At 37.4% G+C, this 72,089-nt stretch overlaps 2 protein-coding genes across 2 annotated transcripts; one reads left to right on the top strand and one right to left on the bottom strand.

The window, feature by feature from the left end:
* Positions 1–708: 708 nt before the first annotated feature.
* On the top strand, positions 709–1,656 carry LOC122797879 (trace amine-associated receptor 3-like). Its single transcript, XM_044066433.1, has one exon. The coding sequence runs from the start codon at positions 724–726 to the stop codon at positions 1,654–1,656; it is 933 nt and encodes a 310-aa protein (XP_043922368.1). The 5' UTR covers positions 709–723.
* Positions 1,657–20,542: 18,886 nt separating this feature from the next.
* LOC122797776 (trace amine-associated receptor 4-like) lies at positions 20,543–58,931 on the bottom strand. The gene is made up of 4 exons (XM_044066334.1): positions 58,098–58,931; positions 35,383–35,498; positions 35,061–35,274; positions 20,543–20,758 (listed from the first exon to the last, which is right to left on the bottom strand). The coding sequence occupies exons 1-4, from the start codon at positions 58,929–58,931 to the stop codon at positions 20,543–20,545; spliced, it is 1,380 nt and encodes a 459-aa protein (XP_043922269.1).
* Positions 58,932–72,089: the final 13,158 nt, after the last annotated feature.

Below are 72,089 nucleotides of genomic sequence, written 5' to 3'. Positions count from 1 at the left end.
AGGGTGTGCAGTATTTCTCTGTGTTAGGTTTTCTAGGCACGGTTCAACTTGACTCACATCTAACAGCAGATGTCCTTTGGAAGGAGATGCCTCCATCCTTTACATATCTGTAAACGTACTATAGTATATTGGCAGTGGAGGATGTCTCTAGATCACGATTCTCCATGACAGGGATAAAGAGCTTGTATATAACATAAAAGGACACAAGAATCCTGCCTTGTTTTACTTCTATTAAAGTTTTTGCAAAATATGAGTCATATATATCAAGAATGGCAACATCATTTTAAACACAGCTGTCTGAGTCTGTCTTTCCTGATTACAAGCTTTCAGACTAAGCATTCTCTGGAAAATGTATACTGCATTTCAAATATTTAAATTTTAAAGTTGTAAGGATTATTTAGCAGATTCAAAAGAACACATTAAATTAAAAATATGATGAGTTTACAGAACATGGATCCCAGGATTCCTGAATGTAGAAATTAATATTCCATTAACATAACTACATATGGTCTGTTTAAAATGATTATTGCACACTCACTAACATGTTATTTTACTGTTTCTAGGTATTGCAAACAATAAATTGCAGTAAGGAAACAATCAAACATGCATCAAATCCAAATAAATGAATCAGCTTCTGAGAGTCTGAATGAAGTACAGTACTGCTTTCCATCTATAGAAGGCTCATGTATAAAAAATAACCTTCTGCCATCAGTTTCTGTTTTCATGTACACATTGCTGGTTGGAATTATAATAACGACTATATTTGGAAATCTTGTAGTAATTATCTCTGTCTCCCACTTCAGACAGCTTCACTCTCCAACCAACTTTTTGACACTTTCTCTGGCTCTTACTGATTTTTTTGTAGGCTTTCTTATACTACCTTTTAGCATGATACGGACCATTGAAAAATGTTGGTATTTTGGCAGTATGTTTTGCAAAATCCACTCAGTATTAGATTCATCTTTTACAGCAGTTTCTGTTTTTCATCTTTGCTTTATTGCTGTTGATCGTTATTATGCCATAAATGACCCTCTACATTACTCATCAACAATCACTTATCGATTAACAACAGTGTTTTTGTCTGTGTGCTGGGCAGTACCTACGTGCTTAAGTTTTGGTTTGGTGTTCTCAGGCAGAAATGCAGAAGAGTCTACATCAGCTTCTTTTTTCTGTGAAGGTCTTTGTGTTGTAATATTTGATAATATGTGGTCTCTAATTACTCCACTGGCAATCTTTTTTATACCATGTCTAATAATGACTGGTATTTACAGTAAGATTTTTGTAATAGCTAGAAATCATTCTACAACCATTAACAGCACAGCAAACAATATCACATCTACAAGAGAGAAGCACAGAAGTCGGTCCCAAAATATGGAAACTAAAGCAGCAAAAACTCTAGGATTAATAACAGGTGTATTTTTATTTTGCTGGCTACCTGCTTCAATTGTATTAGTAGTTGATTCTTTTGCTAATGCTTCAGTATCCTCATTTATTTATGAAATCCTTTGTTGGCTAGCATATTTTAATTCTGCATGTAATCCAATAATATATGGCTTTTTTTATCCTTGGTTTCGGACAGCATTTAAAACAATTTTGTCTGGAAGAATATTTACTAGAGCATCTTCTTTTATTAAACTGATTCCCGAAAATCATTAGCACGCACACACACTTTTTATCTTGAAAAGTGCACTGCTATCAATTTCTAGCTTGTTGTTAAAGACTCTTAATTTATGTGAGTGGTTATATCTTTATAGAATTAGTTCAGAACTCTCAGACGTAACTCATTGTCCCGGTCCCCTTCAATAACACACATCACACCAAATGACATTTGACGACCTTTATTAAATTTCCATAACATAGCTTTGATCACCAACTTTATTAATTACAGCTATTCACGATATACTTGATTCTAAATACAGCATAACATCCTTGTAATGTTAATCATGGCAGTGTTTCATTGTAATGTTAATCATGGCAGCATACCTACTCTCCCTGCCCAACAAGCAGTGTCCATACCTCTGCTCACTTACTTTACTTATGAAGCAGTGTCCCAACTCACTTCATACGCCATCCATTGAATTACGTTCCACCAAATAGCACCATCCTTACCTCAGCTTGCTTATCTGTTCAGCAAGCTTCCTCCAACTACTCATTTCCTTTCCCCAGATCCTTGAAATGACATCCAGACATCAGAGGGGGAACAGAAGAGGGCAAGCCTATCCCTCTTCTCCGCCAACCAGCCTGATCAGGCTGTTCCCCCTCCTTTCTACCCAAAATTGTTCAATCCACTTCCCATAAAGGGAAGGTCAAGCCAAACATCATTTGGTGTACCTATCATCTGTAAAGCACCTTAGAATCCCATCAGAAACCCTAATGAAACTAAATAAATTAGAATTATCGTGACCCCATTGTAACACTGGAACATCCACACCAAGAGGATACATACCCTTTCAGCCCGCTACCTTCAAAGCTGAAATCGCGGCTCAACCTGAACGGATTGACAACCTATAACCACTACAAAACCTCAAACTATAACCCTTGAACTCAAATCACCACCCAGTCAAAACAACTAGTATCAAGTCTCACACCCAACCAGCACCTTTTGACCTGGTTAGTGAAAACTCGCCTATGCCCAACAATAAAGTACTCTACCTACCCAGCCTTAAACACCCCCTAATGCAAATCCCCTTGATGAATGCAATGCTGCTACCAAAATCAAAAGCAGAATCCATTACCTTCCATATCTATATAGTACCCCATCTGTGACCCCATTGTGCAGTACCAAATTGACTGGGACTTCCATGGCAACTGCCTCCATCACCTTCCAATTACTTTCCTTCATATCACCACCAATGCCCCATCAACTTCCGGACCTCTGCCACCTGCAAAAGAAAACAGATTATGAAGTTAGAATAGCCGACAGGTAACTGGAGTCACATCAACGCAAGTCCCCACTATTGTTGTTACCAACTCCCATCAGTACCTACATCCAGGCTGTAAAGATTTGCCCATATTTACTGGACAATCACATGAAGATAGAACCCCAAGTGAATGCCACTTCCAAATTTTAAATCAAACTGGTTAGCAAGTAATCCTAAGAGAGACTGAAATAAGCCCCCCCCCCCAGAAATATTAACCCTTGATCTCTATAGCACCAGTCATGCTATAATCAAAGAATCATGCTATAATCAAAGAAGTGCAAGTGGCTGTCATCATACCTGTCAACTTCCTAAAACAAGGAGTCTGGACAACCATAAATAATGGGAAGACAAAGGCACAAATAGGGACACTTCTAAATATTTCTCTTACAAACTTAGCAAATTGATAGAATAACAGGTATTGCATTATCTTGAATGTCTGAAAGATATAAAGTCTGAAATTCAAATGTCTGTCTTTATTTTCTGATCTCAACCCTCAGGGAGTTGCCCGAAAACCAATTTTATGAGAATATGAAGTAAAATCTGAACGTTCTGTGAAAATGTGTACAGTTGAGAGGTATGCCTGTCCTTTGATAATCAGTGACAGAGAAACATCAGTCACTCCATTCCTTAACAGAGAGATCCAAAGCAAAGTGCACACCAATAACCTTGGTGCTATAATTTATAGTCCAGAAAATGAGCCCTGCCATAGTAGTATATATTTACAGCCTTGCCCTTTGCCTATCAAGCCTGACCTATGCCCATGTGGCACATAAAAAAATTCACTATTGGAATATCCCAAAGAAATGGCAAAAGAAGAATTCCTTGGTCCAGAGGAGGAAATAAATCACCAAATCCAAAACCATTCTCCAACCTGTCTACCACCTATGCTTCACCCATGCCCACTGAACAGCCCTCCCAATCCTAGCAGCCTCCCAGAATTGGCATTTTACTCTACACCAAGAGGGACCCCACCATATCAAAGTGTTTTTTTTTCTTTTGACTGTTAATTTATAAATATGATGCACTAGACATACATAAATAAATAATCCACAGGGGAAGCAGCCTCCTTCCCCCTGACCCTAAGGTCTGACATTTCCTAGCAGAATTATCCAAAGACCTGCCAATAACCTCCCCAAAAAAACCCTATTTATGGTAAATGGACCACCCTTTAGGATATGACAGCTGCAGCTAAAATACGTACCATTGTTTATCGACTTTAGCCCTCAACACCTTGGCACTATGAACCCCCCCTTTACCTTCTACTTTGAGAACTCAATGTTTAATTAATAATCCCCCTTTATTCTCGCCCTCAACTTAATCATACCTTTCAACTGTTCGAAGCAAGACATCTGTCCAAGGCCACAAACACATACAGGCATTACCTTTAGTGTGAACATGAGAATCACACTGTGCATGCACTGCAGCAACCGTTAGTTAACCTTTCTCAAACCCAGGAATAGTCACTTGCAGCTTCAGCCGAGTGGAACACCTTAGCAGCGTTATACTATCTGGAATGCACCTGCTGATGTGAAACTATGCTATAAGCCCCACCACTGTCCTCAATTACTATATACCATTTGCCACCCCTTCTCCAACAGTCATAGTAACTGAACTAAAGTATTCACCTCTAAATCAGGCATGTCTGACAATCTGAGACCAACAGGGATACCAAGTGACTGATTACTAACAAAACAGTCCCTCCCATCATCATTTTGCAAGACATTTTTTACACTGTTGCATAATGATACAAGATTCAGAGTTGCAACTGGATTAATGAGAATTATAAAAGTAGGATGAAACATGAGGATGATAAAAGTTAGGCCATACAGATACTGAAATTTTTTAATTTTCTTTGTTTATTGTGCTGATTTTATATGTTGGTCTACCCTTTATAAATCATCAGAACCTTTGGTTGAAACAGTAACTACAAAAAAACTAACCAGCCCTCTAAAACATCTACGCTTCATTAAAAGATTATCTTAGCGAAGCAGACATGAGCAAACATCCTGCCTTTCCAAGCGTATTCTAAAATGACTAGTGAGTATTAGCCTGTCCAGTCAGGAATAACCAACTGCTAATAAAAAGACCATAGCAAGAACACACCGATGCAAAGTAACATGGCAGGAAAACCATCACAAGGAGGGCAAGCCATCACCACCTTAAACTGCAATCCATGCAACAGGAGGCCACTGTGGCAAAGACCCAACGGTAGGAAAACAAATGCAAATGTTAATCTTTGCATGCTTCCCCTAACTAAAGCTCCAACCTACCTTGGATGCAACTGTGACTCTTCAAAAACCCCACATACAAATCAATCCAGTAACCTTGGATTGAATGCACTTTTGTTGAACTCCCCCCCCCTCTCTTTTTTTTTATAGCCTTAAGTGGACAGCGCATGCGCGCCATCCCTACTCATACCAGGGAGCACCTCACACCCATGAAAAGGAACCAACACACTTCAAACAAGCCAGCATCATACTGTAAGTAATAGGACAGTTCCTAAAAAAAAAAAATTCCACCACCAAACCCTTTTCCCCACCAATTGTTTGAAGCACTGTCTAAATCTTAGAGCCTTATGCCTGCCTCTCTATCCACCCAACAATTACTGTTCAGATGGCCACACATACTAATTATTACTGCAGCATGCATGCGCAGGGAGCATTTCTTGATGAAAAGTCACAGCCCGTGAAAATCCAGTCAGGTTGGCACTTCACCCCAAATAAACACAAACAGCGTTGCCAACTTCCCATCCATGTGGCAGCTCTGTGTCTAGCATTCTCATACATGAATTGCTGTTCACAAGATAAAGATTCCATAGCAGTCACTTCATCAAACTTAACCAGCGATGCCCTCCCACAATTGCAAAGCATTTAATACTGAGCATATTGCCATTGCTGTAAAGACACTTCTAAATAACTTCAAAGAGTGAAACAAGACTAATTACCTGATCCGTAATCTTAATTAGACCTAGGGATGGGCCCTATTCCAATTCTGTTACCAAACACACAAAGACATGCCAAGAAAGGAATGACACAGCCCCACAGAGCCTCAAGGAAACCAAAACAGCATATACAAGAATTTACAGCCCGCGAAAGCTGCCACTCCCACAAGAAGGGCAGAAATGGAGCGCTTTTTTTAAGCAAATTGCAACCCCAAGCTGTACTCAATGAGCAACAAGGGACATCCCACCAACAGAACCGAGATTTATGAAAGAAACAGACGACATAAATGGCAGTCTGCTCCTGCCTCCTCATTCCTCGCTCAGTGCCACCTTAAGAAAACCCACCAACTAACCAACAAAACACCGTCAAACTCCTTTTACGCTGAGGCTAAGCACAACTTCATGAACATTAGCAAGGCCTGTCCCCTGCCCACAAACAGCCCGAAACCCCATAACCCAAATGCATAGCCAGCAAAGACCGGTAACCCATAACTTTCTTGGAGATAATAAGATTAAAGTATATTGGTTTAGTTAGGAACCTCAAGTAATAAGGTCCTGTCAGGAAACAGTAGTTTTTATCCACAATTAACTAACCACCACTGGGCAAACATGGTCCTAACTGCCACTACCTGCACCAATGCTAACCATGCCCACATCTTAATAAACGTACCATGAATATCCATACCAAATTATATGTACATATATTAAACTCCAACCACCTCCCAAACAAAAGTAGCCCAAGGCCTACCTGCCCCACTGTACCTACAGGTCATCATGGATGTAACTTGCAATAGCAAGTTCACGCCAACATGTGATTGCTTAACCCTACTACACTAGGCTAAACCTCTTAAGCCCCTCCCCATCATTATTTCATTTCCTCTCAAACATCCCTGCCTCCACTTAATCCTTTCACCTCCCCAACCCACTTAAATCCTTGTAATGTTAACCTAACCACCCCATGAAGATGTCCCGGGACAACTTAGTTTGTTGCCAGACTTCATTTGTGATGAATGTTCCTCATTTTGGGTTTTAAGAATTCCATGTTCTATGGTGTTCCACAATGAAGGGATTTGTCGTTTATCTATTAAGATTTGTGTTAATTGTTATCCTTGAAAAATAACAGGGAAGCATATTCTTATGTCAAAACTTTTTATAAGCAGAGAGCATAACACATTTTAAACATTCTGTAAACTTCCTGTTTGAAGTAGTTAGTAAGCTGTTGTGAGTGTTCCACATTTTGTCTGTTTGTTCCATATTATAAGAGGTACTTTTTCACATTTTGGAGATGGAAAGTTGTGATTTGAATTAGTGATTTGTAGATGGTAGATTTTAGAGGGTTGTGTGTAAGATTAACAGAAACCACAGTTCTGAACAAATAAATTAACAGGATATCATTGTAAATATTTTACAAACACAAATGAGCTGTAACTATGAAAACAATTGAAATACCCAATGATTTTTAGCAGGTTTGTAATGTCTTCATAATTTGTATCTTCAAGTATGTTCTTCATGATTGAATGTTTGTCCAACAAGTTGTTTTTTGCAGAAGCTAAAATCATAATGGTTTCCACAATTCTTATGGGGGGAAGCAGTATGGTAAATTATTCAGTTTATAAGGAAAGAGCCAACTTGACAACTTGAAAAGTGAACTATTCCCTGGAATTCAATAACAATTGTGTAGCTTTGTGATAAGTGTAGAAGATTTAAGTATGTTAGCACACTGAGCAGCCAGGCTAATTGAATATGCATGCTGTTCATCGTGCTTGTACATTTCCAAACACCTTTTCATGGTCAACAATAGTGTTCATTATGATGGAAGGGAGCTTGAAAGCATGAGTATAGAATATATACAAAACAGTTTGTCTATAGGCAAAGCTAATATACAAGCATGTGCTGTAGCCCTGAAATGCTAAGGGCAGGTAAAGGGAAAGAATTCTGAAGGAAGGGAAGTGAAACTGGGGAGTTGCACACAAATAACATTGGTTGAACTGCAAAAGTAATTAAGAGGGGAGGGGAAATCAGGAAATGTAGTCAGATATTGCAGGCAAGTGTGATGAAGTGACAAACAAACATCTGTAATGTATAAATACTGCCTTATTGATGCAATGATAATTAATCTTAATGACAATACTTGACTTATGCGCATAAATAAAAATGGACATGCTAACAAAGGATGTGAGAGGGAGGGGCATAAAGCTGCAGTGTAACAAACAAGCAATAATGCCCAACATGGTGTGTGTTATTGTGGAAATAATGTCCACCTGGGGACGTTCTGAGGGCCAACACCACAGGCGTTGGCCTCTACGCCCCTGGAATGGTGTTATTTCCAAATACCATATACCCTGGAGGGCATTATTGCACTTGGAGAATGGGCTGTCTGTAAAACTGTTGTTTTACTTTTTTATTACTATATTATTTTTTATATATTTTTGATGTGAAATAGTTTCTCAGCCTAATGTTTCAAAGTTGCTGTAGTGTATGTAAATGGTGTTGAAGTAAGCATTTTGCATTCAAAACATATGCAATGTCTTTTGGCTTTTCCTGGTTATGGGTTAAAACAGTGGATCACTGGTCTGCAGATTGATTGGCAGTTGTGTTTTTACAGTGTTCAGTTGCCAGCCTTGATAGTAGTCACACACACAAGCACACCTACCTGCATGTCTTTAAAACCCACTCGACCACAGGGAGGACATGCAGACTTTCCATAGAAGGTGCTCCAGTCAAGAACTGAACTGGAGAACCTCTTGTTGTGAGGTGACAATCCTAACTACTGCACCACTGCAGCTGTTCAAAACATAATTAAAAAAATATTTTCTTTATTTTTTTTTGGTTCCTTACTCATAAATGTGCCATTTGTTGCCAGTGATTAGGGACTGAAGTCACTAAATAATGACATGCATTTCACCTTCAGACTTTATTTCCTGCAGAAAATTCATGTTAACCCAAATTATGTCATTCAAGCTTCTTTCTAATTTTATAAGAATAACATTTAAAATCTGTTCCTATTTTTTAGCTTTTGTTTCACCTTTATTATAAGCTTTACCTAGATATCTTGAGCTAAAACGTCAAGAGGTATGCAAACCTCTTTAATGTGGGTGCCACTGGTCCATCAATCTCACTCTCTCTCATACACACAAACACACACACACACAAAACACACACACACACACACACACACACACACACACACACACACACACACACACACACACACACACACACACACACACACACTGCACTTCAGAAAATGCATGCTAACACAAGTGCTATTTCTAACAGCAATATTTAAAACATGTTCCTACTTTGAGTATTTTATCTAGATATCTTGAGCTAAAAGTATGAGAGGTAGCAAACCTCTTTACTTCTGGGGCTACTGGTCATAATTAACCCAAATTATGTCATGCAAGCTTCTTTCTAATTTTATAAGAATAACATTTAAAATCTGTTCCTATTTTTTAGCTTTTGTTCCACCTTTATTATAAGCTTTACCTAGATACCTGAATCCAGATTTTTGCCTCATATTTTTGGTTTGTTCCAAGTAAAAGTTTGGCTTTCTTGTAAATAATTGGCAAATCATAGAGGATTGAAGTCAGAAAATAATGACATACATTTGAGTTTCAAACTTCTTACCCTTCAGAAAAATGTATGCTAATGCACAACCTGTTATTCTAGCAACTTTGTAAGCTCATAAGAGCAGTATTTAATGTCCCTGTTTTTGAGCCTTTGTCCAAACATTATTTATGGCTTTGTCCAGATTACTTGGTCTAAGAAGTTGAGAGGTATGCTGCTGCTGTTGCCAGTGCTCAGTCACTTCTACTCTTCAGTCTGCCTCTGTCTCTCACTCACATACACCTCAGTTTCATACACTCAAACATCCATATGCTCACACAAAGACAGAAACATAAGCAAACACACACACACATCAACACATACACATATACACGCATTAACAGAAACATCAACACATGCAAACTTTTTTCTGTTTTATTTAGTTTTTACACTCGCTAAACAGCAAAAACACTGCCTAGTGAGTGTAAAATAATGACTTGATCACTCTCGCTTTCACTGATATGCGCACATACATAGCCAGCCATAGGCGTAGGCCAACTAGGGTGCAGCTCTAACAGGGGGATTTTTCCAGTATTTATTTGTTTATTTATTTATTTATTTATTTTGTAGTAAAGAAATTATTTCTTTGAAATATGTTGAATGAATACTGAAAAACTAAAGAGTAAGATAAACTATGAGAAAAGGAAGAAAAAAAGTAATTTGGATAGTGTAGGTATAACAGGATGTGGGTAATGGGTGGTGTGAGGGTGTGCTGTGGAGCCCTTTTGCCTAGGGCACCAGTTGACCAAAGGCTGGCCGTGCACACATACACTCACAAACACAGACATAAACACACACAATTTTCATAATTTTCTTAGTGAGCATAAAATTATGATGTTCCTTAGATTATTTTCAGTCCAAGCTCCACAGCAGCTTGAAATGTTGCCGTGAAGTGGCAGACTCGTTTCTCAGTGGGTATTCTCCAATCAGGGTGCAATCTACAGTTCGGCCATTCTCTAAAGGGGAGTTAATGTTGATGTACATGCTAATAGAATGCTGAATTGAGATAGCAGTTAGCAAAAACAGTAGATACATTATTGTATACATGCATAAACTGCAGTTATTGCATATAGGATGTATATGTGTGGAATTTATATATGCTGGCTGACACCACTGCTGTATTTTCCACATCAGCATGTATACACAAGAACAAATGAACCTTACAGATGTTGTGTCGTGCACATCTGAAAGGGACATGTTGCAAATGTTATTGGCACCCATACGAAGGGGATTATCTTGTATAAACATGTAATAGACAAGCATGTTCTTTATAGTCATATAAATGTTAAATGGTACTAAAGTAACACTCAACATACAAACGACAAAGGACAGCTTCTTAAAAGGGAAATTGGTTAGGCTTAAAATGGTGTACAAGGCCAGTTAGCCTACTGCATACCTATGAACTTATGAACACAGATTGACTAACATTTCATGATTTCATGTTTTCTTTTGGTAAATGGCACACATCTCAACAATCTCATACATTGTTATACTGGGCATGTTCACAAGGAGTTACTGTGAAAAGTAACATAACTGCAATTCAACAGCAGACAAGAAACTGTCATAACAGAAGCCCAGTCACACTTTCTGATGATCTGGCAGCATGCCATGAAGTAAGATGTATTTTATAGAAGCCCTCATCTGCCATACAATACCGAGCATAATTATTTCAGAAATAAGTAATGCCAGTGTGCAGTGAATGACATAATAAACATTCACATCTTGTCATTTTCAAAATCTTGCTGAGACAGATATCAGAGACAGATCTCAATCAAAGAAACCACAGAAATACACGTATTGGTTGTGTCATGAGGAACACCCTTGAAGGGCTTACAGTACTTTTTTTTGTCATAAGGGGTATGGATGTCCTGCCTTTTAGGACAATGCCTGAAGCAGGTGGCCCTATGACTGTGTCATAGCTGTTATCTGTGTGTAAGCTACTGTTATCTAACATAGTTGTCTGACAGGAGATAGCAATGGAGGCTGTCACAAATAATTGAAATCAATGTATGAAGTAAGAAAGGAGTTACGAATAAAACATCAACAATCTGATTTATTCAGATTTGCTGAAAAGGAGCAACACATTACTTACCATACAATAGTGAGCAGTACAATATCAGTGCTTTTTTGCCAAGGAAGCTGTTTCCATAGTGTAGGACACACACTGCCCCAGAATGGAACAACATTCTATCTGAGTAGGTATGCTCTACAAGCCAATGCATGTACCACAGGAGCAATCACTGCATGACAAGTCCCCAGTAACCATTTCACTGATATGCAATCACAATATGTGATCAAATATCATTGTCAACATGTGATTATATATCATTGTCCAGCATAAAAATGGATATGAATAACTACGTGCAATGTTTTTTCGGGTAATATCAGTACATTCATAAAATGCTGCCCTTTTTGAGACTTGAACAGCAAGCTACATAACTCAACTGACTAGTGGCATGTGGATGAAGCACAAGTGCCACAGTGGAAGTCTTTACACAAGTATGACACTCCACCTGTGATAATTTATTGCATCATAAGTATGTGACACAATCTCTTTGAGATACAAGAGATGGGGAAGACTTACCCACTGTAAATGTACACATTATAACTGTGGTCGATACCATTCATGTATTACAGTATAAGTCTACACAATGCTAACAGTCATTGAATGTGGATTTTGAACATCTGAGCATGTGGCTACAGAAAATACATGATATTTCACAAGATGAATGGGCCCCAGCAGAAGTGTCACTACATTTGTGAGATATGTCAGTATGTCATGTATTACATCATGTTATTCCTGCAAGGGATATGTGTGCCTGTAATTGCTGTAGTAAGGCAAAACATGCAGAATATCATCTCATTCCCTCGTGCCAGAGGAGAATACTTACTACAAATGTTATGTAAGGAAACTGTGATCACATGTCAACATTACTCTGAATAAAAGCATTGCTGTGTGAAAAATTATAATAATTTTTGTAAAAGGAATCAACATCTATACATGTACACAGCAGATATATTTGACGATAGTGTTAGCAGCATGTGCAGCCACAGTAAGAATGACACAACCTAGTCTGAGCAGTAATGGCTGGATTTGAACTAACGATCTAAGATCACAAGCTACAGATTAGTGCCAGAATCACTAGTGTCACATGACATGTTGAGGTATAACTGTGACAGTGCCCAGTTGAATGAATGACATCACCATTGTTTATTAGCTAAATGTTTATAGTAAAAAGTGGTCAAAGGGCACAATAACACAGTACACCTTTACATCTACACATTATAAATGTATTTGAAGAGTAGTATACATAGTATAAGGGAGAAAGACATAACCACAACTGGACTCAAACCTCCTACCTATATAAGTACATGAACTACAAAGCACAGTATCAAAGTCATGCACCAAAGAAGTAATACTACAACTTTGAGAAACTGCAGTTATGGTAACATTATATAATTATTGCATTGCCAAAATGTATTTTCCCTTGGGATGCTAGAATTTGGTATTTTAACATTGTGCAACAAAAAATACATCTCATAAGTGAAAGTGTATATAATGGTGGTTGTGAGGTAGCCAGCTGTATATGATAGTGATCACAGTCACACTATTTAAGCAAGGATGGGCTCAAACCACCTTCCTAGCTAGTTACACAATCTATACAAAACAGTATCAGTAGCAAGTGCCACAAGAGAATTCTGAATACAAGTAAGGCATACAGCATCTATGAAGGGATGACATTAGCAGTGCATTGCCAAGGGGATGTGTCTGGAAAATGACTTTTACAGCCATCTCAGGTTGTAAATATTGCCTCTACAAATGCATGTAAACATCCTGAAACCATTTACAGTCACACGCACACACACTCTTAGAAGCTAATCATTGCTGTATTCAAACTTTCTACTCATCTGTGTTATACATCCTAGAGGACAGTGTAAGAAACACAGAAATCTGACTTTTTAAAGTGTGAAAATGCACTTTAGAAATAATGGATTTATCTGTACATTGCAGAGAAGATGTTATGAAAATTGGGATAAGGGGCAGTGGACTTGTTTGCCTGTCTAAAGCCATGTGGATTGATTTCAGCTGTTTTGGAAGTTATATCTACCCAACTCTACAACCCCAGACAGTCAGGATCACTACTCTAGGTTTTGAACAGCTGATCTATCAAGATTACATACTGTGTAGGTCACTGAATTAAACATATGCACCACTGTGGAAATCTGACTACAAGTAAGACATACAGCATCTTTGAGGGGATGATATCCCCACTTCATTGTAAAAATTCTGTTATGGATTAAACTCAATACATTGATGTTGGATTTTGGTTCTAGGCAAAGCATATGAGCTCTACCCACACTTGGTAATCAGTGCTGTATTCAAACCACATCTCTATGTACTTACACATTCGACAGATCACTGTATGAACCACAAGTGCACAATAGAAGTCTGAGTTCCATCATGTGAGAGTGTACTTAAGAAAAATGACCTCATTAGTGCGTTGCAGAGGTGTTGTTATGAAAATAGGGATAAGGTGACGGCGCTGCTTAAAATGTTTCTCTAGAGTAGAAGTTAATGAGCAGAGGTGTGTTGGACGACATGCTCACCTGACTATATACAACCCCCCCCAATTACACAAACACCTTTCCCGTGTTGAGCATCAAGCCTCCTACCCATCTAGTTACACAATCTAGACAGCACAGTATTATTCGCAAACACCACAGAGGAAGTCTAACTCTTAAGGGGACAGGGAGCGCACTTTGACACAGTGACCTTATTAGTGTTTGTCAATGAGGTTGTTTCTGCTAAAAGTTGGATAAGGGAGCTGTGTGCAAAGTTAAATAGATTGTCCTTAGGTGAAGTGAACACAGGGCCAAGTGATACTTACTTGTCACTGTACTCCCCAACACACACATGCACAGACACATACACACAAACACACACACACACACACACACACACACACACACACACACACACACACACACACACACACACACACACAGTTTCCCCACATTGAGCATCAGCCATCCTTCTTATTTAGTTACACAATCTAGTGTTCACAAGTGCCATAGGAGAACTCTGAATTTAAGTGATGTGAAAAAGCACAGCTGTAATTGATAAAAAATCACTGTTTGAAACAGTTGGGACTATGTGTGATGTGGATATCCCACCACTGTCAAGCAATATGTGATGTGGATATCCTACCACTGCCAACTAATATGTGGCGTCCCTCCACCTCTGGGTCAGTAATCAAAGAACCTCAATCCTCACCACTGGCACCAGTAAGGGATGTTCACTGAGAGAATAACAGGTACCACACAGTATTTCCAGATGCAGCTCTCTGCATCAAGTGCAGTTTCCCTTATTAGCACACAGAAACCAGTCAGTCAGGGGCTGGTTTCTCCCTCCTTCTCCCTTCATGTCCCTACCCAAGTAAATGACATGCACTATTTGAGATTTAATTTACAAACGCACACACACACACACACACACACACACACACACACACACACACACACACACACACACACACACACACATACACACACAAACACATAGCTGGTACAGGTTTACTAGCTATGCACATTCTGCCCAGACTATAAGGTAGTTACAACTACTACCAGACACTCCTGCCAGGTACGTTAAGGTTCTTACAAGGGTACCCAATATACTGAGTGAAATTAATATTAACACAAATGGTAGTTTGACCAAGAGCAAGGCTATTAGGAGTGGCCCACACAGTGTCACCTAATAAATATGCAAGTACTCTCAAAACTTAAATATCTCTACAAAGATCAGCCACAATGAAAGGTGTAAATATATTTGATAATAAATAATAAAAGAACGACAAAAGGCTAAGTATATATTCACAGTGGCATCAGAGATAAAATCACAGGAAATATTTAAAATAACATTGAATTACAGGCTCAGACAAATAAAGAAAAACAATATCTAAACTAAGATTCACTATATTCCTAACTGTATCTAAGAGAGTTAATATTCCCTAATTACTTAATACAGCATGGCAGATGATGTAGTGAATGGTCCTTCTTGTTGTTGTCAGGCACAAGACAGAATACAGAATGCTCTGTCTCACTAAGAGACTTCTCAAAATAATGTCTAAAATATTAATTCTGGCATAGCTTGCAGAATGACATAATTTCTGGTCATCTGACGTCTAGTTCCCATGCAAAACCCCCATTGCTGGAAGCTGGCAGAACTTAGCAACTAAGTGTAAAAAGACACACACACAAAGGTTTTTACTCAGATATTTGGCAGGTGCTAGAAGTCATAAAACAATTGCATACTTCCATACTTTCAGAATATTAATTAGTTCACCCCAAAGATAGCTCAGAAAGTTTCCTAGTACAGACTTCATGTCTCTGGCTGCATAGAGACCTGTGAGATAGCATCTTTATGGCCTAGCCTACGGGCTATAAAAACCACAACAACTGGAACTTTAATTAAAATACACTGCCCTGGGCCAAAACCATCATTATGAGTCCAATCAAGACAAAAAAAAGTGTGTGAAGAAAAAAATTTTTTATACATTTGGATACATGACAGCTTACTTAATATCTTGGAAAAAAAAAAAAAAGGTTGTGAGGAAAAAAAAAATTCCTTTTTTTATACACATTACTGGAATGCTAGTCAAAATCAAGTATAAAAAAAAAAAAACTCACTCAACCACTTCTCCTTTCACTTCAATTCTAATTATAAATATTCAGCAAAGTGATTTAATTTCAGATATTTTTCTACAGTTTGTTGGACTCAGGTTAACTCTCCAGTTTCCTCTGTTAAAACATATACATTTAACCAGTTATAATAGTGCATGTACATTTCTGTTCTCTGCAGTAGGGCACACTGTGGATACATTTCAAGCACAAGTACTTTACAAATACCTTTTCAATGCAAATGTTTGTACAAATCAATTTGATATACACATGACATACAGTTCTAATACATATGTAACACCAGCATCTTATATGGCATACAGTTATAATACATTTGTAATGCAAGCATCTTGTATAAATCAGTTTGATATTCAAAAATGACATATTATTATTTACAGAATTCAAGCTAGCTGTGCTGGCAGTACCTCCTTTCATCACACTATGCATCACAGGTTTTGGGACAAATGCATGTGCATGCAAAGGATAACAAACAGCACTGTGATGTTCCATGTAATGACATACTTGTCTAGTAAGATTTAGATGCTGTCCTTCATGTACATTGTTTTACTGTGAGGGACATGAATATGTTTCACAGCATGGGAATGTCAAAGACAATCATAGTTTTTTAACCAGTGAGTGGATTATCAATCAAACTTTCTTGCCACTTAATTCCAGGATGAATGCACACTTGTCTTGTCTCATGCTTGCACAATGTGCATTAACAATACATACTCTTCCTACATAGGACAGTGCACTACAGAACAACAGTGATGGATTATGTGTGAGTAGTTTAACCAATGTTTTAACTCAATTGTGAATGCTACATACATTAACCGACTGAATTAATTGAGTTAACATCACTCTGAAATCAAGATAACTTGTTCATAAAATTCAGTTCAGACATACAAATGTTGTTCAACCTAAACAAAATGTGATTTGCTGTGTTGTTTTTTTTTTTTCACTCTCTGAGAGAAGAGTAGCACTACCAGGCTCGATAGCACTGATGATGGTAATGTATTAGCACACCTGTGATCATCCCTTAAGGTGTTGAAATTAGAATGGGAATAGTCTATGGTGCTGTTTGATGACTTGCATGCAACAAAACATTATACGCATACAACCATATGTGAACTTGCTGGAAAACAGAACAGTTATTGGTATTATGGTCATGTTTCATAATTTACACATTTGTCATGACAGTTGCAGTTAGTCAATCCTTATTTGAATGCTGCAGATATATTATGAAACACATGAGGGACCAGGCATGTTATTGTTACTATAAACATAGATTCTAGAAACATTTTTGAATCAAACAGTTTTATTGGATGACACAGAAGTAGTTGGAAAAGGCAGACAGTTGGTGACAGGAATACACACTGCAGACATAAGAACACATTAATGCATTTTTCATTTCTTTACGTATTTGTGTTGCATGGCTTTTTGATTTATCAGCATAATTATTCAGGTAAGATCTGTACAAGGCAGGCTTCACAATAGGGTGCTGGCACATTATTATAACAGCAGGATAAAAATGTATTAAGGAAAGGTGTAGACAACATTTACAGACACAGGAGTCATACAAAATATATCTGGATTCGAACCTTGAGAGCATTTTAAGAAAAAAAAACAATAGCTGAGTATTATCTGTGTGTGCCATGTGTGCAGTAATTCCCATGTGACAGCAGATTTCAGAAAAATGAGAATGTATGTATTCATCTTCATTACCCTCTTGACAACTGCAAGCTGTAAATTCAGTGTTTCAGCTTGCTGAAGAATAGATTAAACAGACTATACATAGCTAAGAACAGCAGTCCAAATGGTACCAGAGTAATGCAATCTAAGGCAAAATTCACAAGATTTTGCCATAAGTTTGTACTTCCATTTAGCCTCAGTTGCAGTTGATGCTTGGCACCAGACATTGTGTAAATGCAGTGGAGGAACACTAATGACACAGAAGGGAGAAGATAGATAGACTGGGGAGGGAGAGGCAGGGACAAAGCAGCCTAAGGCAGAAGCAAGATACTGGTGGCCAGAGATGTAGGAAGAAATGCATATTTTGTACTCACACCTTATGTTGCTGCCCCCACCACTCACCTACCATTTAAAAAAATTTACTCAACTCTCAGAATACTACTCCTATACACACATTGGAAAGGGAGACTTTATTTTCAATTGTTGCTACTTGCAACATACAATGGCTACATTACAGGCACATTATACCCTTGCTTGTGACTTATAATAATATGTAGCCAACAGCTACACGTAAAAGAGTGTGCTAAAATCAGCCAGTAAAGCTTAGCCTGTATTAGAACCCTTGAAAGTAGTAAAACATCTGTTTATACATGTGAGCATTATCTTATCAAGCCACAAAGGAAGTACTGTTTTGCACTGTTTAAATAACATAATTGAAGAATATTATCAACTTACTAAATCAAAAAGTGTGAGCACAGAGATAGAGACAGAGGGGCAAATGGAGAGAGGAATAGCAACTATATTGTTGTGGGATATGTAGGACAAATTGTAAGGTGTGTTACTTTTACTTATTAACTCATTATGAAGGTTTGCATACAATAATGTGCTTCTTACAGGGAGAAAGAAGGGATAGGATAGTGCAACCAACATTAACACATAAAGATGATAAGGTTGGCTTACTAAGACTCCCTGATGGAGGCTACAATGGTTTGTAAATGATGCCTTGATGCGCTATTCAAATGGTATGTTAATAAAAAGTTGTAAATGGAGAGGAATGCAGAAGTTTGCAGTTAAATGTATAATAGGTATATGAAATGTCATGAAATAATAATTTGACCTACAGCTGTAATTGAACTCATAACAGTATGCAAAAATGTCAGTCTACAAAGAGGAGAATTAACTCAACACACCACATAGGACCTTCTAGATTATTACATCCAGAAGGCTAATGGTTATGGTAACTATCACATAGTACTGCCTTTAGTCTGCTTTAATCTGTATTCCTAAAGCAGATTTAAGCACATTTTCTTGAAGGTAACTAGACTACTGCAGCTGAAATTAAAATTGTCAGCTTTTGCAAATGGAAATTATAAACCACAAATTGACCAGTAGGACTAGTAGACGCAAACCTGAAAAATAAACTTGTGTCTTCTAGTCCTACTGGTGAATTTGTGGTTTTTAGTTTTTATTTTCACCAGTTTGCTACAATTATTTGGCTACTGGAAATTATATAGTGTTCATTGTCACTCAGCATTCGTGTGCTATGCCAAACTCCACTCAAATGCTGAGGACAAAATTGAAAGCTTTTCCACTGGCCATTTCTGGCCATGTGTGCTGTATGTGATTCTATTTTTCAATCAAATTAAATGTGTGAAAAAGGAGTTAATGGGGCAGTGATGAAAAAAGGATTATGCAAGCAGAGAGTAGGCACAGAGGAAAGAATATTGGACTTTGCAAGAGAGTGATAGGATAGCACCATTGCTATGCAGTTCTTCAGAAGATATATGTAGAATTGTACAAACAATTTCACACCTTTGGAGAGTTGCCATATGAGGAATGGTGACAATAACAGAATATGTTCTATAGCCAATTGGATCAAATCAAGTATGTCAATAAGACACACAGGTGAAGTGGAGGGCTATGTACGGGCCGTATTTTTTCTGGGACAGCACTGTTTAATTTCCAGTGGTAAAAGTTGACAATTTTAATTTCAGCTGCCTTAAACACTTGTCCTATAGGGACAGACTCAAAAAACTCCATCTCTTCTCTGTCTCATATCACCTACTTAGAGGCGATCTCTGCTTGACTTACAAAGCCACATCTAACCCAGCTCTGTTAGAAATGCTACATCTAAAGAAATCCCAATCCCTCCACACTACATGCTCCAGAAACCTTAACCTCATTACCACAATCAACAGAACATGCTGGAGGGACAGGTTCATAACACAGAGACTGACCATGCTATGGAATAGACTTCCCATACATGTCAAGTGGAGTGTCTCACTGGCCCTGTTCAAGAGAAATCTTGAGTGGATTGGAAATAGAAAATTCACCCCGCGGATCACTCCAGTGACTCTACCAGACAGAGTCACTGTGAACTAAGGTCAGATGGCACGATGCCAGGGTAATCCTATGGGCTAGGCTCATAAAGGTTCCAGTGCCATTAGCCTAGTACACACCTATGAGCCTATGAACATGTGCCCATTTTCTGTATTTATTTATAGAGAGAGGAATGTTGGGTCCGGAGCTTACAAATGTCAGGGTCAGGTTGGTAGGTTAGGTTAGAAAGTAGGTGCAGATATGCAGGACCTTCAAGACATACAGCTATGGTGATGGATACAAATGTTTGGGGGTAACCATGACTGGGATAGGTAGGGGACTTCGGAGGTTCACCCACATCCAGCTTGAAAACACTGAGAATTTAGTCCTCACCCTCAGAACTGTTGTCACTGTCTCCTATATCAGCTGTCTGGGTCAGTGCCAGACCTGGCATCATTTTTGCAATCCGACACAGGACCTTTCCAAAGCTGCTGGTTTGGGCACCAAGACCCTCTCCATTATGTCCTCTACCAGTCCTATGTAATGAAGTAGAATTACAAAAATAATATAGTTTATTATTACCTAGGGCATCATAAACCTGAGCATGATAATTAAGACATATTACCATAGTATATTGCTATTTTAAATAAGTTGATTGATCAAGAATTTATGTTATTTTTTTCAGGAATTTAATATAATTAGTTTTCAGAAGACTGAGCAACCAATTTTGGGCAAAAATCACAATCCATAATTTTGATTGCTTTGGAACTGAATCTAAAAAGATATTTTTTATTTTGCAACATGTTGCATCAGCTACATCCTATAGTCCAGTTTGATTGTCTCAGCTTCCATTAGTCTGCTGTGTGACTCTGAATAAGTCATTTACTCTGACAGCACTTCTAGACTAAATCTGAATAAGATTCATATAGAAAGGCACAAACCATGGTTAACAAATACAAACAGAGAATAATTTAAGTAGAGGTAGAAGTCAAAAGGAGTGATGCTGGTATTCAAGATTAATTATAACCTGTAGCCGAAAATAATTTTTAATGCCGAGTTCATCCTTGAAAATGAGTTTCCAAGCAACAACACTGTTTAGGAGAATAAACATTTGCTTATCTTTTTAAACTCTGAAGACTGTCTGAAGCTAAAGATATGGAAGCAGTTTGCTAGATTTTGGAATACAGTATAGCAACGATTAATGACTCTATCTCTTTTTTTTTAATTTCTCCAAATCTTTTGGGTTTCTAATACCATAATGGGAATGGACCACATTTCTAAGTCAAAATATGATTAAAGTTCATGAAATTACTATTGTTTCAGTCTTTAATGTTAGCCAGAAGTCCTTTTGCAGCACCCATAATATGCCCAGTAATGACTACTTCTGCAATTTGTATGGAGTTAAATGTGTCGGTAACATATCTTAATATGATTGTAGATTCTTTTTTATAAGACCTGTTGCTCCTACTACTACTGGAACTGTCTGAGTATCTTTCTTCCACATTGCTCTCATTTCTCCCTGCAAATCCTGGTATTTTATGACTTTGCGTCTCTCTTTGGATACAAGACACTGTAGTCACTGGGTGTGGCAATTTCAATGATCAATGCTACATTTGTCTTCTTTTCTCGCATCTGTCTTTTAAACCATTGGTAGTGGGTGATCCCATGTGATGGAGACTTCCTCATTTTCTGTGATGCTTTGTGGTTCATGTTTCCAGTGCTTTTCAGCTTCTAAAATATTATAATAATGTTTGCACAATCCCACGTGCAACAGTCTTGCCACATTATTATGCTTCTCAGTATATAGTCCTTCTGCCATTAGTATGTCACAACCAGCAACAAGGTGGGCAGCTGTTTCCAATTCTGGTTGCCTGCATTTTTCTGTTTCTCCCACATGTTCAATGGACTTTATTTAAACCACTATGTATGTAGTCCACTGTCTTGGGCCACCAATACTAACCTTTCATCTTTTGGTTTGAATTTGCCTCTACTTAATCATTCCTGCATTCAGTCCTGATCAACATGAAGTTGTTCCAGGAGTTTTCTATACTTACAACTATATTTATGCATTTTCCACATTTCTTGACTTCTAATCGGATCCTTCATCTAATATATTTCCTATCTCCAAGTCCTTTGGGTTTCTAGTACCATGACGGGAATGGACCTCATTCCTAAGTTAAAGTACAATTCAAGTTCATGAAATTAGTATTGTTTCAGACTATGATATCAGCCAAAAGTACTCTTTGCAGCACCCGCAATGTGCCCAGTAATGATTCCTTCTGCAATTCGTATGGGGTTACATGGATTGGTAACATATCTAAATACAATTGTAAATTCTTTTTTGTAAGACTCACTGCTCCTACTACTGTTATAACTGTCTGGGTATTTTTCTTCTACATTGCTCTTATTTCTGCCTGCAGATCCTGATATTTTATGACTTTGTGTCTCTCTGTACGCAAGACACTATAGTCACTGGGTGCAGTGATTTCAATGATCAATGCTACTTTTGTCTTCTTTTCATGGACCACTATATCTGTTTTTTGAGCATCTATCTTTTAAACTGTTTGTAATGGGTGATCCCATGTGATATAAACTTCTTCATTTTCTATGATACTTTATGGCTCACGTTTCCAGTGTTTTTCAGCCACTTTAGTACCATAATGTTTGCACAATCCCCAGTGCAACAGTCTTGCCACATTATTATGCCTTTCAGTATACAGTCCTTCTGCCATTCCGGCATTCTGCCAACATCCCAGGCTGTGTTCTACACGAACTACAGAATGAACTGGCACCCCACCTAAGTACCATGTTCAGTCATAGCCTCACCTCAGGCTTTGTGCCTGCTGAATGGCGCACAGCAACAGTTATCCCACTCCACAACGGGGAGCCACCACGGACCCTGGGAACTACTGCCCCATTAGCCTGATGAGCCTGGTCTGCAAGGCTATGGAATGTATCATCATGGAACTTATAAACAAAGACATTGGTAATCTCCAAACTCTGGACCCCACCAAGTTTGGGTTTGTAAAAGGCAGCTCATGTATCCTAAACCTGATAGACTTCTTTGAAGCAGTCACCAAAGCCGTAGACAAGAGTAAGATGGTTCACACAGCTTATCTAGATCTTGCCAAGGCTTTCGACACCATCCCCCACTCTGGAATTATAGATAAACTCACTAAACTAGGTGTAAATCCCTATGTCACAAGATGGGTTGCCAACTGGCTCACTGACAAAACCCACACTGTGAAAGCAGCAGACTCCAAATCCGATTTCAGACCAGTGACAAGTGGAGTACCACAGGGTTCAGTCCTGGGTCCTCTCCTGTTTGGTATCTACTTCTCTGAAGTACAGGCTAACACAGAAGGTCTTTGGCTAACGAAGTTCGCAGATGACTGCAAACTAGGAGCCATAATCAAAACTCCTAACAATGTGGACATCCTACAAAAGGGCCTCACTGAGACAGATGCCTGGTGTCAAAGCCATGGCCTCAAGCTCAATGCCAAAAAGTGCATTGTCATCCCCTTTGGTAAAAACTCTGTACCCATGAACTACAACATAGGCGGTAGTATACTTAACACTGAAAGTGTGATGAGACCTTGGGACACAGGTGGACAGTAGTCTCTCCTTTGATAATCACATCGCCACAGTAGTCAGGAAATCCTTCTATGTGGCACACCTCATCACAAAAGGTTTCTCATCCAGAAAAAAAGAGGTCATTGTTCCCCACTACTCATCACTTATTAGACCCATTATAGAGTACAACGCCCTTTTGGTATGTACCTCACAAGACATCTACAACAACTGGAAAGGCCACAGAAATACCTCACAAAGAGGATTACCGGCCTCAAACAGATGCCCTCATGAACCGCCTCAAAAAACTCCAGCTTTACTCCGTCGCATATCGCCTACTCAGAGGTGATCTCTGCCTAACATACAAAGCTATGTCAAACCCAGAGCTGTTGGACATGCTCCACTCAAAGCAATCCCAATCCCTCCGAGCTACATGCTCTAGGGACCTAAACCTTGTCACTACAATAAACAGAACATGCCGGAGGGATAGATTCCTGTACCAGAGACTTCCCATACTCTGGAATAAACTACCTATCTATATCAAACAAAGCTCCTCATTAGCACTCTTCAAGAAAAATCTTGATGATTGGATGGGAAATAGGAAATTCACCCCGGGGATCACCTCTGTGGTTCTGCTCGACAGTGGCACAGGAAAATTATTTTCTTTGGTGGCAAAAGCCAGGGTACCTTTTTGGCTGGGCTTGTATAGGCCCCAGGGCTGATAGCCTAGTACCTACCTATGAACCTATTAGTATGTCACAACCAGCAACAAGGTGCATGACTGTTTCCAATTCAATTTTACAAAACCCACATTTGTCTGTTTCTCTAACATGTTCAATGGACTTTGTAAACCAGTATGTATGTAGCCCACTATCTTGGGCTGCCAATATTAACCTTTCATCTCTTAATTTGAATTTGCCTTTCCTTAACCATTCCTGCATTCGTTCCTGATCAACATGAGATTCTTCCAGAAGTTTTCTATACTTGCATCTAATCTATATTTATGCTTTTTTCCTTATATTCCTTCTTTTGTTTTTTTGGCACATTCAGTTGCTGCCTGGTTTTTATCTACTTCTGGTTTGATTTCCATTCCTGCTTGACGCTGATATGCTTCTGCAAAATTAAGCAGAGAAGTCAACTTAGATTTATCCTCCTCATGTTTCAAACTTTTACTACATTTGGGTCTTGTGAGGTCAGCAGATATGTGTGGTTCCCACAATTGCAGAACTATACATTTAATCAATTTCAAGGAGGCCCATCCCTCCTTCGGAACGAAGAATATATAATCTTGGTATATACTGATTTTTATAAATCATTTGGTGAGCATGAAGGGGTTCCTATTATATAATTGAAGATGCAATCCTTCAAATGTGTCTTGATCGAACTTGAAAGCACGAAACAGCAAAATAGCGAAATGGCATATAAGCAATTTCTTTCCCTGGGAAAAAAAATTGCTGTTCTGAGTGTTTGGGATTGTAAGCTTTTGCTTACATGGGTTTGATAAATCAGCATTCACTTTTTTAAGTGTTCGCTGATTTAATTTAGACCCACATGAAGCATCCTTCTTGTTTTCCTATCTAATCTATCCAACACATTTTGGGGCCAGTCAATCACTCCAAAACTGTAAGTTGGGACAGGACGAGCAAATTGGTTTATAGCTTGGATTTTGTTCCTAGATGTCAACGTTTTTTTCAGAATTAAAGTCTTCTAAAATATTCCTTACTAAGTTTTATTCACATTTGTTCACGTTGTAATGTTGATCCTTCGTCAATTGCCAAATATTTATACACTCCCTCTTGCTCAAGTTCTTTTATACCACATTCTTGTCCCAAACTGATGTTCTGCTGGTGGTGTAGTTTTTCTGCATCAAGGGTTACTTTTGCACACTTATCAAGACCAAATGACATTCTTTTAGCCTACCTCCTATGTGAAGATTTCAGTATTAGAACAGATAACTGCACTAACTACAAGAGCTTTATTAAGAGGATATTTTCAGGAACTAGCAAATAAGATAAAACAGTGAATAAAGTGAAGACTTTTGTTGCAATTGATAAAATCGTATGTCTTGACTATACTAAACAGGAGTAGTAAAGTAACGGATGAGAGCAGCGTGTATACTTTTCTTAGTAAAAAAGGTTATCTATTAATTTCCTTAAAGTAATAAAATGGTACAATGACATGAAAGTGAAAGTGGTCACTATCATCTCATAACAATATTTTATACAGATGATAGACTGATGGGTGGACATGATATAAAAAAGATATTAAGAAATTAGTTAATAGTAGAACAGAAAGACTAAATAGGTCATTGCATTATCTTTATTCTCCTGAAGCATATAATGTAGCTATTTACCTCAGATAACAATAGAATATCTTTGTAACAATTTTAAGAATGCTTATAGCTTGAAAGAGAAGCAAGTAAAAAAAAAGATAATGCTGCCAAGGGTACACTGGTTTGATGATGAATGTATAAAGTTAAGAGATATTGAAAGTCTGCAAAGAAATGAATAATGAGCATGAATAATATTGATCATTGTTTTTCTCAGAATATAATTGACAGACAATTGCTAAGAGAAAATATGTTTTATAAATGAAATGTGGCTGAAACAAATGCTGAATACTGTTAATGATAGTAATACTAGATATGATGGATGCTTATGGCTATAGGGACATAATAAAGCAAAATATATTGGCCATAACAATGGTATACTTTTGTATGGAAAAATAAAGAGGAGCAAAGGTTAATGATGGATAAGCTACCAATGATATGTTGGAAAGGCTAACTGCAATATATTTTTTCCAACAAAATATTTCATAGCATCATTCCTGACCCAGTAATTGGGTATTTTCAAATAGTAATGAATGCTCTGCTGAGATTAATATTGAAGTTTCTCAAAAAAATGCAGCTTTACTCCGTCGCATATCGCCTACTCAGAGGCGATCTCTGCCTAACATACAAAGCTATGTCAAACCCAGAGCTGTTGGACATGCTCCATGTAAAAAAAATCCCAATCCCTCTGAGCTACACGCTCTAGGGACCTAAACCTTGTCACCACAATAAATAGAACATGGTGGAGGGATAGATTCCTGTCCCAGAGACTTCCCATACTCTGGAACAAACTACCTATCTATATCAAACAAAGCTTCTCATTAGCACTCTTCAAGAAAAATCTTGATGATTGGATGGGAGATAGGAAATTCACCGCGGGGATCACTTCTGGGGCTCTGCTTGACAGGGGCACAGGAAAATAATTTTCTTGGGTGGCAAAAGCCAGGATACCATTTGGCTAGGCTTATATAGGCCCCATGGCCAATAGCCTAGTACCTACCTATGAACCTATGAACCTAAAAGTGAGCATGCACTATGTGTTTACAATATAGAAAATCTTTGGAGTTTGCAGAAACTTAGAAGTAAAGGATACTTTCCTCTATTTTAAATAAAGGAAATAGGAAAATCCCACAGATATATAATCCAATTACTCCACTTAGCACACCTTTGAATGTATTCTGTTCCATCATATTAGAACAACTAAAACTTTAATTTGTCAAAATGAAATAACATTGGGTGTAGATGTCTTTGTGGGGAAAATCAATCCTCCAGGCATGTTCCTTTTCTAAAATTGTATAGACAAATATGTATTCCTTCTGTCATAGACTTAGCTGTTTCTATTGGTTTATATGATGACTTGCACTCTGTAATTAGAATTAAACTATGTCTGCTAATGAAAAGAAAGTGTATAATATGAGATTAATATGAGATTTATTAAAATTGTTTCAATATTATGTGATGGCAATCAGGTCCAAGTTAAAATTGCATATGTGAGACAATTGTTTTGTTTTGTTTTTATGGTGTTGAGTTGCCAGCCTGACGTCCAACCTTCAACAAAGGCATGCCCATTCAACACATGTCTTTCGAACTTCCACTCGACCGCAGGGAGGACATGCAGACTCCACACAGAAGGCAATCCCAACCCAAGCCAAGAATAGAACGGGAGAACCTCTTGCTGTGAGGCAACAACGCTACTGCTGCACCACCACGGAAGTGCATATGTGAGACAATTAATGGATATATTTTCTGTTGAAAATATGGATAAATAAATATGCTTTCTGTCATGTGCCTGTTTATGAATAAGGGTGATATAATTAAAAGTACGTTATATGAGATTAGAAAAGATGCTCCTATGAGAAAAGAAAATAATTGCTCAGCTATCAACTGAGGAAAACCTGTTATATGCATTGCTGAGTTATAAAAGCCCAAACTAAAGTGACTAAGGCATTCATGAAACTGTATGCTTTAAAAATAGATTTAACCAAAATAAAATTATGCTTTACAATCAGAGGAAGAAAGTGCACCATAAAATGAAAAAATAAAAAATAATGAAATAGTTAGTCATATTACATACTTAGATATTAGAGATTAATAGTTCCAAGATGTCAAAAAAGCATATGGAGTAGCTGACAACTAAAATAAAAAATATCACCAAAGCTCTATATGATGTTGATCAAACATATTAGAGATTGTTGTTTCAACTGGTATTAGTGAGACATACAATAAATTTTGTAGCTGGCAACAAGTTACAGAGCAGAACTTTGGGACATTAGACTGGCAACTTTCCTCTGGATTTCTTGAACCAGTTTCTAGATTAATAATTCTTCCTTTCACAAACTTATATCTAAAAGAAAACTATAACATTGTGAAGGAGTTATAATGAATGCACACATCTTAATGTAATCAGATGGTATCTCACCGTTTGCATAACTGTAAAGATATGCTGTGAGAAGGAATTCTGGGAATAAAAATTGGAAGAATCACTGCTACACAGAGATTATATATGGCTTTAATATTTACTTAAAGACTGTGCAAGATCTATGTCCTCCACTTAAATAAAATTATAAAAAGTATTTTAAAGTATGAAAATAATTAAAGTCTCTCACAGTAGATACTCTTCTTTTTGTGAATTATAAAATGCAATCATATTATTCTGAAATAATAAATGCATTTAGAGTAGGGAAATTATGAGTAGAAATTAACAATCTTTATTCAGAAAATAACTGTTATGTCATAATGTGTTTAAAAGTTTCCATTAATATTCTGAGTGGTAGGAGCTCAGTAATTATGCTCATTGCTAATTTAATGTAATTTAATATTTTTAAAACAATTTATTGGTGACAAAATAAGGAATATAAAAATATCACCCAGGAAGGGATGACTCAGATGTATAACTGGTGTCAGAGCCATGATCTGAAGTGCCAAGAAATGCATTATAGTATCCTTTGTGTTTGCCCATCAAACCAATCATTGATTACAATGTCCCCTTTAGTATGTGTGTGACCAGAGATATGCAATAACTGGAACATCTGCTGAGGTTCTGCACAAAAAGTATACAGGGTATAAGCAACATGTCCTGTGTGGATCACCTCAACACTTTATCCCTGTATTCAGTCTCTGACAGACCTTTGAAGGGTGATCTATGCCTGGCATACAAGGTATGCTTGGATCCCACTCTGATAGACCTTCTGCTTATCCACAGAACAAATGCCTTCAGAAATAGCAAGTTTGCTTGCAGCATAAGTGAGATATGTTGGAGGGACAGATATGTGTCTTAGGGAATACCCCTTCTCTGGAACAGGTTCTGTGTCCAAAAGAAGAAGAGTTCTTCCCTAACCAAATTCAGGCATAATTTGGACCAGTGGATGAGATATCAGAAATTTGCCCTTGGTCTGGCATCTATGTCCATAATAAACATAGACAGCCTATAAATACTAGACCACCCAAGCCCTGGGCTACATATACCCTTAAATAATCTTAAGGTCCCTAAACATTTCAGATAAATTTTGTATGCATGCCTAAGCTTAGAAAGGTCCCTGTGGTCCATAGTGTAGTGCACACCTTTGAACCTCCATGTGTTTTTATTTCTCACTGTCAGTAATGCTGTCTCATCATATTGTGTGCATTCCATTATCTGATTTATAGTGAGTAATCTAAATCTTAAATTCTTTTATCTAACTTTCAAACCTCAGACCCAGCAGAAAATTTACTATGCTTAGTCAGACATTTCATGTTTAGTATACATTTATTTATTTATTTGTTTATTTATTTATTTATTTTTGTTAAGACTAATCCATATGGACCTTTTCAGATTCAGCCCCAGAACAATGTCTGGTTAAAGGACTTACTCAGAGACATAGATAAGTAAAATAGAAGCTGACACAGTCAAACCCTGAACTATAGGATGCGATTCATAAACAGCTCAAAGCTTTAACACTCTGCTTTCACTGCCAGATAACATAAATAATATATGACAGACTATTTTATGATATATAAAGTTACACCCACAACTTTTTGTGTTTACCTCTCTTGTCCCTTTAAGAGTCACATATTATTTTACCAAACTAAAGGTAGTTTATTTACAACTTGGGAAATCCAGAGCATTTTTTCTGCACAATAGTCAAGAATTCGCACTGCAATAGTTCTCTTTTCGACTGCAATGCATAAATTCAGTATTATACAACAACCCCCCATTAATATTACAAAACGTGCACACTGATTAGTCAGCATGCACATTGTAAATCAGACTTATACTAATGGAAAAATGTCCGGTGGCCCGGACATTTTCCATTAGTATGTCTTTTTTTACAGCAATGGAGAATGCAAGATCTCCGTTGCTTTTTGGACACTGTCTCGCTATGTTAAAGGAGTTTAACATAGTGAGACAGCTTTAAAAAAAGTAACGGAGATCTTCCTTTCTCTGTTGCTTTTTTTAAAGCTGTCTCGCTATGTTAAATGGGTTTAACATAGCGAGAGAACTTTAAAAAAAGCAACAGAGATTCTCCATTACTTTTTTAAAAGATGTCTCGCTATGTTAAACTCCTTTAAAATACTGAGACACTTTGTAAAAAGCAACGGAGATCTTACTTTCTCCATTGCTTCCACCCATAGCTCTGATGTACTGTGTTCACATACGCATGCGCAGTACATCAGAACTGCCGCAGAATACCAGACAGCTGCGGAAGGGCAGCAAGGAGGCATTATACAATGCCATTATTTAAGAAAAGTAGGGTTTTTTTTTTCTTAAATAATGTCATTGTATAATAGCAATAACCCACTTCTGGGGGTGGTTAATGCTGGATTTACCCACGGTTGTCTTTATTTGGCCACTCAGGCTTCACCCTCGTGACCAAACCACACCAACCGTGGGTAAATCCAGCATTACCCACACCCAGGCATGGGTTATTGCTATATTAACTTCCATGTCTCGTTTAAATATTTTCTGGCTAGGAACGTATTATAAAACAAGAATTAACTTCTATGACCGTACTAAATATTTTCTTTTGACGACTTTATTCAATCTGGTCACTATTCAATTGCTTCAGTACTTTTACTAGATGCTAAAGAACTGCTTGCAAGAAATTACAGTAAGAAATTAACTTTTCTAATATATCAAACACATTGTGATGCCCTTCCAGATATACCAGTGACTTTCTTCAATGCATGGCCTAAAACACAGGCGATTGGTATATATCCCTTGACAAGAGCTCATATGCAGGGTTAAGCAGCACAATTGTTTATTATGTCACGTGGAAAAATTATACACTGAAATTACTGCATAGTTTTTTCCTTGTTTTTCCACTTCAGAGATGTTGCAGCTTTTATATCCCAAATCTAAATTTTGTTAGAAATTATCAAAAATCTTGGCTATTGCAATCAGTTCAGCATTTAGATAGGATGTTACACAAGCTGTATGTGGGCAAGAATACATAATTTATAAATGAAGTACTATATTTAATCAATATGACAAAAAATTACTTGTACACTCATTCATACCACATGACATGTCCGATATAATTAAAAAATTACACACTGATATCACATATCAGTCAAATACTTCATGATATTCAGCAACTCAAAATCATGCTTCGTACTTATTCTCTAATTTTGTAACAATAAATTCTATTAGTAAAACGCTCAGGCCAGTAATCATTAAGAGCTGCACAAAGTGTAGCTAACGTGTTGGTGTTATGCAAAGCCACCAGCATGATCGAAGTGTAGAGCCAACAAATGCAGGTACAAGGCAGAATATGCTAATGAAATCATAAGGTGCCAAAGTACATGCTAATTAATCAGTCCAACATGGTAGATCTATTCAGAAAGCTATTAAGTAATCATGTACACTCATTGCAGGCTTTTTCTATGTACATCAAAACCTTTTGGAATACAGGCAGGATTACTCTCAGAAAAAAGCATGTTAGGGGGTGTTGCTGCTATTATTATACTGTATGTGCAACAGGCTTTAAATCCAGGTGCTGCTGTTGCTGCTGCCAGCAAGAAGAAGAAGAAAAAAAGTGATTTGATCCTGTTTAACTTATCCTGAACTGCATGAAACAGAAACTGTTGACAGATACAGGGTGAATAGAGAATCAATGCAGGAAATACGCAATCTCTACTGCCTCCACCTCAGGCCCCAGGACAATCATGATGAACGCATTCCAGTGGAAACAGATGCATGTGTAGCATTATGTATACTAGCTACTGGTACTTTCCAGAGACCCACAGGGGATATACTGGAGTGTCACAGTAATTAGCCTCTAGAATATTATCTCAGTTTTTAAAAACAATGCTACTACATGTAAGGGAGCATATCTGTTTCCCACAAACAACACAGGAGAGAAAAAAAGCCATGCAGGAATTCTTTGGAATAATATTCTTCCCTTAAGTTTTGTGGGCCATAGATTGAACACACATAGAAATGAAAGCCACACCTGTGAATAGGTAAGAAGTTACAGCATTCTGTAAACTGTCAGGTTGTCTGCAGTGCCCAAAGGATCATGTACAGTGTCTGTGCAGGTAATCCAAGCAATTTCTGTGACTCACATATGGCAAACCTGTCAGCTGTACACCAGGTTTGCTAGGGGTGACAATCCTCAAGTGTATCTAGTGGGGGATGCAGGTTATACACTGGAAACTTGGCTTATGACACCCATGAGAAACCCATACAACCTCACTGAGCAAGGATACAACAAGACCCATGCACAAATTAGAAATATAATCAAACATGTGTTTGGATTATTTAAATTAAAGTTCCATTGTCTGAACACATCGAGAGGTGCACTGCAATATGACCTGTGCACCTGTGCTAAAATACTTACAGTCAATGCCAGCTTACACAATATCATTCTCAGGAACAGCTCCAACAAGGACAGCAAGGGGCAGGATCACAGTTTCAAGGCCAGTAGCAGGAAGCACAGATGAGAAGTCTGAGGAAGCACCACCAGCTGCAGATGGTGCTGACGGATGAAGGCATGTGTGGCATGCCCTGGCTCTGGCTAAGAAGCAAAGGACTGCACACACAATCACTACCTTTCTCAAAGCCTAAGATCCCATGCACATACATATAGGAAAGCTGATGGCTGTCAGACATGACAGCCTTAAATTAACCATGTAATGGCTGTGTTCTGACAGTATCAGACATGGACAACCCCCCAAGGACACAATTATTTACTTGTAGTAATAACAAGGTAAGTGTGGAACCTATAAAGGAAAAAAATGATGCATATAACTGATTACTCTCATATGGAAATATGTATAGGCCCTCAAGCACAGCCTTTCATTTGAGGTGTGCAGTTATGTCAGTAATATCTCGCCTGTAAAATGCTTGCAACATATAGTTATGTGTTAGAATCAATAGTTTGGATAAAACATTTCAATTGTCTGCTATTCATAAAACATGGGAACAAGCCAATTATACCCTCATTTGCACATCTGTTCCTAATGCTGCCAATGCTGTAATGAAAATACTAACTGAACAATGATACATTACTACAGTGTAGAAGTAATCCATTCGTAAATGAGTAGGAACAAGAAATCAACAACATTAGCTCTGCAATACATATTCGATAAATCTAATCTTGTCAATAAGCAAGCACCAGCTATTCGCTGTGTGCATCAGATGTATACAGAACGCTAAGTCACAAGGACACATGCAAAGGCCAGGGCATAGTCAACATCATCATCATTTGCACAAGGTGGGGGGAGGTAGGGGAGGAGGGCAAGGCTGACATGAAAGCAGTGAGTGAGCGCCAGTAAGGAACTCATGTATCTCTCAGAGTATGCAGCATTCAGGGCTAGTAACAACAGATGTATACCACTTAACAATACATTTCATATAGTTTGAATGTGTATGAAGTGGTATGGGCAAGTGAAATTATATATTTTTATGTGTGTGTGTGTGTGTGTGTGTGTGTGTGTGTGTGTGTGTGTGTGTGTGTGTGTGTCTGCATGAACAAAATTAAGCTCTGTGCTAGTACTAGACATGGCATCTTGGACAGGTGTGAGCCATGCATGGTAGACTACTCAGTTCAGCATCATCGACCCCAACCAGGTGAACCAGGTGTTGCATTTCTACTTCCATGGCCCTGACTATAAGTTGGGGTGCTACCTGAACATGAGCAATGTCTGCTGGATGAACTGTTATCAGGACTATGTCCAGAACCCTGACCTCATGGCCTACATTGTCTGGGTATGGACACTGCAATCACTGACAGAGAAGTGGATGTAATGTCATTGTGGTAGAGGGATCTTGCATGGCTATGGAGTGTCTCTATGACCACCTAGATGTCCACCTTCCTCCAACAGACATTCTGTCACAGAAACTGCTTGGTCTAGTTTGTAGTTCATCCCGTCTAAGGAGTTGCTCCCTTAGTTTAGGGAGTCAGTCATGTCAAAATGCATGATATTTAGTACTTGCACTATCTCTTCTGAGGCCCTGGTGGAACCGACAAAAGTAAGAACACTGACAGTACCACAGCTGGGAAATGTATTACAAAAATAAAGAAAAAAATTAAAACAAAGTTACAAAGAATAAATCCTTACAAAACAGTGGTAAGCGCTTTCAGGGATCTACCCCTTAATCAGATGAAGGGGTAGATCCCTGAAAGCGCTTACCACTGTTTTGTAAGGATTTATTCTTTGTAACTTTGTTTTAATTTTTTTCTTTATTTTTGTAATAAATTTCCCAGCTGTGGTATTGTCAGTGCTCTTACTTTTGTTGCTTTTCTCTTTTCACTGACAGTTTTGTGCTTAGACAGAGGATATTTACTTTTATTTATCCCTGGTGGAACCTGCCTGTGCCTTCACTACAGCCTTACACATATGTCTGACAGCATCTAATGGCACAGCAGCTTCAGGAGTAGAGTACCAGCAGGCCTCCTCCAAACACCCTTACTAACCCTACTGTGTGGCACCTCACCCTCACAATGGATATCAAGAAAAGCAACTGGATCTGCAACTAGAGTAACAACACTCTAGCCTGATCAACTGTGTCAGCCATTACCTGTGCTATATCAGAGGTACTTGTGTCATGGTTATGCATAGCTATACTGACTGTGTCTGAAGCATGGGCAGGGGGTGTGAGAGTTACAATCTCAGTGTCAGACTGATTCTCTGCACCCCCAGACTCTGCCTGTTCATCACCATCATCATCATCAGAGGCTACCAATACTCCAACATCAGGTGGTAGGACTTCCACATTGCCACTCTCAGGATCACTTATGATGACAAGCAATATACACAACAAACAGAAAAAGGAAGAATAAAATTGATCACATATTTTCTTTATAGTGAAGGGTATATTAAATTTATAAACAGATACTAACACTGCAAAAACGTCACTGTCACATAGACCTGAATCTACCTCATACACAGTATTAACAATAAACAAATGTGTGCTTGCCGTGTGCAAGTGAACTAGCAGCCACCAATCCAGATCTGCCTGTATGAGAGAATGGAAAAGAAAGAAAAGTCTGCTGAGTATCACAATGTGCAAATGAAACAAGAACAAGAGAACAGTTCCCTCAGAAGTGCAGATGAAAAAGGATCTCATAAAAAAGTTAGTTAACATTTGTCTCTCTCTCTCCCAACCCCTAGTCAAACTTACTCTTTCTGTATGACTGTAGTCTGACTCACATAGTGATCACCATCACTCTCTCTCTCTCTCTCTCTCTCTTTTTATTTATTGACATTATTGACCAGGAAAGTCCACTGGGTCAGAAACCCATTTTCAGTGGCGGTGCGGGGAGAAAAGCTCCACAGTTAAAGTATTGCACAGAAAGTATACACAAATTATTACAACAGTATAATGTTACAGAGACTGCATGTAGATTCTCAATGATTTACGTTCATTTTAGAAGAATATTTACAAAAAATATATAATGTTGCAGAGATGTATGTAGATTCCCAGTGATATACATTCAGTCAAAATAATAGTGGTGAAACTTTAGTAAAGTATAGCAGATGTTCAATCCACATGAGTAGTCAAGAAAACATAGTAAAAATTGATACATTTCATAGGTTGAAGAAATAAATAATTCAGTTGAAAAATAGCAGATATCAGAAAGGGTTAAGGCAGATTTCTAGTATAATATGTTTGCAAAGTTAGGGGGCTTACACTGTATTTCACATGTACAGCTGGGATTGTTTAAAAAGTGGGTTTTGAAGGCGGTTTAAAGGCCTTATGTGAGTCAAGCTGAGTAATTGTAGAGGAGAGGTTATTCCACAGTCTGGCACTGCTATATAAATATAGGCACTGTCCTGCTCTCTTATTGGGCCTATCTACATTTAGAAGGGGTTTATCTGAGGAGTGGAGGGTTCAACTAGGTGTGTGTGTGTGTGTGTGTGTGTGTGTGTGTGTGTGTGTGTGTGTGTGTGTGTGTGTGTGTGTGTGTGTGTGTGTGTGTGTGTGCAAGACATAGTGTAGTGCAGGACAGCTGTCAGGTTGGAAACTTAGCTTATGAGCAAATAATGTTATATGAGTGTAGTAGAGAAGGTGTTGAAATTCTAGCCATGATAGGTTTCAGATAGCATTGTAGTGGTGTGTGAGATTGGGCAAGTTGGAGGCAAATTTTGCTACTTTGTAGTAGCATGATTACAGCTTATTACTGAGGGATACATGAAGGTTGGTGAAAATGGGGCTTCCATATAATAGGGATGGGATAAGCAAAGAGTTAGCTAGTTTTGACTTTGTTTATCTAGGTAAAGTTTATGACAGTATAGTTTGCCCAGTTGGAAGTGTTTTTTTTTTACTGTATTGAGTATGTGCTTTTCAAAGGAGAGTTTGTTGTCAATAGCTATTCATAAAGTTTTGCATATTGCACCTGTTCCATTTCTGTTTTGTTGTGTGAAAAGGTTTTGAAATCTACAGCTGGTGGTTTTGATGAGAATAGTAACAGTCTAGTTTTATTTGGGTTCAGCATTAATTGGGCATCATTTAGCCAGGTTACTATGGAGAAGAATGTCTCTTAGATGATCTGCTGGAGGTTTGTAGAGTTGTTGGAGGAGGAGATGATAGTTGAATCATCTGCAAATTGAATCAACATGCTTTGTTGGAAGGCTTTATTTATGTCATTAATGAATATATTGAAAAGTATTGGTCCTAAAATGGACCCTTGGGGGACCCCTGTGTTGTTTGGTAGGTACGCTAATTGTTGGTTTTGCCATCTAACTGATTGCTGTCTATCATTTAAGTAAGAGGAAAACCAGGTTATTACACTGGGAGAGCATCCTAGTTTTTCTAAGTGTTGCAATAGCTTAGGGTGTGATAATGTGTCAAAAGCTTTTGACAGGTCTAACAGGAGTACTGAGATTGGTAGGCCAGCATCAAGAGCTTTATTCACAGCTTCAGTGAAGGAGAGTAAAGCTGTGGTTGTACTGTGACCCGGGTGGAAACCATATTGGTGGGAGTAAGGAAGTTGTTGCTGGTGATGTGATGTAGGAGCTGGGTTAATATGCATTTTTCCAGGACGTTTTAATAGTGGGGAGAGAATGGAGAGTGTCCAGTAGTTTGAAAGATCATGGACATTACCGCCTTTGTGTAGCAGGGTTATAATGGATTTTTCCCATAGTTGGGGCAAATAAGATTCAGTGATAGAACGATTGATAAGAATACTAGCAGGGTAAGCTATAGCTGTGGCCGCAAGTTGTAGGTATTTGGGTGGTAAGTTAGCAGAGAGTGAGCAGGGCTTTAGTTTAGTTAGCAGTTTTAGAATTGGGGATGTAGGTATGGGTTGTAGTGAGAAGGGTGAGTTGGGTGGTATACTATTAGATGGAGCTATAGTGTGTACAGAGATATAGATGGGGTCTATTTCTGATGTATTCATGCAATTAGGGTTGGTTTTTGAGGATGAGTCCTTGACTAGTGTTTTGATGGTTTCAGTGAAGTGGGAGTTAAATAGTTATGTTATCTGGTAAGGGTCTTTGTCAGGAGAGGATGATGGGCTTTGGATGTCACCTGGGTTAAGAAGGGAGGATACAGATTTCCAGAATTTTTTTGGATTATTATTTTGGGAGGTTACTTGTAGGTTTTCTTATCAGTTATGATAAGTTTTTTTTTCTTTTTGCAGCATTTCTTAGTTGTTTATAGCTTTGCTCATCTTGTATAGTTCTACAGTTTTTCCAGATTTTCCAGGCTTTGTCCATAGATTGGAGGGTTTGTTTGGTATGCATAGTTAATCAGGGGACATGGTTAGATTTTGTTTGTTTTGTATGAAGAGGGGCTAGGCTGTTTAGTGTGGTAAGAAAGATGTTATTAAAATGGTAAACAGCATCATATAGGGGCAATAATTTTAATGGGGACCAGTTTTGAGTTTGTAGGGTAGTGATAAATATGTTTTGGGTAAAGTGGGAGAGGTTCCTGATAGATTTCTATGTGTGTGTTTTGGGGATGTGTAGTTGGGTTCTATGAGTTTATGCAGATAGGTGGTCGCTTAGAGTGTTTGGGAGGGTGCCAGTATTGGTGTAGTAGTGCGGGTGGGATACAAGAATCTAATCTAGTGTAGCTTCAGCACAGGTGTTTAGGGCTGTAGGTCCTAAATAGGTCTGGATATTTTAACACTGGGTAAGTGCCAACATGACAATATGTAAGACTTCAGCATATTTTACCTTCCGAAGTGCAACCCTCAAAAGCCATGCCTATAAACAGTCGATTGTTAAGCATTGGAGACTGTGATAATGGGTGGGGCATCACACATGTCTTAGCTGAAAGTCACATTTCACACCTTTACTGCTGTGCACTGTAAGTAGTGTCAATGTGTCTGCCAAAGATTTCTCTGCTTTCAATTGTGCAAATCCAGTTGTCAAGTTTGTCCTTCTTTGCAGAAGATAAGTAACATGCGAGATCTGAAACAGGCACCAATTCAGACATATTTTGTTAGCTTGACTTTTGCAGACATGGCTGGTTAGAGAGAGAATTGTGCTAAATTTAGAGCACAGAGTGGGAGTATTGATGAATCTAGGGTATGTGTGGCACTCGTGAGACACTACATTCATAGTCTGCTACAGGAGCATTATATTGAGCCTCAATATAAAGCTAAAGCTTGGAATAGCTTAGTCAAGGGTGTATCCAAATGGCATTCCACACACTGGGGAACAATGTCATCACCACTATGGTGAACGTACAAAGCACAAGCAGGACCTCCTAAGCTGATGGGAGGCTGAGTTTAGGACTGGGAATACTCCTTAACTGTGTGAGAATACTGACTCATAAACTGTCTATGATATGGCAGAAATTATGCAGCCAGCCAATGCAGTTAATTATTATGCTTTCATATATTTTAATTTCTTTTTGTGCTGCACAACTGCAGAGGAGATAGCTGCAAACTGTGAGGTGCACCAGGTGAGATTAAATCACCTCAGTGAGACCTGTGGTAAGTATGATTTTTGTAAACATTTAAGCCATAATGTTATTGTCATTCCCTCAGTCACTGGCATCTCAGGCAGAAATACCTCATCTTCATCCCAAACATGCATGACTTCCCCAATAACACTTGCAATAAGAAAACCAGATTTACTATGTGTGAGTGGGTTCAGTACACAGATGCAGCAATTTTTTTATAATGATAATTATTTATTAGATTTTAGCAGCTCTCTGTCAGGAAGAATTATATTATGGTAATTGTGATTACTGATTTAGAATGTATAATTCCAATCCATCATAGTGACGCAAAAGTAGCTGTTTCTTATATTAGAGCAGTGACACTTGTTTAGTTAATGAGACATAAATACCTTTCTATCATATATGGATATTGCAAAGGTGTGCAATATACTTGTTTATGTTTTGCCAAATCAGGTTTGTTTAAAATATACAGTACTGTGACATAACATATATCTAATTATCTAATTTTTTGTCTACCCTTACCGTTTATCCCTCTTTTTTGTGGGAGGGTTATAATTTATTAACAATCTACTGTTTGCATAACTTGCTGATGAAAATTAATCAGCAGCAACACAGATACGTACAGTACACTGATCACTGCAGCTCAGCCTGCCATACCTCTTTGTAATGCTGAATGTAAATGAATGTTGTTTAACTTGTTATTGCAAAAACTGACATTTCAATTTAATCTGCATTGTTCTGGTTACTATCATGCAAATGTGTTTAAATCTGCTGTGCTATGGGAATACAGAGTATAGCCATACTAACAGCAGTACTGTAATATGGTTAATTTAATTCTTCGGCTGATGGATGTATTGAATTGAGTTCCTTTGTGGCATGTTGAGATAATTACCATGTTTGTAGCCTGATGGTTTTGCATTGTATCATAGGTTCAATTAGATCCATATGTCAGTAGTTTATATTCATAGGTTCATAGGTTCATAGATTAGTACTAGGTTAACTGCCCTTGCGAGCCATTTTAAGCCTAGCCAATTATCCCTTGTGAGACTCAAACCCTGCACCTTGTGTTTATAAGGCAAACACCTTGACCATTAGGCCACCCTCCCAATCCTATCATATATTTAATTGCAAATTACTGTATTTCTCTACTTATAACACATCTTCATTTTCAAAAACATTATAGCCTCAACTAGAAAACTTAGTAAGCCAATCTTATCCTGGTTAGGTATTCATGTTTATTGCATGCACCTACCTCTAATTTGTGCTTATAGCAATAGGTTTGTTGTACAGAGTATGACAGATTAATGAGGATTTAATAAGTAAGAATAAAACACCATACAGATGTTCCTACATGTCCCACAAAACATAATGTTGCCATTCTCTTCTCTGCATCTGTCTCTAACTCTTTTTGTTCACCCATCCTTGCTCTAAAAGATGTCTGTGTGCTTCATTAGTGTTATATTAAAGCTGAGAAGCAGTGACTCCTTGGTGGTGTGATGAGGTAATACTCAAATGTGCAGAAAGATTTTTGAATAATTTCATGGGTTCTAATCCAGCTGTTATCTAAGTGCTACTGAGTGTTTTTGGTTCACTAATTTAGGTGTACCCATTGGTTATGTATTATTGTGAGCCATTCTTCTTCTTCTTCAGTGATAATCTACCCTGTCCCTGCCTCCATGTCACCCTGCTGATGTATCTTCCCCCTTCTGTGTCATTATTCTTCCACCTCTGCATTTGTTCACTGTCTGTTGCCAGGCAACATATGCAAAGAAGGCTAAACATACAGACACAGCTTCTGGTAATATCTTTGGATTTGATGGCCTTCATCTGCATTACTGTGTCTCACTTTGCAACACTGTCTTAAGCTAAACAAGGTGAAGAGTTGAATGTGCAGAGTGGTCAGCAGGGTAATAAAGATGATTACATACCTACACGTTTGCTGAAATCCACTGTCAAATATTAACTATCACAAATATGAATTTATAAGTCTTGTGCTAAGTTAATACTCAGGTCTAAATGTTTTTCTTGGCATGCTGAAATGTTTGAATGCAAATGGGTGACATCATGCTTCATGACATTTTGTCTGACTATGTCTGGAAATGTTGGCTAAACCTTTACGCATCATTATCCTGCTGCTACAATAATCTGCCTGGTACCTATTATGAAGGTTGTCTTGTAAAGATATTTACACTGAAGTCGCAAAGAGTACTGCTAAATACCACTGGAAGTTCAACATTTCAGGATATGATTATGCATGTGCTAAATGAAGTTTGGAACAGACTAATTTGTCACGGGACATCTTTTAGGGGAAGGAAGGGGTTATGAGCAGGTAAGGAATGGTAATGTTAAGTAGGATGTGTAGGAAAAGTCAGGCTTTACAGGGAGAGTGGGTGAGAAAGCGTTAACTAGGGAAAGGAGAAGGGAGGAAGTGAAGTATGAAAGGGGGAAGGTCATTAGTGCTTCTAAAGTGAGGAGTTGCTGGTTGGGATTCACATTTGCCATGATTTTGTGTCTCTCCCATACCTCTCTTTCTCTTTTATTGGGAAGCTGTGGTGTTTGGATAGGGGGTTCATTGTGGTGAGGTTAAGGGTGGAGTATAGGGACAGGCATGCCCCTCTTCAGTTCTCACTCTGGTGTATAATTGCAGGAAGGAAGTTTGGAGTGGTGGAAGGGAGTGTGTGGACGCTGCTTGCACCGCTGGTTTGGATGGAAATGAAGGTGAGCAGTTGAATGCTGCATGAAGGATAAGAATAAGCAATCAGATGGTGTACACTGCTTATTCATTAATGGTGAGTTGTATTATGCTGCCATTATGAATAGTCATTTAATGTTTATCAATGTGCAATGAAGGAAAGTTATGTTTAATAAAGTGTAAATGTAATGTTTATTTATGTTTAAGCAATAAAGGTCATCAAAAGTCTTTGGTGTTTCATTCTCTTTATTAAAGTGGAAGATGACAACAGTTTGCCATTTGCAGCACAAGTCAGCGTAGCAGTGCTGTGCTCACAGAGTACAAGAAAAAAGAGAGACAATCAAAGAATTATAGTTTTATGTCGCTCAACATTTGTATGCCTGTATTACTGTTGTCAAAAGATGATCATGTTTTTAGAATGATGTTGACTCAGTCAATTCGTTCATGTAAAGTGATATGTTTACTATACAGTGTTCACACTTGCACTCTGTTACCAGTTTGGTTAACCTATTCACACATAATCCATCCCTGCCGTTCTGCAGTACGCTGTCTTATGTACAACTTCCATGTTTGTCTTGCCAATGCATATAGTGCAAGTATGAGACAAAACAAGTGGGCAATCATCCCGGCATGAAGCCACAGTAATATCTGATTGATAATCCACTTGTATGCAACAGTCAATGTGTATGTCATCCCATTATGTGTAACATGCCAATGTCCATTACAGCAACACAACATATAGTAAGGAAAGTATCTACATTTCATTATAAAAGCATGTCATTACATGTGACAATCACAGTGATGTTACATTATGCTGTGCACAGATACTCATTTGTTGCATGACCTGTGATGCACACTACCTTTTCTTCAAAGCATTGCTTTTTACAAATATTCTAATGTGCAATTTCACATAAGTATTGTCTGTCTTCTCCTCTGATGTTTTTGACTAATACAGTGCTTTCTGGATTGTGTATCTTAAATAGGTAGGTAGTCTGACACCCAGTATCGAAGATGTATGTGTATGAGAATGTGTGAATCACTAACATTAACTGTTCTCACAGCTTCCTTTATTCCTAATTTTACAGAAACATGATCTCTGAAACATACTGATGAGGTCATCCTGACAAACGTGCAATCTTTTCCCTAAGAATCAGACTTCTCTTGTGGAGCATGTAAATAATGCAGTGTTCTCTACATTGTGTAACTAGATAGGTAAGAGGTCCAATACTCAACATTATAGGCTTGTGTGTGAGGCTGTTTACAGCTAAGTGAGCATGTGCTCAAACAGCCTATACTCTAGATAGCTATGCATACTGTTTGTTATGTCATGATTTACACTTTTCTATGTATTGCATAATAAAAACTTTGCTTTTTTAAGCAATACTTATTCCACAAATTTTTAAATTAATGCTGCAAATAGCAGTGCCATAGGCCGAAATATAGTAATTTAGTGTTTTTAGAGGGAAAGTGAAGCAAACATTTAAGTGGTGTGGGGAGAATGTTTCTATTACTCAAATGGAAGGTGTTTTGTATGACATCTATAAGAGCACACACTTACAACATTATATTATCTGCCTACACCCCTGGTTCAACACACCAGTGAGGTTATTGTTTTAAAAGTGAACAGTCACTATTGAAATGTCAGACTTCAACTGTGGTTTCTGTATGTCTTACACCATTTTCTATAATGTGTTACTAGATAGGTCAGATGTTTGAATACAGTGGTGCTTAACTTCTGCAAATGTGACTGCCAATGGAGTCTTGATTATTTTACACATTTTTGTAGTGGCAACTTTTACATGCCCTGATTGGCTGTACAAATATTGTTACCAGATACATCTCCTTGGCAATACATTGTTGATGTCATCTCTTCATCGATGATCTATGTCTCAACTGTAGTCATTATTCTCCAGTGGCATTGGTTGCTGGTTATGTGCTGTATAGATGTTGTAAGGGGATAGGTAGGGAGTTCAATTCTACACTGCTTCAATGGTGTGACAGTCATTGCTGTAATGTACTGTGACCTACCTGACATCCATCCTTCTCTTTCCTTCTAATTAAGAGATTAAATTACAGTGACATTCTGTAACACTTGCAAATCCTAGCATCACCAGTGAAAATAACCTTTTGTCTCCACAATGATTACATACTTCTAACATACCTGCAGTATGTCACATTTGGAGTGAGCATTCTCCTGTGTAACGTGACTTTGATAGTGTGCTTTGTACATTATGTAACTACATATGTAGGATGTTGGTGTCCAGCTGTGAGCATGTCTTTAACCCTCATACTGTATATACTATTCTGCAAAGACATGTATGATGTCTAGCTGTACAGTGTTATTTTTGCACTTCAGACACTTTTACGCATAAACATCTGGTAATGAAAAGCAGTGATGTCATCCATTTCACTGTACACTGTCTCAGTTGTACCTCAACAATGTCACAAGGTGCTTGCAATTTAGGCACTAATGTTTAGCTTGTGATCAAGGGTAGTTATTTCAAATTCATCCATTACTGCTCAGACTATGTTGTGTCAATGCTATTGTGACTGCACATGGCACAAACACTGTTATCGAGCACATTAGCTTTGTACACATTTATATTGATCCTTCTTACTAAAAGCTAGGAAATTTGTCATATAGCAATGCTTTTTATTAAGGTTAGTGATGACATTCGCTTTCATGTCCCTTGCATGACTTTTGTAGGAAATGTTATCCTCTGGTATGAGGGAATAAAACAACATGCAGTCTGTTGTTGATGTACTACAGTAATCACAGGCACAAATATCCATTGCAGTAAACACATGATGTAATACCTTCACTTAACCACATATCTCACAACTGTGCTAACACTTCTTTTAGTGGTGCATTTATCCTGTATAATATCATTTATTGTCTGCTGGCAAATGTTCATGTATTCACATCCATATTTAGTGCCTGTTAGCAATGCTGCACCTTATACTTAATGCATGAATGACATCTACCACAGCTATAATGTGTCCTTTTACATTGTCAGAGTACTCCATGATCCCTTTCATTTCATAGATTGTTTTGTTTACCACACGTACATATGATGCAATAACTTGGCTTAGATGGCTTGTCACAGTAGTTGTAAGACTTCTGTTGTGGGGCTTGTGGTTCATCTAGATGCCATTAGTCAGTTTAGTTGCATTGCTTGCTGTTCAATTCCTGACAAAGCAACATTATATGAATTTACTGACATTACATAAACACCATTGTATCTAGTTAATGCCATCTATTTTCAAGTTTGAGAATGATATATCATCACAGGTGTGATTGTATGGCAGTGAAATGTTTATTCTGTACTCCTGTGGTGCTTGCACTGAGTATTTGCTTTTATAGCATACTGAAACAGATAGATTGGTCTTCATTTTTGTGACAGTGTGTGTCTTACATGATGGAAACAGCTTCCTTGTCAAAAAATCAGTAATATTGTAATACTCAGTGCTGTGTGGACAGTAACACGTGCAATTCCTTTCTGGCATTATGACTAAATCTGATTATTCATATCATACCCATACCTCCTGTACAAACACATGCATTCATTTCAGTTCTTTGTAACAGCACCCATTGCTATCTGATACCATCCATACAGAGCCCTGGAAACCACCTTGCATAATAGACAGGGATTTGAATCTAGTAACATCTGTCTGTCAGAAAGCAGTGGCTTGCACACATTCACAGGGCCATCTTCTTCATGCATTTTCATAACAGGTAGGTCATCTATGTCACATGTCTCTTGTATTCAAATGAGACACTGAGGCACTGTGAAGGGCTCAAGTTCTTTATTGTACATAAACACATCAAGAGCTGTAACTGGAGCATATATTTAAGCTAAATGACTCACTTATTACTTCAAACACACTCACATGTACATCTCCATTCAAGTCTGCATTCACTCTACCTGACTGTACAATATGACACTGATTTTGTATGTGCTTAGTTGCTTATATGCATTTGCTATCTAGCTACAGTGGCTGGCTAGGTACAATGCATGCAATGATCAGTCCAAATCACTGTTTATCTTGGACTGGGTCTGGAAATTCTACCCAATCTGGTCACATAAATACTTTGACTGGGTTTAGCAACAAGGACAGTCTCTGGGGTTTCTTTTACAACTGGAACTTCAAGGATTACATCAAAATTACTTGAAGAAAGTACACTGTCCTCTGGAATTCAAACAGGTGTATAGTCACTTTGAGAAATAGTCTCTGGCACAGGCAATCTGCTGCATCACTGGTTCATAGACTGATAGAATGTGTCTTTGATTCCTTCTGAAATCCACAATGTAAGATCTCAGTTCTTCACAAATATTTTTGACAATTCCCACTCGGTCATAACCTTTAAATGTCTGCATTCTCACAATCTCACCTTGTCTTAATGGTCTGAGAGGTTTGCTGGATTTATCATAGTACAACTTTTGTGACTGGCATTTTTTAAAAAGTCGAGCCTTGACCATCCTGTTGTTCTTTATGTTTGGAATGAATAATTGTTTAGTGATTGGAAGAGTTGTTCTAGTCTGTCTAAACATCAGTCTTTGAACAGGTGAACCAAGGAAATTATCTCAAGGAATGTTTCTGAGAATAAGTATGTTAAGAAAACCATTGGTACCATCTCTTCTGGATTTCTCCAATAAACATTTCACACTTTGAACTGCATGCTCAGCTAATCCATTGGACTGTGGATTCTCAGGGCTACTAGTAACATGGACAAAGTTTCAAGACTCAGCAAAATTCTTGAACTGCTGACTTGCAAACTGTGCACCATTGTCCAATATGACTTTGTGCAGACTGCCATTAACAAAAAAATGTCTTTTCAATTTTGTGATGACAATGCAGGAAGTAAAGTTAGGAAGAAGATCAATTTTCAAACCAATTCAAATAAGAGTCTGCTAACACTAAATAATGCTGAACATTCCATTCAAAAATATAAGCAGCAACCATCGACCATGGTAAATCAGGAATCTGATTTAGCTGAAGTGGTTCTTTTTGTTGGTGAAATTTAGTACTGTTGCAAATAGAACATGCTAGAGTTTCCTTCTCTATATCTTTTGACATAGAATGCCAAAATACCATGCCTCTTGTCCTTCTTTTGGTTGAATCAGTACCTCTGAGACCAAGATGCAAAATTTTAATATATTCCTGTTGTAATGCTTTAGGAATTATCACTTTAGGACCTTTCACGATGATTCCATCTTCCATCATAAGATCGTTTCAGTATGGAAAATACTTCTGTATGTCAAATGGTAGACTGGTTTGTCATGTTGGCCATCTTTTACTGGTAAAATGTTTCAGCTTCTGAAGTGTTGGTCTGAAGCCATATGTGTTCTGAGTTCATCAAGATATGATGAGGAAAAATTTCTGACTTCCATGACTTCAAAGTCTACTTATTCATTATCATGCTGTTCTGTTGTTTGCCTGAGCTCTCTTGACAAAGCATCAACAAGACAGAGAAATTTGCCTTTTGATTAGAAAATATTGAAATTGTAGTTTTGCAATTTTAACATTATGTGTTGCCAGAGTGCTGGAGCTGTGGGTATTTGCTTTTTCAGGATTAGCACTACAGGTTGGTGATCAGTCTCTATTTGGATAGGTTAGCCATAAATATAATCATGGAACTTCGAACATGGAAACACTACTGCCAAAAGCTCTTTTTCAATTTGTGCATATTACATTTCAGTTTGGGTTAAAGTTCTGGATGACTAGGCTACTGGTATGTCTTCTTGAAAACACGCTACACCAAGACCATACTTTGAAGCATCGCATGAAAGAGTTACAGGTTTGTGAACATCATGATATCTCAATGAGGGTGGACTGGCAATTTTCTGTTTCAGAATGTCAAATGCTCTTTGGTGTTCTTCCAACCAAGACTAGTTTACATTTTTGCATGTCAGCTCATGTAGCAGTATGAAATTTCACTCAGGTCTGGGATGAACTTTCTAAGTTGTTAACTATACCAAGAAAACATTGCAAAGATGTGAATTTTCTGGAAGTGGCATCTCAAGAATTGCTGCTTGTTAGACAGATCTGGTTGTATTCCAGAGCTGGTAAACAAATGACCCACATAAGTAACTTCTTTCAGTTTCGATTTACATTTCCGAGGATTCAGTTTAAGATTTACTTCATGAGCATGGTCTAGAACTATCTCAATGTTTCAATCATGTTTGATTTTGTCATTACCCCTTACAATAATGTTGTTTACTATGATAGCACATGAGTAACCTGAAAAAATTTGTTCCATCGCATGCTGAAATACTTCACTGGCCAAATGTATCCCAAATGGCATTCTCAAAAATCTGTATTTAACAAACGGTGTACTGAAAGTGGTTTACAAAGAAATTTTGCTGAAATGAACTTTTTGCATCTAAGACAGGAAAAACAATGGCATTTGGCATGAGAGTGACTACTTCTACTGTACACACTGGATGATGAGGATGTTTAAGTGCTTTGTTTAAATATCTCAGATCAATACATATTTGAATATCATCTGAGCTTTTCTTATGAGCTACGACCATGGAGGATACCCATTCACTTAGTTCTCTTACTGGAGTTAGAACACATAAATTCACCATTTTGTCAAGCTCTGTTTTTACTTTGTTCTGCATTGCTACCAGAACCTTCTTTGCTGGTATGACAACTGGGCTTACTTCATAGTTTAACTTAATGGAATATGTGACTGGAAGTTTGCCAAGCTCGTCTGTGAAAATATCAGCATACTCACTAAAATATCCTGTGTAAAACTATTGTGGTTGTTCAGACTTATATGGTGGACCTCTTTATTAAATGAAATCAGTCCCATTCTCATACTTTCTTTGAGGCCTAACAGTGACTGCATGTGTCTTTTGACTATGTAAAACTGCAAGCCATAGCTGTTTCCTAGCAGAATGGCATAAAAGAAATACGGTGCCATCAGTTTGAATCTCTTCACCACCATAAGCAATGAGTTTTGCACACTTTGCTGAATCAAGTTTCTCACCAGCTCTTACTTTGGCAAACATTATGCTGACATAATATTACACTTAGACCCAGTGTTTACTTTAAGCTCTACAGGTTTCCCATTAATCTAAACAGTACAAAATATTTCACTCTTTGCTGCCAACTGATAATCTACTGTGATAACTGTTTCAACTATCCCAGAGACACCATCAACATAGAAAGTTTGTTCACAGCTCTCTATCTGATCTACTTGCATCTTTGGATGCTCTCTTTTAATAAAAGTGCATGCAACCTTAGACTTGCAAAGCCCTTTGAAATGATTCCACTTTTTGCATTTGTGACATTGCTGACCAAAAGCTAAGCAATTCTCTCATTTAGGTTTTGACTGCCTCCACAATTACAACAGCTAACAATAAGGTCTGGGGTAGCAAACAAACTCTTCAGTTTATATTTCTTTTCCATCTTAACTTTATGTTGCACATTATCAACATTTACACTGGCAGATACTTCATGCATGTATTTCTCATTCATAAGCATATTCGTTTGATTTTCTATAAGTTCATATATTTGACAAATCTGTATGGCTTTGCTCAACATTAAATCACTGTCTTGAAGCAAAATCTTTCTCACTGCATTATTATTAAAATCACACACAAGCCTGTCTTTTATCAACTTATCTCTCAGATCATCAAATCTGCATGTTTTTGCTTTATTTCTTAAGCTGGTAATATATCCTGCTATAGTTTCACCAGGCTTTTGATTTCTTGTGTAAAACATGTGTCTTTTCATTGGAATATTCATTTCAGGGTTACACATTTCTCTAAATGTATGTTTTAAGCACTCAGGGTCTTCCTGTGTTTCAGTTTATATCACAGTATGGCGGTTCTCCCCCTCTCCTGCATACATGGCAGGTGCATATACAAATAAACCTTCCCTTTCAATGGCTTCTGAGCCAACTAAATTGAGAAGTATGAATGCGTGTGAATGTATGTGTATTTTTATTAGAAAATGCAACTTGTATGAAAATATCATATTCTTGCTCAAACACTCACCAACTCTCAACAATAATATTATCAAACACTAGTGGTTCAGGTCTATGAAATCTCTGCCATAACAACAGAATTCAATTAAATATATGCATAGACCAGGTACTTGTAATTATGCACAGTTGGGTATAATAGTCACTCTGAAAAAGCTTTATTTTAACACTGCAGATACTGTGAACACTCCGGATACTTCAGATACTTCAAAAAGTTTTAGTTAATGACAAAAAGTAGTACATTGTGAAAAAAATGCAGTTGTCTTAGCCTTTTCATACATTTTAACACTTTGGAGATTATTTTGAATTCTTTTGTATTTATTTTGAATAATACTTTTATCAGTATGTCACAATTTCGGACATTTTGTTTATCTTGGTAATTATTTAGAATGTTTTGAATGCTTTGCCAAATGGTCAGCGACTGAAAATCATTTAAACGAATTTAAGTACCTTTGAATAACCACTGACCTCTTTGTGAGTTGGCTCCTGTATATTCTTCCACTTTTAACTGCATGCCTCGTGGTTTGTAAGCTGCTTCAGATCCCACTTCTGACATCATGCCGCATGTCTCTTGTATTCAAATGAGACACTGAGGCACTGTGATGGGTTCAAGTTGTTTATTGTACATTAAGACATCAGGAGTTGTAACTGGAACATATATTTAAGTTAACTGACTCAGTTATTACTTTAAACACATTCACATGTGGATCTCCATTCATGTCTGCATTCACTCTGACTGACTGTACAAAATGGCACTGATATTGCACATGTTCAATAGCTTATATGTACGTGCTATTGAGCTACACTGGGTGACTAGATACAATACACACAATGATCTACAATCAGTACACCTTATATGGAATGATAGTGCTGTACACCCTTCAAGGGTATTCTTCCTTATGTGATTGATATGCATATGTCTCTGGTCTCTATGGCTGTTCTGCATCTCTCTGATATCAGTTCAGCCACGTGTTCTAAAAGGACATGATGCAAATGTTTTTAAGGTCATTCTCTGCTGATATGCATTACCTATTCACAAGATAGTTACGGTCTGTATTACATGTCTTCCTCCAGACGTGTTTAATACTCTGTTTCCATCACAATATACAGCTTAATGGTAGATGTGTTATCCCATAAACATGTCTTACTGCATGGCATGCAACGAGACTATCAGGAAGTGGGATTGGTCATTTGTTACAACACTTTCTATTGTGTTGCTGCTGCTGTTAAATTGCTATTTTATTACTGTTCCCTGTAACTGCATCTGAGCATGCCCAGTATTACCATATCAGACGTTTGCAAGTCAGTTATGGCAAAACTGGACTCCTGACACGTCCTCAGCCTTTTTTTCAAGAATATGTATTACATGTTCATAGTAGAGAAACATAATGATTTAACAAAAGCAGTTACAAAGCTATTTAAGGCAAAAAACAGTAAAATAATCATATAAACAACATACCAAACATCAGAATTATAAAAAGTTTAAACAGAATTATATACACTATTTACAATAAGTGCTACACAGAGAAATCAGCTATTAATGAGACAAGGATACAGAGAAATTAACTTATGCTGTTAAATGGCAATAAAAGAAATGTCATATCTTTGACATATTCATCTGCTTGATATCATCATTTGAGTTTGAGCATTGAATATTACAGCTGTTTATGAAGCTTAGAGTAAAATATCCCTGCTGATAACTTTCATCTTTCAATATATGCTCTAGAAGAAGGTATAAGTATTGTTGATAATAGGAATTTTTATTCATATTCCTTGTTAAAAATTTATTTGCAGATATGTATTTGACAGCCATGTTTCTGAAGCCTAACCAAGAGAGTTTAGAGGTGTCCAACCAGTTTTGGATAATATAAAATGTAACCAAAACAAAGAGAGTTATAAGAATGTCCATTTTTTGTTTTGATCTTTTCCTCTGCTCAGTCTTGTCATTGGTCACTTATATATGCAGGATTTATATAACCATGCAATACTTGCCTGCCTTTTACATGCTAGTAGGTGATTAACCTCTTTCCTATTGGTGTCACTGTCATTTCTTTGCATAAACATGTCCATTTCAGAGTTACCTGACATTACAGCTGTAAGGTCCTTTTGTTCCTTTGTATACATGGTGAGCTGGATCATACAATGGTGCTGTCTGCTTGCATACATCAATTCCCTGCATACACATGCTTATATACAATAATTATGTACTATGCCTTCATCCCATAATGTGTATTCTGTCCTTGCTAACTGTTATCTCAAATCAGCATTTAATTAACACGTTCATCACATTTTCACTCCCCTTCATTACACTGCAGCTTTATGTCCCTATCACATTCAACATGCCTGTTATTAAGTATGTGCATTACTGTGGGATTGACATTCACACTAATTACTTCAACTTGTTCTTCTTTCAGCTTTTCCCGGTTAGAGGTCGCCATAGCGGATCACCTGTCCACTCATGATTGGCAGTGGAGTTTTATGGTGTCTATTACATCAGTATTGCAAGTTTTATGTCAGTAATACTTCTTATGCATTTTTATCACATTTGTCTGCAGGATATGAGTACACTTTAAACATTTCCCCTCTCCAACATTACTACATCATTGTAACACATAATTATGTACCGATTATTCCATTTAACTTCCCCTCATTTTGTATTGTTTCACTGTACATGCCTTTAATACATCTGGGCTACAGCACATGCTCATATCTGAGCACTGCCTGTATGTGATCCATTTTGTTTACATTTTGTGCCGCTGCATGTGAGCACCGTTCCATGGCTGTGAATGGTAATGCTAGCCACAGGATGGTGATTGCAACCATGCAGGCATGATGAGCAGCATGCATATTTGATTAGCACTGCTACTTATCATGCTAACACTCTTAAATTGTGTAGGCTTAGACCGAAGCCTGCACAATTGTTACTGAATCCCAGGGACAGACTCTTAAAGACTGGACTAGTTTACAGCACTAGCTGTTTATACATATGGTTCAAGACCTACACAAAGACTGCTTAAATCCTTCAAGGGACCTTAAAGTATTTATGTTTCAAAAACTGTCAATTTCATTTCTATACCATGTTTATGCCATTTTATGTGCTCTTGTAAGCATGATATAGTTGTTTCCATGATCTGATGAAGCTAGTTGATGAAAGCAAATTTGATGTGCTCTATAGTACAATAAATTGTTCCAAATGAAAGTGCAGTCTTTAACCATTCCTTACAGATGTATGTAATTTACATTTCCCTCTAAGATTTTCACTTACATATGGAATTTGAAAGACTTGTTTGATATCATTAAATATGTTGTAACACAAATTTTCTTGTGCTTCACTGTAAGAGTCAAAGATTATAGGCAACCCTGTTTCACAAGATCCAGACATTATTTGTTCAGCTCTGTGGCAAATGCATCCAATAGTTTAATTATACAAACTAAAATGTATCCCTGTGCCAAATAACTGTTGAGTATGTCTTAACAGATTACTGGTCTCTAATTTCCACACATACAACTCCTTAACTCCAATCAAAATGAACTATTTGAAAACTTAAACAAACAAAACACTTGCACTACAACCTATCAACAAGCTCTGCAAGTATATTTACCTAGTTAATCAACCGCATTGGTAGAGTGTAAATAAAGCTGATGCCTGCATGAAAAACTAGAAGTGAGGAAGCCTATTTCTTTGAATGAAAGTGCTTTTCCAGAATTGTGAATTTAACCAGTTCTGTTCTCCATTTTGTGGATATATACAAATAAAACTATTACTTGGAATTAATAAAAGGAACTACTAAGTGTTATTGGAATGGGAAGATTACAAAATAGCTATTGCTTAATATTAGTGTTCCTTAATAAAGGTGATTGTCAGCCCCTAAGGATTCCTGCCTGCAGTCATAGTGTTGTAAACTTAACTGCCACACTGAGGTGGTTTCTCTAGAGCTATTGCTATATAGTAACTTGCTGCTAAAAACAATTTTCATTTTGTAAGATAACAAATGTTGGAAAGGGATCCTTGCAATTTTATTTTGTTCATAAAATAATGGTTGATGTCATATATAACTCTGACTGGGGCATCTGTTCCTTCCAATATCCAATTTTCTTCATCAACTGGCCCTTCAATCTTGCATGCCATGTAGCTAAAACTCTGGTATGTTCTTAAGGAGTCATTTGCATATATCCTATTGACCTCCACTACAGTAGTTTTAAGGTTTTACATAGTGAAAATTCAAGCTTGACTGGGTCTTACTTGCAGTTATTTCATTTTATAGATATTTTCTTTCATTTGTCATATATTCAATTTCAAGTATCATCAATAAAGAACATAAAACATCATTCTGTAATGCACTGTTCACCTAAATCATTTGCATGTCAAAACTGGTTACTGTGCTTAAATGCACTGTTGCTCAGCTACCCAACAATCTGGTCTCTACTGGCAATTATTGATTTACTTCTTCTAACTCCTTGATTTTTGAAGGAAACCCCTTGTACCAGGTGACAGTTCATCTTATTTTCCAAACTCTGTACTTCATCCCAAGATTTAGTGCACGTGCATTTAAGAGCTCTTCCTATTTGGCACATCCTGTAACTACCTGTAAGTGTACATCCTGCTTGTTCCTTGGGCCCTTGATTATAGTAGCATCCTGGTTCATCTAACTTTAAAGCATTGCATTTTGGGATAAGAATTATTCCTTGCTGCTGCACTGCTTTCATTGAATCTCATTCTCTCATTTCCTCTTCCCCTCCTACCCATGCCCTCAGACAGGCCTGACTCATGTAGGTTCATTGACAACTGCTATTTAATGCAGGGATCCAGTACTTTGTGGCTCGCTGGGTCATATCTGTCCTGCAGAATGCCATATACTCCATAAAATTATCCACCTCTGTTTTCACAACAGCAAACTATCTATCTCTTTTTTTTAATGAAAATATTTGAAGGTCTCTGATACAGTGCATATTTTGCCAGGGTACTGTGAAATGGACCTTGTCTCTGGTTTCTTGCAAGAAAGCATCTCTTTTATGGAACACTAAGGAAGTCATAAAGTTTATATCTGTGAGGCATAACCAGTTTCACCCCTCACTTCCTCAAAATTCTGTGGATTACATCACAATAGGACTTCTTATGCCATTCATCCCCAGTTCACAGGCCAAGACAGCTCATTACCCACCAGAGACACAAACCATAGGATCATAGGCTCATAGGAGATTACTAGGCTATCAACATGGACATCATTTTAAGCCTAGCCTTTTCATCCCAATGTAATACCATAGAAATGCTAGTCAATACCCAAGATTTTGTTTAGTGATGACTGCCCATGTCCAAAGGTTTTGTGGGTGTTATCCCCAGCAAGAATGTATGATGCCCCATTTACTTGTCCAGGTTCCTCTTGTACAGTGTTATTGTGGTGCTCTGTTTCACATGAATTGGTAGCCTGTTCCAAAGACGTGGCAGTTGCTGGGAGCTAAATCTGTCACTCCAGCAATTCCTATTTAAGTTGAAGGCAATATTTAGGTTCCTGGAACTTGTATTCCTAGTCCCGTTTGATTTACAGATATGCAGCAAGCTCATTAGGTTTGGGTCTTGGATTGCCCTGTAGGCCAGGCATAAGTTTCCCCTATAAAGTCTATATGATATGGAGTAGAGTGACAGTGACTTTAGTCAGTCTGCGTAAGGCACATGGTGGATCCCTTTCATCTTCTTTGTTAGAAACCTCTGAGGTCTCTCCAGTTACTGCATGTGCTTAGTATGGTACATTCTGAATGGGGCAGTATACCCAATTATGGACCAGATAACTGAGTGTACTGTCCCATTTCCATTTGGCATGCACCTTACTAAGCACCTGCAGTAACTGGAGAGACCTCAGAGGTTTCTAACAAAGAAGATCAAGGGGCTCCAGCTTACCCCTGTCTTACAGTCCTTTCTGTCAGACTAATAAATGGAAGGTTGCTGTAATGACTTTTATTTATGGAGTCAATGAACTTCACTTTAGCTCTTACAGACCTTGATCATTTTCCCTACCCACTTTGTTGTCTTGACACACACAGTGTTAGGCAATGTTTCTTGTTTTTGTTCCATGTCAGTCTACCTGTTGCATTATACAGTCTCTCCTCATGTATACACGTCTTTTTCTCCAATGCCACAACACATATATAATAATCAAATTAGTAAGTATATCTGAAGTTTCTGATATAAACAGGCCTTACAGCATGATAGTTCACTATTTCAGAGTCGTCTTTCACTTTAGAAAACAGCACATGTCTCAGAAAAGAAACCCAGGGATTTATTCATCTTCTTCTTCTTCTTCCCCTTTCTCTTGCTCATTCATAGATGTTTGCAGTTAAATTATTTTCCTAATATCTTACATAAGCCTGTAAGTGCATGGAAATGGCAACACTCACTAACACAACAGACTGATTGCTTCACGACCAACAATATACAAAAATGAAGTATATAATAAGTACCAAGAGTGTGAGAATCACCCTTCCACATAAAAATCCGATTCACTGTAGTTCTGCAGGAAAATACTGGCTTCTTTAGGAGAACATAATTTTCTCTTTGACAAAATATGTACTGTTTTCCCTGTCACTGTCTTCCCGATACCTCCTTAAGCTCAAACTACACTAGCTTGACAGTGCAGTAGTTAGGTTGCAAGATTTCAGACTGGTAGACCTAGGTTCAAAGCCTGCCTAGGGCATGACTTGGCATCAGCTGTATGCATACAAAAGAAAGGTGTATCAATCTACATTTATGAAACTTGGCTGTGAGTTGATTTCAACTCAAGCAGCATGCAATTTTCTTACTTTTGAGTTGGTGTGGTATAATGGTTAAGATGTTTACCTCACAGACGCAAGGTACAGGGTTTGATTCTCACCTTTGAAACGGAAATTGGCTACGCTTCAAATGATTCACAATGGCAGCTAGCCTACTACTTATGAGTCTATAAACTAGATAAGTCACCAAATGGTTAACATCATGTTAGAGTTCATCTCTGTGAACTTCAGCTGCCTAGTCACTGTTTTCTGTAGGAAATGATTGCAAGTGCAGTTTCTAAGTGTGTGCTGGTAGTGAATTTTTTTGCTTTTGGAAGATTTTTCCCTTGTTTCAGTTTAGGTAACCATAGAGTTGGTACATGTAAGATTGAGGGATGTAGAGTTCTTTTGACTGACATTGGTGGGTGCAGTACCCTTGTGAAAAAAGGGTTTGGTTATTCATCCAGATGTAGCAATGATCAGTTGTTTATGGCTGGTTGGAACTTTATTAAGGTGTAACTGGACAAGTTATAGTAGAAACGTGACTGCTATTCTGCTACTGAAGTAACTGCACTGCACCTGTAAACATTCAATGCATTTTAATATAAACGTGGTAATACTGATATCTCTAACAGTCACAGTCATGTGTATGTCCTCTGAAACATTCATCTTATTTGTGCAATTGTTCTCATTTTAAAGTTGTCATGTTAGCTAGCTCTTTATGTACAAAATGCAAAGTAATTATAATAAAATATTTAACCATACAAAACCAATTTTGGCCAAACAAATATTCAAGCCTAAAGAATATAGTTGAAGCCACAAATGAGGGTAACAAGGCATGAAAATGTATTAAAACCAAGTACTACAAATGTTCTCATTTCTGTGATCTACTTGTACCTGAAAAAGAAATCTTGTTTTTCTGCTAATATATTTATAAAAAAAAAGTTGCTGTCCTTAACCTTACAAATTTAGAACAGCTACCAACTAATTCTAATTCTTCAAAGATATAGCTACTGATTTAAACTATGATTCTCTAACAAGAAGTTAAAATTTAAGTGCAGTTAAACTGTACATTCATAAGCAGAACTGTGAGTTAATGATTTTCAGAAAACAAATTAATACAAGAAGAAGCTCCAATAAATATCCTTCCAGATAAAATTGTTTTAAATGCTGCTCGAAACCAAGGATAAAAAAAGCCATATATTACTGGATTACATGCAGAATTAAAATATGCTAGCCAACAAAGGATTTCATAAATAAATGAAGATACTGAAACATTGAAAAAGGAATTAACTACAAATACTACTGAAAAGGGTAACCAGCATAATATGAATACACCTGTTATCAATCCAAGAGTTTTTGCTGCTTTTGTTTCTGTTGTAGAAGTGATCTTGGGCCCCATGCTGTTAATGGCTGCAGAATGATTTCTGGCTACAGCAAAAATCTTACTGTAAATGACAATCATTAGGATGAGAGGTGTAAACAAAACCACCAGAGGTGTAATTAAGGCCCATGTTTTATCAAATATTACAACACACAGACCTTCACAGAACAAAGTAGTCAACAAGGGTTCATCTGTATTCTGACCAAATAAAACTAAACCAAAGCTAAAACATGTAGGCACTACCCAGCATACTGACAAAAAAACTGCTGTTACAGAAGTGGTGATTTTTGATGCATATTGTAATGGGTCACATATGGCATAGTAACGATCAATGGCGATAAAGCAAAGATGTAAAACAGAAATTGATGTAAAAGCTGAATCTAATACCGAGTGGATTTTACAAAAAGTACTGCCAAAATACCAACATGCTTCAATGGATCGTATCATGCTAAAAGGTAGGATAAGTGAACCTACAAAAAAATCAGTAACAGCCAGTGAAAGAGTTAAAAAGTTGGTTGGAGTGTGAAGCTGTCTGAAGTGGGAGACAGAAATAATCACCACAAGATTTCCACAAATAACCACTATTATAAGTGCAGCCAGCAATGTGTATAACATAAAAGAAACTGCTGTCAGAAGGGTAGTTTTTATACAGGATCCTTCTATAGATGATGGGAAACAGTACTGTACTTCAGTCAGATTCTGGGAAGCTGTTTTATTCATTTGGATTCAGGCGAGCCTTGATTTTTTCCTTATTGTATTTTTTTCTGTAATATCAAGAATTAATAAAATAGCATGTTAATGAAAAATGCAAGAATTCTTTTGTATCTACATTAATGAATTCTGGAAAGCTTATTCTGGTAGAGTATCCTTTGTTTTCTAACCAAATGTGTTCTTTTGTATCTGTCACATGCCCCCTTAACTACAGATTTTATATACCTGAAATATAGTGTACATTTTCTAAAGAATGCTTAGTCTGAAAGCTGGACAGCAAAATAAAAATAAAATAAGTGGAAAGACTGCTATATTTAAAAGCTGTTGTCATTCTTACCCCCTACACATTCACAATATTGTACAGGCAATCCATACACTTTTCTCCACCTGCTAACCTACAGTGAAAATGTCCTCCACATAACTATTCATTACTGTCTGATACACCATCCTCCCTCCTATCGCTTCATTTGTCTATAAATGATAATCCACCAACTCAACAATGATTGAAAGCAACATCTTCAGCAGGTCTTACCATCCACTCTTGTCAGCAACAGATGCCTAGTCTTCTAGATATCAATGTCTTCCCTCCCCCCAACAGTAATAATTGTACCATGCTATCTTACATCATTCCTACCTCCTCTACTACTCAGCTTGTCCATAATCAGTGTACACAGCACATTTCTGCACATAGCACAATAAAGAGAGACTGAAGATTCTGTTCTCTATTTCAGGTGCATCATTGGTGATTACTGCCACCTGCTCCATGTATCCCATTGTCAGTGATTATAACTCTGCAGACTCCAGCCCAATGCTATTGTCAGGGATCAGAGAACACAATACTATATGAAAGCCCTGTGTCAGAAAATGGAGCAGTCCCTCACCATGGCATTCTAGCTCCAGAGAAGGACCTCACAGTGGCCCTAATATTGTCTGGATTATCACCCTCACTACAAGGCTTCTGAGACGTGTGCCTTGGAATGCATCATGCAAACTGTATCTTTCATCCATAACACTAACGTCACTCTCACCTAACATGTACTGTGTCAGACACTAGATTTGCACAGCTTTGATATAAATAAGGTGAAGTGATTTTTGGTTAGGAATCTCACTTCACATCAGAGTGTACAGGACATGGTTTAGATATGCCACCCCAGCCTTAACCATACGTTTAGAAATGCATGCCACCATCTTGCACAAGCTGGCCAGTACTGCCATTTTAAAAGTGGCATTAACAAATCATAACCACAGACTTAAGGAGCTCATATGTAGGAAACAAAATTCTAACTTGGCATGTTCCAGTCACAAAAGTTGCAAAGGCTATTGCTGTAAAATAATTTTCTGAATAGAAAGTATGTCTAAATGAAGTATTAAGACTGCCATTGTCACAAATAAAGATGTACCTTGTAACCAAGTGTTAGCCATGGGTGTTTCTGCTTTGAAACTGACCAAGTTCCATGATTTTCAACTTCTTTCTTATTGTAGACATACATTCATCTCTTCAAATGTCCAGGAATTAAGTACATCATTTTTTTCACAACATATTAACATTACTTTTAAAAAGTATGAAGTGCAGAATAACTTTCTTTCATTAACTAAAATTTTAGCATGACAGCATGAATGGTTACCAATAGTTAAGGTAATGAACACTTTAATTAACAAGAACTGAAATACTATGAAATAGTCATTGAATACTACAAATACAATTTATATAATCGATCAGCAACACATCTTATGCTGTACTTTTACAAGAATCAACATATTTAAGTAGTTACTGCAAACATACTAAAATCCGGTTCATCAAGTATGCACTTTAGAATTGTCATGGATACTAGTTTTTTAGTATTATTATTATTATTATTATTATTTTTATTATGGGACCGTTGGTTCTATGATGATTGTCACTGTTGAACTTGACACCCTGAACCATGTGCAAAGAATGGGAAATGGGCTGTAGATGTATTGATATTATTGTTATTATTATTATTATTATTATTATTATTATTATTATTATTATTATTATGTTGTTGTTGTTGCTGTTGTTGTTATAGTATTGTTTTAGATGAGCTAGAACACTGGATCCATTTGCTAATGTGCCCCAGTTAATGTAAACATGCAAAAATACAAAGCAGATATAAACTTACAAAACAAGATTAGGTATGAACTGAAAAAACTTAATATTCATGTAAACAAAAATGCAAATACCAGCCAATTAACAAACATAATAAGCAAACAGTAATCAGAATAATACAGTGTCTCACTATCACATAAAGAATGAATGTCTACATTGCTACAGAAGGCTCCCATAAGCAGGAGTGGTTTGTTTTTCACAAGAATGTTTTAGTCATCATAAAGGATGTATTAGTTTATTACTTTGCTACCTACTCATGCCACCCTTAAGCTTTCCTTTCTTCACATTTTCCATATCCTGTGATATATTCTGCATATATATGCCTCACTATTAACATTTCTTGCCAACTGAAAATCGGTAAAAATAAATTCAGCTCACCTAAATGCCGCTTTCCTTACATTATCTGTTTATTAAGTTGTTTAATAAAATCCTGGGAGTGCAGGTGGGCTCAGACAATATTTCTTTGCTTATTTTTCTATGCGTTGCCCTTAAATTTTATACACATTAATACAAAATGGGATGAGCTATATGAAGATATTCATTTTTTTTAAAGCTGTAAACATCATTTTCTGTATGTGAGTCTTCCTATCAGTTTGAAGTTAGCCATGCATATCATATTTTGAATATTGATCCAAATAATCTGTTGAGCAGAACAGTAAGGCAAATATTACTGCCCAGATAAGCAGAAAGTTTTTGGGAAATGTAGAATGTATAATACATAGTACTTACACAAAACTTTGATAAGCCACCACAGAAAAAAATAAATAAATAAAAATCTGTGCCAAGTACATTATTCACCAAAAGTATTTTATAAGGCAATAACCAGTACATTACTTAAGAAAAATATTAATAGCAAATGTGAGAGTAACTCCTCAAGGCAAAAAAATATATACTTAGTTGCTGCTAGTGTTTAAGAAACAAGAGTTTCATGCAAATAGGATAGTAGTAAAGCAGAAAAATGTGTTTAATAGTGTGAAATTATTTATTGTACTTTATGAGAGCTCTGATTATGAATCAGTGGTTATGTGAAGAACAGAGTTAATGCTTTCATTCATTCATTCATTTGTTTAGTTTTTTTTAATTTACTTCACCCAATTTCAGGTCACGAGGTAGCCAGAGGTAATTGCGTGCAGTGCTAAGAAACTTATTGCGGCAAGAGCAACATTGTAACACAGGACACACAGTCAGACATGCACATACAGACAAATACACACACACACCAACACAAACACACACACACACACACACACACACACACACACACACACACACACACACACACACACACACACACACACACACACACACACACACACACACACACACACACACACACACACACACACGCACGCACACACACATACACACACACACACACACACACACACACACACACACACACACACACACACACACACACACACACACACACACACACACACACACACACAGTTTCAATTGACATGACGTGCCATGATTCGGCAGTTTGGAGGATGTCTGTTTCACCTGTAATGTGTCCTGTGAATACAGGAACAAAGCTGAGTGCCATGCAAAACCTACATAGACAAAGGAAATATGGACAAGCCCCACACAGGAAGCACTCCTCCAAGAATGAAACTGGAGAATAACACCACTGTGAGACAGCAATTCTACCCTCTGCAATACTGAGCTGCCTGCTGTAGTTTATTTGAAATCAAACCAATATGCTAACGTTAGCAACAATAAGTAGTATTACCACAAATATCGCAATTCTTGCATTAATTTGCATTTCATTTGCATATGCTTCTGCCCTTATATATTTCTTAAGTTTTGACAGACGCTAGATCAGTTTACATACTAAATTAATGTAATGAAATTCTATCTGTCCTGGAGACTTGCTTGACAATATAATTAAGACCATGTATTGCATAAGGCATACACAAATATCAGAAAGATCTGACACAGCTTAGATACATTTTAGAAATGACTATTATAGGATATTTTACGGGGTAATAACATACTGGTAACAGATATTACTGCAGAAAAATGAGGAAATGGAGATAATATGGAAAGTGAAGAACTATTGATTTGCTGAAAGGAATGTGGTCTAACTGAATCTCTAATTACTTTCACAAAAGTTTGATTTTTCAAGTGGGTAACTGGAAATGGACATTGTTCTTTACCCTTTAGTATGCAACTGTTCTTCATTAATTATATAAAAAGCATGAAAGTGGGGTTAAAGGGTTTCATCTATAAAAAAATCAGATTGCAATGGAATGCAATTTTAAGCACATTTTTTTTTTTCTTTTTAAAAGTCCATTCTGAAATGTAGCGTTTATGAAACTGGTAAAGAGCCACTAAAAATGATTCTTCCATGAAATCATGAAATGCCAATTTCTTAGGTCTTGAGGATCAGAAATAGCAAAAGATAATATCCAAAATGCAAAAAGAGAAAAAATTAAATGTAAGTGTTTTTTTGCAGGCATGTTCCCCTGTCACTCCAATGTGGGAGGTAAGCCTCACATACTCCTGAACTTATATATACTAACTCCATGTTTGCACTATTTAAAGACAGTAGAAGTGAATCATTGCTGGCATACAGTAAGAAATTATACCAGCAATTATTTCCTATCAAAAATAGAGATCTAGATTATGTTTCTCTGTTTTTTCTTCAGGCTACTGATGCTCATGGTATTTCACCTCTGCAGAGGAGCCAGCAGTTGTCCTAGTATGAAACAGTGCTACCAGAGGTCCATAGAGTTTAATATAGATCAACAGGAATGAACAAATGTGTAAGAAACACTGGCAAGAGCACCTTCAACATGTCAGGGAGGTGCCGGGCAGACTACAGAGGACAGGGTTGACCATTAAGCCAAGCAAATGTCAGGTGGGTATGGCAGAGGTCTCCTACCTGGGACATAGAGTGAGGAGTGGTAAGATCAGGCCAAAACCTGCCAAAGTGGAAGCCATTCAGACATGGCCTGCACCTATTACCAAAATGCAGGTGAGGCCATTCTTAGAGACAGCAGGGTACTACAGAAAGTTCATCCTCAGTTATAGTACCATAGCTGCTCCCTTCACAGACTTGACAAGGAAAAACAGACCAGATTAGATAGTGTGGTCCCCAGCATGTGACCAGGCATTCCAAAAGCTTAAAGAAACATTGGGAGGACCCTCTGTGTTAGCCAGTCCAGATTACAGTAAAGAATTTGTTGTGCAAGTGGATGCTTTGAACCATGGGGGGTGGGGGGGAGGCTGCACTTAGCCAGATTTCTTCAGAGGGAAAAGAGTACCCAGTGGTTTATCTCAGTCATAGTCCCCATCCCAGGGAAGAATGCTGTGCAGCTGTAGAAAATAAATGTCTAGCCATAGTATGGGCACTGCAGAAACTTCAGCCTTATCTGTATGGAAGAAAATTCACTGTAGTGACAGACACAATCCCCTAACAGAGTGAAACAGAGCCAGCCAGCAAAATACCAAGTTGCTAAGATGGAGCTTAGGGTTGCAAGTATATGATATGTCAGTGGAGAACTTCAGTGGGGTTAGCAATGCCAATGCAGATGGCCTCTCAAGACAGGGAATGGAGAAAGGTATACTCAGATAGACCTAACCCTCTCAAGAAATATTTCTCAAGGGTCACTTGAAAACTAGCTTGAGTTCTCCAGGGGGAAGATATGTGAAGATATGTGAAGGCTGCCAGCTTAGTCAGATAGAATTTGGTAGATAATTCTGTCATTTGTAAATATTAATATAAGCCACAGGCTTGTTCTCTTAAATGGAAGAAAATGGTGTTAAATGTTGAATATCAAAAATGTAACAACAGTACACTCTGCTGGAAGAAAGCTGATAAGTCAAGCCTTGTATAAATTATCTCAAACTCGTAGCTGTGATGTCTAAAATAGCAGATTCTTTCTATTGTTTTGAGACCAGAGTTAATTGCTAGCCATGGCTAGCAGCTCACAATGGGAAATAGCAAGGCTATCAGCAAGGAAAGGCACCTTCATCGATTATAAAGTAGATATTAAAGGTGTGATTCCACCTTTTATGATGAATCTGTGGATGGTGTGGAAGCATGTCAAATTATGACTACAAATCACTAAACTGTTTGGAGAAGGACTTATTAGCATAGACAGAGTACAACATTTCTCATTTACATCTCATTTTTAGTTCATTTTCTTACATATATTCATGGACATTGTGCATTCATGGAAATTATCTCTATTAATCGTGCCTTTGCTATGCAAACAAGTGGGTAGCACCGACTGCCTTTGCACATTTGCATAAGGGCTATGAATATCATTGAGTCCCACCCAAGAGATATTGCCAGCCAACAAAGAACAGCAGTAGAGGGTAAAACAGTTTTTAAAAAGTTTTAGAACTTCTTCACACTGCCAGACTTATAAACAAAAAGTGTAGCAGAACAAAGTGTCAAACAGCTTTTGAAGCTCTGTTTTTCAAAATGACTCTCCATTTCTGCCTACTGTCTCTTTCATAGTGCAAATGAATGCTGGTAAAACAGTTTCCACTCCTACATGTTTTTCTGGAATTGGTAGTACGTGGATCAAACAAAGTTCCATGCTCTAGAAATAATTATGATAATGACTCTAGTCATAGCCAGCTGCTATCTCAACATGGAAGCCAAGATTCCTGTGATGACCTTCTCTTTTTCTCTCTCTCTCTCTCTCTTTCTCTTTATCTCTTTCTCTCTCCCTGTGTGAATTTCTTGCCATTCATCTCAAACACATAATATGCTGGTTGTGATCAGACACCCAATTATAATATTCTCTACCTAATATTTCCACACTCCACATTGCAGTATACAATTTGACTACATAATTAAAAGCACACACACACACACACACACACACACACACACACACACACACACACACACACACACACACACACACACACACAAACACACTTTACAACTGTTAGTTTGTTTACTTGCTTTCCTTTTGTTGAAAGCTGGTTCCTTCTTGTACTAAAAGTGAGAAAATGATCAATACTGAGAAAAAGGCTATATAATTAAATTAAAATATTTTTCACCCATTTAAGTTTTTATGTGTGAGAACTATGGCCAGTTGCTGTCTACTAGCCTTGTAAGAAACAGGAGACAGTCACCTTTGGAGGCAACTTGAGTAAAAGTAGTGTTGTGTTTTACAAAGACATACAATTTCCACATAGCAGACGATTCAGAATGTTCACAAAGGAATCAGTCTAGTGGCAGCTGTAAGAACTAAAAGACAGACTATAAACAATAATGCTCAACACCTCACTTCATTTTTATTAAGTTGTTTTGGTTGATATTGTGCATATTGCCTTTATTTACTTGGATTTCCATAATAACATCATGCATGTTGTTACTGTTTTAATATGTATTTCTATTTATGCTGTGGTTTTGCTTATGCTGTTTTAATTTGCATTTCATTTTATGCAGTATTTTACTTTTGTGCCCCCTTTGTGTAACTATATATTGCATGTTAGAGTGAATGACTCTCATTTTTTCTGTTGCTAAGTAGACTGCTGTTCGTCTCTTCATGTATGCTTTATTCACTTCCTGTTTTGCTTAAGTTCCTGTTTGTCAGATTTATACTTTTACTTTATCAGGAAGTTTTCTTTTTTCTTTTTTGTGGATGTCTTTGCCTGCTCATAATCAAATAGCATAATTGCATTTTAAGTCTTTTTATTGGTATAAAGTATTTATTTATTTTATTTATCCTTTGTTGACTGATTGGTCTCACTTGGCTACTAGCCTTTATTCAGGGGGGAGAACCAAAGTGGTATTTATACAACTAGGGGAAACTTCTCCTACTCTTTTTTTTTTTTTTTTTTTTTTTGATAAGTGCAGTGAGAAATTTTGCATCCACCTGAGCCATCAACTCAAGCAAACGGGACCTTGTTTTAACATTTCATCTGAAAGTTGGATGTTTTATGTGTCACTGTCTTGATTTCTGTTTCATTTTATTTCTTTTTAATACAGATTTGCAAATGTAATTGAGTTGAGAATATGAGTTTCTGCTGCTTAATGTTTTATTAATTTACTATTCAATACATCATCATACAGCACAGGTCTTGATCCAAAACTATGGCTACATCACCACTGGAAGTAGGTAAAGAAACTGCAGTAATCAACTACACACAACCAAGCCTTTTGTCACCTTTCCTCAACAAAGACAACTGGAAAAATTAGAAGCTGTGGAGTAAATATCACGTAGTCAAGTAAACAGGAAACCAGCTAAGTCTTTTATGCAAGATTTAAGAGAGGTGTGGAAAGCCCTAAACTGTGAATAACATGCTTTTCAACAAAAAGGAAAGAGAAAAAAAGCTTTTACTTCCTTTCTGCTCGAATATTTTAAGCTGCACTTAGAATCACCTGTTTGGTGATAATTTTTTAAATGTTACTGTTTTTTCCATGTTTTAGCCAAAAAAAGTTATCTATTTGCATTTTTAGTTTGCTCTGAGTCTTTAATCTAATAGTAGTTTCATTTGCAGTTATGGGAAGATTGTGTATATCCATTGCACTGCATGTCTATTTCCATAAGTAGAATTACCCTAAAAAATAGCTGTTTATAGTTTGAATCCTGTCTGGGGCCTTAGTCTTACAGGTGCATTTCACATTTGTGACAGAGCTGTGAACTACTGCCAGATGTGAGCCTTATTTAGTCATTCATTACTGTATTTTTCCATAAACAGTCTGGTGCCATAGATGGTGGTACAATTAAGTACTGAGGGAGTTTAAATTCTGCTCCAAAATGGGTACTTCAGTGTTTTTACAGTTGCTTAAATTCCAGTTTTGCTGCCAGAGTTGTACACTCTGCTTATTATTTACCTGCTTAAAGTTGCATTTCAGTGCTTTCTGTTCCCTTGCTGTTTGTGTTTGTTTCACCTCAACTGAGACATTAAGCTAAAGTTTCTGGAATTCTTACTTACTTCGGGTCATTAACCTGTACTTCTTGCTGCTTGAATTTTTTCTCAACCCTCCCATCCTTTTCCCATTGTAGTGTTAAAGACTGTGTCTCTGGCCTCTGCCATTTATGGTAATATGATTTTCAAAGTTCCTGCCTCCCCAATTCATTGCTATTATCTGTTGTGCAAGCTATTCAAGTACTTGTCCCACCCATTCTTTTCCATAGATCCATAATACTGAGTGCCCACCCAGCAAGCCAGTAATGCTCTTGAGTAATTCTCCTTTATTACATATTGTCTCCTGCTCATTTTCTCAGAGGTCCCATCTGCCTGGTACCCATTCCACACTCTAAGAAAGTCCTAAATTAATCCTTGTCCATCCTTTGGCAGATGAGAGATTTATTTTATTATATTCTTTGCTTGTTGATTTTGCATTTTAAATCATTTTAATGTTCCCTAATACTTGAAATTGCCTTGTCCAGGTAGTTTGTTAAAGTTGTTTTTTGTTAGAATTACACTCTCAAGGAATCTTGTTTTGTGTGTGTCTATGTTTTTACATTAAGAAGACTGGAATATTCCATCTAGTGGCAGTAGGTGTTGGTCTTCTCTATCTGATTTAGGAATCATATGGAAACAGTAACCCAGGGACTTTGTTACTTATTGTTGAATTGCACTTGAGAGTCCTTATTGCAGTGCTTTTAAAATAGGGTGTCTAGATGTCTAGTGTGACAAAGGGAAATACTGCCAGTCTGGTTAGCTGGAATTTTGTAAATAATTATATGTCATTTGTAAATATTAATATGATTTAGATAGAAGTGTGACAGGAGGAGATACTGTCAGCACAGCTACCTGGAATTTTGTAAATAATCATATGTCATTTGTAAATATCAACGTGATTCATATGCTTTTCTTACAAATGTATTAGAACTGTATGTTATGTGTATATTAAACTGCTGGTACAGAAGTGCGTGTTGAACAGGGTTTTTACAGTACTGACCCTAGATGTGTGGCCACAGCATACCCTGCTGGATTAGAAGAAAAATATATATAAACTATAGTACATGTCTAAATGTATATGTTTTAACAGTAGGAACTAGGACACAGAGGGTTAACTTGCAAAACTTTAAGAAAATAGTTGAAATTAAATTGGATTATGATTGTGCTATAAAAGTTAGTTTCAATGCAGCAAGGAAACAGGGTGTCTAGAACTAGGGTGCCTTCTGCATTATTTTGTAAATGTTTTATTGTTTTATGTCTTCCAGAAGTTGCAAAGATATGAGAGATATGTGTTTTTCCCAGGGAGATGCTAAAATGCTGGCACTTTCTAGCAATGGTGGTTTTCACCGGGGATAGTCAGATGACAAAAGTGATGTCATCCTGCAAGTGTCCCAGCAGCAATATTTGAGATATTAAATTTAAGAACTCTCAGAGAGAGAGGGCATTTTGTATTCCAGCTTTGCCCTAACAAGAACATCCACTCACCACCTTTACACTTGTCTTGCTGCAAGTAAGTCTAGAGTACAGTAATTTCTTTTAGATTCAGTAAGAAATATAGTAAACATTAGTGTAGATGTTTCTGTATTTATTTGAGACTGTCCTGCAATGTTGTTTTAAATATTTCCAGTGATTTTGAACTCTGATGTAACTGATTGCTTACCGAGTATTGTCTTGTTCTTTTATTATTATTAAATATATTTAAGCCTATCTTTGTGGCTGATATTTGTGAGACATATTTAAGCTGTTAGAGTAATATCTATTTGGTGACACTATACTGGCCAGTCCTAATAGCCTGGCCCTTGGTCAAACTACCATTTGGATTAATAGTAACATTACACCCTTTGCTAAGAGCCTTAAAGCAGCTGATAAGTAGTGATTGGTGGCAGAGGAATCTACTTTATAGTCTGGGCAGAAGGGGGTATAGCTAGTAAACCTGTGCCCACCTTTCCAGGTGTGTGTGTATGCTTGTATATAAATCAAATCTGAAAGTGTGTGTATGTCAGCTATGTAGGCAGGGACACAAAGCACTGGTTGGACAGAGAGGGTACTGGAGATCTTGATTTGGCCACTCAGTTGAGATCTCAATCCTATAGCTGTGCCAGTGGGGAGCCTTATTGGGGATCTGGAGAAAGAGGGAGAAACCAGCTCCAGACTGACTGTAGCCTCTGTGTGCCCTTAAAGGAAATTGCACTTTACAGTGTGTGTGTGTACTTGTCATCTTCCCAGTGTGTACATCACCCACTGTTGCCAGTGGTGAGGATTGAGGCTCCTTGATTACTGGGCCAGTGCAGGGGCATCACATCTACAATCATCTATCGTGTAGGAAAATGTGTTTACCTGGTCTCTCTGAATTGGGAAGCACATGAAGAGAGCTCAAAATCTAATTGTTTATTGGCCAGAAAGTACAGATGTGAGTCTTCAGTTTTTTTTTGTTTCCTATAAATTAGGCACATTTGCATGACACTGATCACCATGCAGTAGTGGGTGTCAGTGCCCTGTGGAGACACAAATGCATAGTCAATAAAATTTACCTATAAAATTGTATTAGGATTGTAACCTGTAACACAGTGAAGCATTGTATGGAGTTAAGCTTAGAATCCTAGTTTGCACATCAAACACCACTAATACCATATCCTAGTACTATCAAACATGTAGTAAAATAAAACTCACTGTATACACATGGCACGTAACTCTTTATTTAGGAAAAAAATGTGAGCGCTTTGGCAGAGTCCTCTCTGCTTCATCAGACAAATTATAGCAGTTAAAGCTTCATTTAAATAATGATGCATCATGATGTCAACCAATCAATTCCATGTTAAAATCAATACACCAAATAATAATACTTAAGGTATAAAAATATGCATATATATATATATATATATATATATATATATATATATATATATAAAACACATATAAAAACCACATAGAGGCTGTATAGAATGTGGGGTACATTTCTAAAATGTTCTAGCTACAATGTTAAAAGCTATATAAAAAAGCATAAAAAATACTAGATAACTAGAGCATCAGTGCTTTAAGGGCCTGTTTCTATGAAATGGTTTGAAAGAACCCTTGGAGTTTAGGCCAGGTGGTCTGTCTGCTTGGAACTTAATAATCCATTCTTGTTCCAAAGCTTCAGTATTGTTAGTAATATTTCCACCTCTTTTATTTCTATGGACAATATGGAGAACCAGGAACTTAAAAGTGTGTGTGTTCCCTTCTTGCATCACATGCATTGCTAATGCATTGCTTTCTTTTTGGTTTCTGATATCTCTCATATGTTCTAAAATTCTGTCCTTCAATAATCGATTTGTTTTACCTATATAATAAGCAGGGCACTTCATGCATAAACTAAAGCATACTATATGTGCAGTGTGACAGTCAGCATAGAAGTGTGTATCAATGGAGAAACCTCTGATGGGGTGTTTATACTGTCCCCCACCAAAAATGAATGGGCATGCTGTGCATCTCTTGGAGGCAAATGTGCCCATCCTATCAGACTTTACATACTTTGGCTCATCTATTTTTTTGTAGCATAATTGTCTTTTAAGGGACTTATTATTTTTAAAGGAGAAGGATGGTGTTTCTCCTATTATTTCATCAAGTTCTTTTACACTCGATAGGATATCCCAGTTGTTTATGACTATGTCATAAACTATATTAATGTTACTTACAAAAGTCAGTGGTACTCGCAGCATATTATTCTCTACATTTCTTGCTGTGGTGGGTGTCATTGCCCTGTGAAGACACAAATGCATAGTAAATAAAATTTACCTATAAAATTGTATTAGGATTGTAACCTGTAACACAGTGAAGCATTGTATGAAGTTAAGCTTAGAAACCTAGTTTGCACATCAAACACCACTAATACCATATCCTAGTACTATCAAACATGTGCCTAAACCCCAGACACCACCCAGAAGATTTCTGTAAAACCCAGTCCTTAAACCATAACAGACAACCCTACAATTTCCAAATGTCTCTGTGGTCAGCTTGGTAAATATGGGCATCCAGAAACAATGTAACCGTTGTTTTATTTTCTCAGACAACCATTTAATAATTAAAGAAACTAACACAGTATGCAAGGTATGTACTTACATAACTTACATAAAGGCAAAAATGTTTACAAACAAGATTGTCAAAAATACACACAT

Source organism: Protopterus annectens, chromosome 1.part0 (assembly GCF_019279795.1).
Source record: "Protopterus annectens isolate FY-2018-M chromosome 1.part0, PAN1.0, whole genome shotgun sequence".
Lineage (NCBI taxonomy): Eukaryota > Metazoa > Chordata > Ceratodontiformes > Protopteridae > Protopterus > Protopterus annectens.
Note: the sequence above shows the minus strand (reverse complement) of the source record. Positions and strands in the feature narration are given on the sequence as shown.

What these genes read in the sequence shown, in the direction of transcription:
- LOC122797776 (XM_044066334.1), bottom strand. Translation starts at nt 58,931, where the DNA reads ATGAATAAAACAGCTTCCCAGAATCTGACTGAAGTACAGTACTGTTTC. An exon ending in ATTCCTTTTTCAATGTTTCA is followed by an intron (nt 35,499 to 58,097) that starts GTATCTTCATTT and finishes TCTCTCATACAG; the next exon opens with GCAGATCTGGATTGGTGGCT. An exon ending in GTACCTCTGATATAGCACAG is followed by an intron (nt 20,759 to 35,060) that starts GTAATGGCTGAC and finishes TATCATGCTCAG; the next exon opens with GTTTATGATGCCCTAGGTAA.
- LOC122797879 (XM_044066433.1), top strand. Translation starts at nt 724, where the DNA reads ATGTACACATTGCTGGTTGGAATTATAATAACGACTATATTTGGAAAT.